The sequence below is a fragment of the Macaca nemestrina genome, chromosome 4 (genome assembly GCF_043159975.1).
Source record: "Macaca nemestrina isolate mMacNem1 chromosome 4, mMacNem.hap1, whole genome shotgun sequence".
Taxonomy (NCBI): Eukaryota; Metazoa; Chordata; class Mammalia; order Primates; family Cercopithecidae; genus Macaca; species Macaca nemestrina.
Window position 1 is genome coordinate 181286806 of NC_092128.1, and position 68531 is coordinate 181355336.

The 68531-nt window shown below is 43.1% G+C and overlaps 1 protein-coding gene and 1 long non-coding RNA gene across 7 annotated transcripts; one reads left to right on the forward strand and one right to left on the reverse strand.

Annotated features, from left to right (window-relative positions):
- The first annotated feature begins 11260 nt into the window (after nt 1–11260).
- On the forward strand, nt 11261–22119 carry LOC105472637 (potassium inwardly rectifying channel subfamily J member 15). Of its 3 annotated transcripts, none has more exons than XR_981685.3 (3): nt 11261–11358; nt 13916–16304; nt 19791–22119. XR_981685.3 is itself a non-coding variant. In XM_011726068.3 (2 exons), exon 2 carries the CDS (start codon nt 13934–13936, stop codon nt 15059–15061), a length of 1128 nt encoding a protein of 375 aa, XP_011724370.1. In that variant the 5' UTR covers nt 11261–11358; nt 13916–13933; the 3' UTR covers nt 15062–17783. The 3 variants fall into 3 exon arrangements, 1 of the variants encoding a protein (XP_011724370.1); XR_981686.3 differs by having other exon boundaries at nt 21126–22115; XM_011726068.3 differs by lacking the exon at nt 19791–22119 and having other exon boundaries at nt 13916–17783.
- An 18512-nt stretch (nt 22120–40631) lies between these two features.
- Nucleotides 40632–60266, reverse strand: LOC139363005 (uncharacterized). Of its 4 annotated transcripts, XR_011622825.1 has the most exons (6): nt 60085–60266; nt 47524–47579; nt 47173–47243; nt 46637–46688; nt 45936–46003; nt 40632–41076 (listed from the first exon to the last, which is right to left on the reverse strand). It is a non-coding gene; the product is annotated as an uncharacterized lncRNA (long non-coding RNA). The 4 variants fall into 4 exon arrangements; XR_011622824.1 differs by lacking the exons at nt 45936–46003; nt 46637–46688; nt 60085–60266 and adding an exon at nt 57195–57320 and having other exon boundaries at nt 47173–47240; nt 47524–47583; XR_011622823.1 differs by lacking the exons at nt 45936–46003; nt 46637–46688; nt 60085–60266 and adding an exon at nt 57195–57320 and having other exon boundaries at nt 47524–47583.
- Nucleotides 60267–68531: the final 8265 nt, after the last annotated feature.

Consider the following 68531-nt stretch of genomic DNA (forward strand, 5'->3'; position numbering starts at 1 on the left):
GCCCAGGCTGGAGTGCAGTGGCCGGATCTCAGCTCACTGCAAGCTCCACCTCCTGGGTTCACGCCATTCTCCTGCCTCAGCCTCCTGAGTAGCTGGGACTACAGGCGCCCGCCGCCTCGCCCGGCTAGTTTTTTGTATTTTTAGTAGACACGGGGTTTCACCGTGTTAGCCAGGATGGTCTCGATCTCCTGACCTCATGATCCGCCCGTCTCGGCCTCCCAAAGTGCTAGGATTACAGGCTTGAGCCACCGAGCCCGGCCTAAGTTCTACATTTCTTATTATCACTCAATGATCACAGAATCTGTTTTCAACTTTGCGACAAGCAAACAACTGAGAAATACTACCAGTCTTTAAAGCAGATTTTGGTATAAACTGTGTTTCACTGAGATACAATTTCTGTATCAGAGAAATGTGGTCAAAATGTAGACTGATAGTGAGACTGAATTTCAAAACTTTTTGACATTCATCCCATTGTTAAATAACTTGGTTTTAAATCAAGCACAAGTCGTAATTTCCATTGCCTGGGATGAGATTCATGCTAATAACTAATATGAATGCCAATAAAGATAAGAAGTTTACCTTTGCATGCAGGTGAATTACATCAAAGCCCATTAGTCATCAATTTACAGAGACTGACAACTCCACATTTATTTCAAATAAAAGAAAATGTAGTAGTCAGCATGAGGCCAAAAAACAAGCCAGCCTGAAATTGGTACCCATATTTATAACGTGCTTTCTATGTTTCCATGCCTTCATCACAGTGCAAAATATTATAAATGTGAAGCAAAGAAAGGTAAATGTGAGTGGTAAAAAGTGGCAGACTCAATATCTTAGTGAGAGATTGAGGTTTATTTAAGGGAAAATCAATTTGGAAGTATTGCAAATTATATGATGATGCGGCCTAAAAAAGGCATGATCCAGTCTCAAGCAGCTTCGCATGTTTTACAGAAACAGGATTTAAGAAAACCAGCATCACTACTTACTTCCCACGTGTCATCTCCTGTGAATGTTCCAACCATGTCCACTTTGAAGTGTCATTAAATAAAACAACACATTAAGCCAGGCATGGTGGCTCACGCTTGTAATCTCAGCACTTTGGGAGGCCGAGGTGGGCAGATCACTTGAGGTCAGAAATTCGAGACCAGCCTGGCCAACATGGTTAAACCCCATCTCTACTACAAATACAGAAATTAGCCAGGTATGGTGGTGCATGCCTCTAATCACAGCTACTTGGGAGGTTGAGGCGCAAGAATCATTGGAGCCCAGGAAGTGGAGGCTGTAGTGCGCCCAGATCGCAACATTGCACTCTCCAGCCTGGGCAACAGAGCAAGACTGTCGAAAATAAATAAATAAAATAAAATACTTGCTTCTCAACCAGTATTGTCTGCAAAAACAGAAGCTTTCCACTCTGACTTATGCCACAGTCAGACAAACCCAAATGCTGTGGATTTCCTTCTCCTTAACCAAATGGTACTGTTTTGAGCCATCTTCTCCTCTGTTTTAGGTTTGGACTAATCCAGACAAAAATAGTGAAATTCCACGAGTCTATTGAAGAAATCTCTTTCCTAAAGAGAAAATTGGGGCTAGGCGCGGTGGCTCACACCTGTAATCCCAGCACTTTGGGAGGTCGAGGCAGGTGGATCACTTGAGGTCAGGATCACTTGAGGTCAAGACCAGCCTAGCCAACATGGTAAAACCCCATCTCTACTAAAAATACAAAAATTAGCTGGGTGTGGTGGTGCACACCTGTAATTCCAGCTACTTGGGAGGCTAAGGAAGGAGAATGGCTTGAATCTGGGAGGTGGAAGTTGCAGGGAGCTGGATCGTGCCACTCCACTCCAACCTGGGTGACAGAGACAGACTCTATCTCAAAAAAAAAAAAAAAAAAAGAAAGAAAAAAGAAAAAGAAAAAAAGAAAAAGAAAATTGAGCAGTGCATTATGGAGGCTGACACAGTACAATTTGCCTCCTGACCCCCTCCCCACTTACTTCCAGACATCAGTGTTCCTGTTTTGCCAGTCATCTCACAACAATGCATGTCCAAGCCACGCTGTGATTAGAGGGAGAATATGCTTATTACCCAAGTTCTTCACATGTTGGAGCAGGGAGAGGCCGAGGGTGGTAAACCACAGGAAATTTCCATTTGCCCTCCGCTGTGGCACTCTCACTCTACAGGGAAGTTAGTTGTTATTAAGTAATAATGTTCAGCTGAGGTTGGTCACTCGTAACAACAGACAGATGTGTAATGTTTTATTTGGGTTAGCCAGCTCTCTCACAAATAAAGGGCCTGAAATTAAACTGTCTTTATGAAAATATTCAGCAAATGATACCTCTGGCTTATTCCAGTGTTCAGATTCTTTGCCATGGAAAATGGAAAATGAGTCCCCTGTTGAGCCCAGTATCTGTTTAAACTTGTCTTTGTCGAGTAGAGAAGGGTTGATGTTCTATGAGATTTAAAAAAAGTTTTTAAAGAATTTGCATCGAGGAGTAAAGGGAACAACTATGCAAACCACATTTAGAGATGGAAAACAATTGTTTTTTTTTTAGTACTTATGGAATTTCAAACAACAATAATGGAATATAAACATAGGGAAAAAGCTACATATCTGACCGCAGAGGCAAATTGCATTATTACACGCTCACATGCAGTGCAAATGTGGATTGGTCTGTAAAGGAACACTTGTTGCTTTTCTAATGCATTGTAGGGTGAGAGGGGCACCTCTCCAATTTGCCAAGGCATCACTGGCAAACTCCAGCTACCGAACGGCTTGGGGAAATGGAGTTCTTTGGAAGACAGGTTCTTGGGAACTGCACCCCCAGAAATTCTGGTTCAGTAGCTCAAGTGTGGAGCCTGAGAACCTGAATTTCTGATGATAGGGGTGCTGCGGTTGGATGAGGGGAGAAGGGTCACACTATTCTATGCCACCCTGTCTTCAGTAGCCAGTGAGATGGATAACTCATCTCAACATATAGCATGACCACGAAGAGAGATACCTACCCATAAAATGGACGAAGATTCACAAAAGCTTGTTTCCAGCTCTCACCTTGTTACTGGCTCAGTAACCTTGAACAAGTTACTCAAGCTTTTTGAGCCTTTTATCTCCCCAGATATAAAGTGTAGAGTTTAGACCAGATCAGCACTCCTCAAAGTGTTCTCAAATGTCACAAAAAGGCTAAACACATACACACACACACACACATGTATATATAGCTACAGTCAAGCAAGTTTTATAACTGTAGGACATCTCAGAAACTGTAGTAAACACATGTGCAATGTGGCTCTCCAAAGAGTGAAAACAATGGGGTGTTTGGGGGCTCAGCTCCAGCTCCGGTAGGCAAATCCTTCCAAAATTATTTAACCACAAATCCCTTTATGTGTGTGGAACACCTGAATCACACACTTCAGCAAGAGAACGCCTAATGTCCTCCAGCCTTAACTTTCCCAGCCTAGAATCTTGGTTCTCTCCACAGTCCTCCAATGTTCCCAGCCAGGCCAATGCTAAACGCTTCCCTTAATGATACCCATTATCCAAGGAAGAAACCTGAGAGCAATTTTCTACTGATTGTTTGCTTTTTTCCAGCAATTCTCAACTTTTCGCCAAGACATTACACCCTAACTTCTATCCCCAAGGAAATATTTTCTAACTAAAAACTCCACCTGGCAACTGCAGTGCTTATAGATTTAACCCCAGTGACTCTCCATTCCTTTGTTTGAAAGTAATGAGAATAAATTTTAGACAATCGAATTTCTTGGCTTATTCATGTCCTCCATATTCCAGATAACTTTTAAGTGTTGAAAAGTATAGTGGTTTTCCAAGTGTAGTCTGAGGTCTAACAGCATCGGGGATATCTGGGAAACTGTCAGAACTACAGACCCTCTGGCTGCACCCCAAACCTGCTGAATCGGAAATTCTGAGGTGGGGCCCAGTAATTTGCATTTTTATCAACCCCTCCAGGTGATTCTAAAGGGCACTGAAGTTAGAGATCCAGTGTTGAGATCAGAAGCATGGACTATGGATTCCAACATACCTTGTGCTATATCACAGTTCCTTTGTCTGGAATATGGGAATAATAGTAGTACCTACTTCAGAGTCTATGTGAGAATTAAATTAATATATAATGCCTAATATCAGGCCTGGCACAGGGTGAGCAATGAGTCAATTAATTATAGCTGCTTAATCTATAATGGATGCTGACGCGTAGTGAGCAGGAACTTAGCTTTGTCACACTGCACCATGAGACTCCTTTGCAAGCTAATGCCGATGATGGTGGTTAGATGGGAGTGCAGCCATGGGAACAGACAGAGCTGGTTTGCTCACCAGGTGCTCCATTTGTTAACTTTGTGAATGCATGTAAATTAATTTCTCTAAGCTTAGTTTCCTCACCTAGAAAATAGAGAAAATAATTTCTTCCCAAAGTAAAGAGAGGGATTCAATAAGATAATATCTATAACTGCTTTGAAAAGTGCCTGGACCTTTTTAAGTTGTCCCTTCCCAAATGAAAGCTATCAATGACCTAATGATAGTGGTACCTGGGCAGCCCAGTGTGTCTATGTGATTACAGATCCTGAGGCCACTAGGTCCTTAAACTGGGGCTTCTTGCTCCACAAAATATTAGAATGATAGGATATGGTGCCCTTACAACTTTCCCTAAAACGTTATCTTGTCATGATACATGTAAATATTGACTCAGAAGTAATCAAAAGAGAATTAGTCACCTTTTCTATGTTGTTCTTAGGGTTAAGGCAAGCCATTCTTTCCATTACAATCTTGTTCAATTTGGGTTCTTTTTGTATTCAGTGTTTAGTCATAGACCAACATTCAGAGTTTACATTAAGACTATTTCAGAACTCAGTTGGGTGCAGTGGCTCTCAACTGTAATCTTAGCTGTTTGGGAGGCTGAGGTGAGCGGATCACCTGAGGTCAGGAGTTCCAGAACAAGCTGGCCAACATGGTGAAACCCCATCTCTACTAAAAAATACAAAAATTAGCCAGGCGTAGTGGCGGATGCCTGTAATCCCAGCTACTTGGAAGGCTGAGGCAGGAGAGTCGCTTGAACCCAGGAGGCAGAGGTTGCAGTGAGCCAAGATTGTGCCACTGCACAATCTTGTGACAGAGTGCTGTCTCAAAAAAAAGAGGATATTTCGGAACTTTACATCTTTCCTTTAAATGCAGTACCTTTTAGGTCAGGCGTATAATCCTAAGATTAAAAAAAATGTGTTAATAGTGAGTGTCTCTGTGGTTAGGTTTCACTAGGTTTTGCCTTGCTAACAACTCTAGGAACTGTGTGGCTTACAGCAACAAGAATTTTTCTCACCTGTGTTTCAAGTCGGCTGTAGTTGAATTATGGCTCAGTTCCAAGTTTCCTTCTTCCCACTTAACCAGAAGGAAGGAACAGCCCAATCCATGACCCACCCACATGCAAGGCAAGCCATGTGATGAGCCCGACACCTCTCTTCAGGCATGGTGTGGGTCACTGCTGCTCACACTTCATTGGCCAAAGCAGGTGACAGGGCCACACCTGACACAAGGGAGCAGGAAACACACACCCCATTCCCACTACACCCCGGCAGGGACAGGCCCAGGGAAGGATCCTTTGTGGATGGACTCAGCCGAGAGGCACAGCAAATAGTTGCGAGCAACATACATCAACCACAACCTCCCAAATTGTCACAGCTTTACCAATAGTTTCCAAGTTCAAACATATCTTCCAAACACAGGCCACTGACAGGAAACTAGCTTACAAGTGTGCTGTCATCTCAACTGGTGCTTCCCCTGAAATCCTGATAATTCCCCTGGAGGAGAATGAGTGATTCTGGAGCCTCCAAGGAGCTGTCATTCTTTCTGGGCCATCCTCAGTCCTCAGTAGTCTAAGGAAAAAGTGCTTTTGCGGAAGCAAAGTAGAATTTCCCCAGGAGATACAAACCAAAGGATTGCCTTCTGGAATCTGCTGAGAATCCACTTTGTCCACTTTACTCTTTTTCAGTGAACATGTCTGTTTCTGAGGCCACTTGGCAAAGCCATCTGTGCCCTTGGTTGGCATGGATGAGTTAGTTAAAAGCTGGACTTAGAACAGTCAGACCAGCTTTTAAAGTGGATCCTTCACTGCTCTGTAGTGTAGGGAGGAAAATGGCCCAAGGCCAAGGCCAAAGGTCATGGTGCATGTGCTCCTGTGACCACAGTCAAGGGAGCCCAAGGAGGAGAGCGAAGCCTTTATTCTCAATTGTTTTAAACCTCCTGAGCTCACTGAACCCCAAGTAGATTCTCGTCAAGCATTTTTTTTTCTACTTAATATTTAAAACTGTGATACTTAAAGTCAAATTTAATCCAGGCATTTTTTATTTCTGGACAAAGAGATCATTGAAAAATTAATTTAACAGAAACATTTGACATGCAAAAAAGCAAAAAAGCTTTTTAAGCAACTTTTCTTACAAACAGGAAGTTATGTCTTTCCAGAGCTTAAAAGTGAGATCCACCACATGTTAATTTTAGTCTGGAAATCCAAAGTTACGATATGATTTAGATTTCACTAACTCAAATCCAAAGTTACGATTTGATTTAGATTTCACTCTTTATACCTCATCACCCTGGTTAATGGGCATGGAATGAGGTCACTGAAGGCCTGGTTGAGGAACCCTGGTTTTGGGGAGCCACTGTCTCCCCATTTTTCTGTAAGTGAGAAATGTCTTTTCTGTGGGGCCTTTGCTTTGTTAGTTCACTCTGAAACACAGAATGAAGTTTCCTCGAGATGGGCAAATTGAAAACCTCCAAAATCTGGCTTAACAGAGCTCTAAGTTTTAAAGACATCAATGTTGTACTTACTAGGAATTAAAAAAAAAAAAAATCATTCTTAAACTGAATTTATTTTCCCTAACAAAGCATCCATGTGACAGCTTGACCATCCCCATTTTATGCATACTTTTGAAAAAAAATCTTTTTATTGAGGTACAATATACATATATAGTTTACTATCTTTAGCATTTCAAGTATACAGTTCAGTGATAATAAGCACGTTTCAATTCTTTTTTTCCCTTTCACCCCGCTTCAAAGTCTCTAGTAACTATGAAACTCCTCTCTATTTTCATGAGATCCACTTTTTTTTTTTCCCCCTGAGATGGAGTCTCAGAGTTTCACTCTGTCGCCCAGGCTTGTGTGCAGTAGCACAATCTCGGCTCACTGCAACCTCTGCCTCCTGGGTTCAAGTGATTCTCCTGCCTCAGCCTCCTGAGTAGATGAGATTACAGGCACCTGCCACTATGCCCAGCTAATTTTTGTATTTTTAGTAGAGACCATGTTGGTTAAACTGACCATGTTGGTCAAACTGGTCTCGAACTCCTGACCTCGTTATCTGCCCACCTCGGCCTCCCAAAGTGCTGAGATTACAGGCATGAGCTACCATGCCCAGCCGAGATCCACTTTTTTAGCTCCCACATATGCGTGAGAACATGTAATATGAGTCTTTCTGTGCCTGGCTTATTTCACTTAACATGATGGCCTCCTATTCCATCCATGTTGCTGCAAATGGCAGGATTTCATTCTTTCTTATGGCTAAATAATATTCCATTGTGTATATACCACATATTCTTTATCCATTCATCCATTGTTAGACACTGGGTGGATTCCACATCTTGGCTGTTGGAAATAGTGCTACAATGAACATGGGAGGGCAGGTATGTCTTCAAGACACTGATTTCATTTCCTCTGGATCTATATCTAGTAGTGGGATTGCTGGAGCTTATGGAAATTCTAATTTTAGTTTGTTGAGGAACCTCCATACTGTTCTCCATAGTGACTGCACTAATTTACATTCCCACCAGCAGTGTAGGAGGGTTCCCCTTTCTCCAATCTGGAGGAGCTCATTTTTGAGACTTAGAGAAAAGTGATAGCATGTACACAAGGGTTGACTAGCATAAATAAGGGCTGAAAATCTCTTATGGGAATTAAAGATTTATCTGAACTTAATTTTAGCTAATGTTTTTACTAGAATTATTTATATATATTTCCTAAAGCTATAAATGTTACAATACATGCTTATATATTCTACAACATATACTATTTATATAACATTTATAATAATACTTGTTAGTAATATGTTACAGTTTTGATCAGATTCTCCATATATTCCTGCTTTAAAACATGCATGGCCTTGAGTCCCTGGGTAGTTGGCATTCAACTATGAGGATGGCAGAGGTTGTACATTCCTGGAGTGGATACACAGCTGTTCTCAGTGCCTCTGTGAAATGATGTTATTTTAGGATGCTAAGGGAAAGTTGAGCCATAAGGCTCTTTGTCAAGGGGAAACCGTATATCACGTGTGGTTCCCAGTGTGTGTTCCTGGAGCACCAGAGACACCATCACCTGAGGACTCGTTAGACGTGCACATTCTCAGGCTTCACCCCAAACCCGCTGAATCAGCAACTCCGAGCCTTCCAGGTGATTCTGATACGGCTAAGCTTGAGCCCCTGCGTCAGGGCGGTTGCAGGCATGGGCACAAGAGCCTTGCTGTGGAATGTACCACTGCCCTGTGTCTGCTGTTGGGAACTTGGGCAAGTCGTTTACCCTCTCTGTGCCTCAGTTTCCTAATCGTGGGGATAATGATGGTGCCTACCTCTCAGGGTTGGCGTGAGGGTTAAATAAGTTTCCATGTGGAAAGCACTTAGAACAGTGGCAGGCATGTGGTGGTTTAAGTGTTATCTATTTATGATGATGATGATTGTCATTATCGATTTGAACTTTTATTGCTATCATAACTTCTCTGAATAGTTATCACATTATCTTATTATTGCTATAGTTACTATTTATCTGCATCTTTCCCACTGTGGGCCACTCTGGCTCCATTCTTGTCTATTATTTGCTCATGTATTTCTTCCAACCGGTCAGTAGCTTTTTGGTCATTTCCAGGTTGATTTCTCTGATGGAACAGTGTGTTCCAGCTTGCTGTGGTGGGTTTTTGGATTGTTCATCCTTTTAAGAGCCTCTGTCTTTGATGGAATTTTTTTCCTCCCTCAAGATGGCAATGGGTACTACCCTTCCATTTCCCATTCTTCTTGCTGTGTCCCCAACACTGGAAGTGTAGTTCTCCATATAGCTAAGTACCTTCTGTTTCATTCTGTTTCAGAGTATGTTTATTTTCTTTCCTTTAACTTCAGAAAACAAATGCTCACAGCATAAGCACTCAGTGACCTCAGATCGTAAATCTTTTACTGGTTTGAAGTAGGAGAAAGTGATACTGACCTATCCATTCAATAGTTGTAAGAACTTCACTTAGGTAGATATCACCATTCAAAGAATTGCAACCCCAACCCACAAACTGAAACGATACAACAAAAACTGCAGAAATAAACATTACTTCCAGAAATTAAAGAAAACAGATAATGGTTTATGTGAAATATTGCTTAGCTGGGAGGATTAACCCTTTTCCCATTTGCCTTGAGAATGCTCACTGGCATCGCTTGAGGCTGCAGCATTTACCTGGAGATGATTTTGCTACACAGTATATCTCTTTTATTATTATTTTCATGTCACTCTAGTATATCAACTTTGGAAACAAAAGACATCATTTTCTTTATAACATTCTGTTTTTAGTAGTGGTATTTTTATTCACCAAATATAGTAATTCTCGATTGCTGAAAATGTCAAATCCTGGAAAACACAGCGTTCCTATACATGATGTTAACATCGGTCTCCAACAGTTGTTGGCCAAAGATTCATTTGATGAATCCGATTTTTCTGAAATAGTAGATTCCAATGATTCAGATGATTCTGATGTTAGTTCTGTTTAGAAATAACTCCAAGAACGATTTTTATGTTTTATTTTCACATTGAAAATCAATCAGATTTGCTTCAGCCTGGAAAAACATGTTTATGTAAAGTTAAATGAGCACTGGTGGCAAGTTGCGCTTTTTTTTTTTTTAAATGGGAAAAAGGTTAAGATAGGGGAAATTAGAAGAAAATATTCTTCTCTCATTCTTTATGTTTTTATCTTTTGGGAAACCGTTATTGTTGCTTACCATGTTAGAAGTTAAGCCAGGTCTATTGAAGAATCACTAAGGGAAAATAACCTAAGGCAGTAACATAAAATTATATGAAATAAGAGTATGTATCAACAATGGTTTAAACTTCATGAAAGAAGTCTGCTGAGGAATAAAATTCTGTAAATTAAGAGCCTATGAGGAAGTGCAATTCCTAAAGCCTATGGGTAAGATTGATGGGCACAAGGAAGATTCTGGGTCTTCATAGAGCACTGACAAAGAGGTCCATTGCCAAACATGCTGTGGCCACACTGGCAGGATCCAGCCTGTAAGAAGCTGCACAGGTTAATCTGGAATACTTCAACTATAAGAGAGTAATAACTGTAAGTAATTGGTGGATCAGAAGAAATGTAGGAAGTATAAGTGTGCCTATGTGTGTGTGAGGCATAAAAACATATGGGTGGAGACAGATGGATGACAGATAGATAGATAGAGATGATAGATAATTGATAGGTAATAGATCAATAATTGATAGATGATTGATAATAGGTAGGTAGATATTTAGACCGGTAATAAATAGATAATAGATTGATAGGTGATAGATAATAGATGATAGATTAGATAGATAATTGATAGATAATAGATTGATAGAAGATAGATAAAGGCAGATAGCTTAGGAAGAATTATTTTCAAAAAGTAGATGCAAAAGAACCTCTTGAATTTAGAGGAGATTACATGAAACTGTGAATGTTTAAGGGGATTTTGTGGTGGACTGACAGGAACCCTGGGCTAGCTTCCAAAGACTTTGGACCTCGTTCTTTCTGCCAGGACCCAGCTGTGTCAAGTGGGATGGTTCTGACAATCTTTTCCACTCTAATGTCCTATGACTCAACAGTAGCAATGCATTTCCACAGGCGGTAAAAATATTCTAGACTCTTCCCTTCCAGCGCTCACTGTTTACTTCCTCTGCATTTCCCCTTCCTGCCTCCCCGTGTGCTGGTCAGTTCATAGCGGGCCTCAATGAGGGTGGGTTAACCCTCTCTTTCCAGGGTGTTTTGCTACGGAGCTCCCTCCAGGGGCTGGGAACTGTGTGGTGAGGGCTGTGGTTGGGGTTCAGCTTCCTTCTTAAATCGTTCCTTGAGCCTTTACCCTATTCTGTGCAACTGCGCCAGATTTCCAGGGATTGGAAGGTAAATGCCACGGCGTAACTCTTAGAAAATCATCGGGGCTCAGTCTTACTGGGGTGCACTTGGTAACCACCTATGAACCCATGTGTCCCTCTTTCTTTCAGGCAGTAGCAGAATCCCATGGTAGCCAGGTGGGTGAAGGGGAGCGCGGACGTTCTACCTGCCTTGAAGAAGACACCTGACCTGCGGAGTGAGTGACCAGGTAGTAGAGGGTTCTGAAGGCATCACACACTTGAGGGAGGGAGGAGGACAGAGAGGGCTATGGCACCCTTTGACTGCTGACTGCCAGCTGCTGTCTTTCCCACTGAGAAATGCTGCCCCCAACACACCCAGAAGCTCTAGGTCTTGTCCTGTGATTTCTGTCCACCAAGCCTTGAGAGGAGGTATGATAGATGCCATGAAGTCCAGCACTAGATACAAAGGACTGCAGCAAAAGTGCTCTCAGCAGAAAGAGGAAACAGGTCCAGTTCATCCCAAGCCTGGCTTGCTGCCCCTTTGAAAGAGAGTTTAAAACAGAAGCTTCATGGTGCTGCCTTCATAAAAACAGAGCCAAGCTTTCCAGAATCTGGCAGAGGGCTGAGTGCCCGCAGGACACTTGTGTATCACTCACACTGGAAAACTTAAGCCTCTGTTTTTATTTCAGTGGATTGAATGGCATGCAGTTTCCTCAGCAGTTTAAAAAAAAAAAATGCATGCAGTCACTTGCAGACAGGCTGCATTTGTCTCTGCTGGTGCTCACGTTACAAGCTTGTCTGTGCATTTGGGCATGCCAGCATAGTGTTTCATTTCCAACCTTTACTGTGGTCACTTTCCTCTTCGTTGTACTGAGAGGTGTTGCTGAGGGTATAGTAAGGCCCTAGTTTATCAATTATATCCTGTACTTTTCTTCTAACTTGATCCCAAGAACAGTGGGATTTGCTTCCAGGTAAACAAATTTTGAATAATTTATGGCCCTTCTTTGCAACAAAAATGAAAACATGACTTTCTAAGGAAAAATCAATTTCAGGGGGGCATTTAGTACATAACACAGTCTTAATTATGTAACAGGAAAATTAAAATGCCCAGCAGACCTTTTGCATCCTGAACAGGTGTTTGCTGCTAATGGATACAGTTTCCATTTCCTTGAAGGGATTTGCCCAGAGGATTACTTTCAAAACTTCTATTGAGATAATACTGCTCTAACAGAAAGAGCATTGCATGAATCTGTATATCAGTTCCTTAATAAAAGGGAAGTTTTTTAAATTCTTAAAATACCAATGAGGTGAAGAAAAACATGCCGCCCAGGTAAAGTTACTCTGTCATCACCCACATTATCTTTTTCAAGGAATGTGGGGGAAATGTATGTCAGTCACCAGGCAGGTACTATAAGACGCTAGAGGCCTCCCAGACAGCTTGTTTCCGGCTGTTAACATGGAGCAGAGCGTTCCCTGGGGCTGAGCATGGAAGCCCAGCACTTCTTATAGGTATGTCTTTCCTACTACAATATTAGATGCCTACGTTTACTGACTTTTTCATTTGCTCTTTTTTTTTTTTTTTTTTTTTTTTTTTTTTTTTTTTTTTTTTTGAGACGGAGTATTGCTCTGTCGCCCAGACTGGAGTGCAGTGGCGCGATCTCCACTCACTGCAAGCTCCGCCTTCCCGGGTTCCCGCCATTCTCCTGCCTCAGCCTCCCGAGTAGCTGGGACTACAGGCGCCCGCCACTGCGCCCGGCTAATTTTTGTATTTTTAGTAGAGACGGGGTTTCACCGTGTTAGTCAGGATGGTCTCGATCTCCTGACCTCGTGATCCGCCCGTCTCGGCCTCCCAAAGTGCTGGGATTACAGGCGTGAGCCACCGCGCCCGGCCTCATTTGCTCTTTAAAATAGATTTCTCCTGCTTGTTCTGCTTAGTTCTACGGAGTAAGGTAGAATTTTGGTGCCATATCTAAATATCATGTCTAAAATGACATTGGAAGCACTTTTCCAAGAATAACCAGCATATTGATCAAGTCATTAATAAAGCCTAATTATTTGCTATAAGAATGTTTTAGGTTGTTTCATAACTGAGTTTTTTCCAAAGTCATAACAAAACTAGGAGCAGTTGTAGATTCTTAATTATTCATTAGATTAGGGGGAAAATGAATTGCTATTACAAAGAATATCATGCAAAAAATAGGTTTTAAAAAATGCATTACTACTAACTGAGTTTTAAAAACGTATACTAATATTCTCCATATCAAGAACTGTTTCATGGGTGGTAGATTTTAGTTATAGCAGTACTGGACTAACACTCAGTCAATAATTTTAAATTTTCCATAATTGAGAATACATAGTAGCGGAATATAAGTAAACATATTACTCTGTGAGATATATGCATAAGAGTTTATCACAAAAAACAGCATAAAATTATTTTTTTGAAATACGAGGCTCTGTTTTAACACTTTACCTTATTTAATAGTAACAAAATCCCTGAGGAATAGGTTGTATTGCCATTTAAAACATTGGAGAGTGGAGGTCCAGAGAGGTTAAGTAGCTTTCTCCAGGTCACACAGCTGATGAATTGCAGGGTCAGCATTTAACTCCGGTTTGCCTTTCTGCAAAGTCTCTGCTCCTCACTCTACCCTACTGACCACCTAAGTACAGATCAGTTAGTCTTGCCTTCAGAATTCTCCTTTCTTGTATACTTCCGTGTACATTCACACTTACTTCACATGATGATCCTGTTTTCTGGAAGTTCCACCATATAGGGTGATAATGAAACGTCCTTGTCATTTCTCTAAGTATTTCCAGAGCCTGGCAATGGATGCCATTCACATCAGCATGTCCAGCACCCCCCTGGTGAAGCACACTGCTGGGGCTGGGCTCAAGGCCAACAGACCCCGCGTCATGTCCAAGAGTGGGCACAGCAATGTGAGAATTGACAAAGTGGATGGCATATACCTACTCTACCTGCAAGACCTGTGGACCACAGTTATCGACATGAAGTGGAGATACAAACTCACCCTGTTCGCCGCCACTTTTGTGATGACCTGGTTCCTTTTTGGAGTCATCTACTACGCCATCGCGTTTATTCACGGGGACTTAGAACCTGGTGAGCCTATTTCAAATCATACCCCCTGCATCATGAAAGTGGACTCTCTCACTGGGGCATTTCTGTTTTCCCTGGAATCCCAGACAACCATTGGCTATGGAGTCCGTTCCATCACAGAGGAATGTCCTCATGCCATCTTCCTGTTGGTTGCTCAGTTGGTCATCACGACCTTGATTGAGATCTTCATCACCGGAACCTTCCTGGCCAAAATTGCAAGACCCAAAAAGCGGGCTGAGACCATCAAGTTCAGTCACTGTGCAGTCATCACCAAGCAGAATGGGAAGCTGTGCTTGGTGATTCAGGTAGCCAACATGAGGAAGAGCCTCTTGATTCAGTGCCAGCTCTCTGGCAAGCTCCTGCAGACCCACGTCACCAAGGAGGGGGAGCGGATTCTGCTCAACCAAGCCACTGTCAAATTCCACGTGGACTCCTCCTCTGAGAGCCCCTTCCTCATTCTGCCCATGACCTTCTACCATGTGCTGGATGAGACGAGCCCCCTGAGAGACCTCACACCCCAAAACCTAAAGGAGAAGGAATTTGAGCTTGTGGTCCTCCTCAATGCCACTGTGGAATCCACCAGCGCTGTCTGCCAGAGCCGAACATCTTATATTCCAGAGGAAATCTACTGGGGTTTTGAGTTTGTGCCTGTGGTATCTCTCTCCAAAAATGGAAAATATGTGGCTGATTTCAGTCAGTTTGAACAGATTCGGAAGAGCCCAGATTGCACCTTTTACTGTGCAGATTCTGAGAAACAGAAACTTGAGGAGAAGTACAGGCAGGAGGATCAGAGGGAAAGAGAACTGAGGACACTTTTATTACAACAGAGCAATGTCTGATCATAGGAGTGCCATCCAGGTTTAACCCTGCAAGCTGTTTCCACATCAGAACTCCCATCAAACACAAAGATTGCTGTGAAAACGAAAATGTGTAGATGCACTCTCAAAAACTGCACGGACATACAAAATCAATCTTTCCCTTTGATCTTGTGGCTAAACCAGCATTTCTGTGTTTGAGAGATTTCCTTTTAAGTGCTTCGAATGAAAGTGAACTCTCATAATTCAAATTGTATAAAATAAAGCTACATTTCTAAGAGCTTGGTGTAGGGCAATTGGAATAGTGTCCTGTTAGATAAACAGACATTTAGCAATGCTGACATTAAAAGGAAATGTATTTCTATACAAGATTATTAGCTCTAATATAAGATATTTATTTAACCAATAACCTTATGGCCGAGAGTTGAATTGTGGTTCAGTATTCATTGATCTACTGCTTTAAAACATGCTGTTTTTGTTCAAGCAGGAAAAATATTGTATCTAATGATGTCTATTTGGTAATACCTAAAAAGAGGTAGAGCGACTCTCTATTCACAAAATATAGTAATTTCATTTTTACCTTTCTTCAGTGGACTGAATTGTATGGAAGGAAATCGATCAGATCTGTCATTCACAACTGTGGAAACCTACACAAATGGGGCTGATGCCATTGTTTCCTCTATTTTTTTATTTTATTTTTATGTTTTGGAATTTACTATCCTCTTTCCATTCAAAATGTTTCCATTCAAAATGTGGTTCACAGACCCACTGCATCAGCACCATCTGAGCGCTTATTCGTAACGTGTAGATTCTCAGGCCCCAGCCAGACTTACAGAATTGGGATGTCTGTATCTTAACAAGAACCCCAGATGATTTGTATACAGATAAAAGTTTGAAAGTTCTGCTCTGGACAATGTTTTCAAAGCAACTTTCCGAAGCCATGTGGAAAACTGACTCGGTGGGTCCCGTATCCCCGTGGCATCCAGACCTGGCCCCTCTCCATTTCATTATTATTGGCCAATATTTCTTTGAGCCATTTCATTTCTTGTCTATTAAAATGCCTTGCCCATAAAGGAACTGCATAGAATTATCCCCTGACATTCCAAGAGCAAAATAAAGCTCTTGAGAGTAATTGCTGTCTCAGTCATGCTTGCTGATTACAGTTAGCACAAAAGAAAAATTCAGCTGCCTGACAATACAGGAAATGTTCTCAGATGCTGAAGTTTGTAAGGTCCGGTGGGGCCATGAGGAGGAAGAGGAGCTGAAGGTAAGGAACTCATAAACAAGATGACTCTTTGACGCATGAACAAGATTTGAAAATCTCAAACCTGTAAAGAATACCCCCGCTATTTAAATAAAGCTCATACCAAGAGGTAACATTTTGCCCCGGGCAAAATTCAGGGGTCGAGTGCCCTGCATTCCTTTGAGGCAAAAAATAACTGGTCTATGACTGGTTAAATGTCCAAAAGGTGAATTCTCATTTCATTCAAACAAAGACAGATTTGCACGTTCACTCAAGCAGAATGTGGCCATGAATATTCAGTCCCTGCATACGTACAAAGATGTACACATGATTCCCGCCACCACACACACATACACTCACACACACGCACGCACACACACACAGGCCCTGGCTCTTCAAGCATAATCATGGTAGTCATCAGTGAAAGACATTTGCGATTAAGATAGCAAGTCCTTGACAAATATATTCATGTCTATTTGGTTCTATAAAAATATGAACATTGGGACTCAGAGAAAATGGGGAAAATAAAGTGGATTCAGATAATCAGTGAAATGATGGTATAGATTACAGTAGATCTGCTATATATTGATGTTACTGCATTTGCAAATGTCCTCCCATTAAACAGAAAATGTGGCTAAAACCCCTGGCCTGGAACTGAACTAGTTTAAGGTGTGTGTAAGGATAATGGGAGTAAAGTCTGTGAAAGTTTAAAGAACAATCTCAATCCATGAACAAGAGGGAGGATGTTGTCTTTAATTATTTAGGTTTTTTTTTTTCTTTGTCTGTTGATAAATTTATGGAAGGTTGCTTTAGATCTCCATTCCTTAAAAAATATTACATGGCAGTGTAGTTAGATATTATCTCTTTTAGTTATTATACTTGCTATTTTTACTGTATACTGTGGTATAATCAACAAAAAAATAATTCCATGGGCATGTTTACACCTTTTCTGTTGCACTATTAAATTCTTTTCACAGTATTTATATCAATGCTAATTTAAATGTGATGCTGATTAAAAATCTTGCTCATTTATATTGTATCTGGTACAAGGACATAGCATAAGATTCAGAAAAATTTTTGTATTGTCATTTAGCGTATCAATTTCAGCCAAATTTGGAAGACTTGATCATCTTACCTTTTGCTCTACACACTCAAAACAAATACTGGAGTAGAAATATCACCTTAAAATATATCTTAATTTACATTTAGATAATATTGAAATCACATTCTATTAAAATTGGAAATTTAATTCAAATAAAAATCAAACAAAATAGTTGTTTCAATTTATCTAAATATCTGGTCTTAAAAGTGCCTTAAGAGTGTCTGGTTTATGGCCGGGCGCAGTGGCTCACCCCTGTAATCCCAGCACTTTGGGAGGCCGAGGTGGGCAGATCATGAGGTCAGGAGATGGAGACCATCCTGGCTAATACGGTGGAACCCCGTCTCTACTAAAAATACAAAAACTTGGCCGGTCGTGGTGGCGGCGCCTGTAGTCCCAGCTACTCGGGAGGCTGAGGCAGGAGAATGGCGGGAACCCGGGAGGCGGAGCTTGCAGTGAGCCGAGATCGCGCCACTGCGGTCCGGCCTGGGCAACAGAGCGAGACTCCGTCTCAAAAAAACAAAAAGAGTGTCTGGTTTTTAAGAGTGTCTTAAAAACCAATATATGTATAAGTCAACAAATCATATAATATTCAATAAATAGCGCTGAAGTTGTATCTGGTTTGAAACTTACCATTTTCCTCGAACCTTAACTATTATTACTTTGTACATAATACTTTCATGTTACTACGCTAACAAAGGATTTAGGTAGCAAACTTAATTTATTATATCTGGTCAGTCTTCTGCTTAAAACAGATTCACACTCAACACTCAGCTAAGGAGGAGCCAAAGTAGTGGAGTATTCCTGACCCAAAAAGGCATTTGAATTTTGAAACATTTCTAACGTGTTTTAGGTTTAGGTTTTCTCAATGAGTCCATTAAAAAACGTTGTGTTCCATTTGAGAAACCACAGAGTCAACAGCAGTAAATCAGTGTGCCCCACAAGCCGTGTCTTATTCAGCAATAAAATAGACGGTGCTCACATGGTGCCTGGCAGACAGTGGCTCTGGACAGCAAAACACTGAGTCACCCAACCCTACTCCTTTGGGATGGGGTGGGGAGTCATGCATTGGCTCCCTTTTTCATCCTGGGGAAATTACAACACAAAGCAGAGTGTCTAGAAATCTAAAGAGCTGGTTTAAGGTGAAAAAAATGCCATGAATTAATGAACCAGATATTTAATAAATCAAAACAACTGTTTTGTTGGATTTTTATTTGCATTAAATTTCCCAATTTTTAATAGACTGTGATTTCAATATTATCGAAATGTAAACGAAGATATATTTTTAAGGTGGCATTTCTACTCCAGCATGAAAAAATAGTGACACTCACACTCTAGTATTATTCTGTCTCCTTTATTTGAGTCTTCAATATATATACCCCAGCTGGAGGGAGAAGAAGAGAAGAGAAAAATGAAAGCACTAGGGCCTTTGACTAGGTTTGGTTCTGTATGCTCTCAGGATGTTCAAAAGGTCAGACATTTGACCACATGGCACGGTGAAGACTCTCAGGCTCTCAATTTTGGCTTTCCTTCTTGCTAGACTTTTCTTCGCCTATTAAATTTCTGAAATAACTAGTTTTATCATAGCTTTCCATGATGCAATTTTTTTTAAGTGAAAGGTACTAGCATTTCCAGTGGTGATTTCCAGGTTCTGTGGTGTGCACTCGAAGTCTAGTCTCTGACTGTTAAACTCTGGCTAGGTACAAGATGATCTTAATTTTCTTCCTCTGGGGAAGACTTACTTACACTTGAAGCTCAAAAGCTTAACATTCACTTCTAAATGATTAACTTCATACACTTTACCCTTTGTGAATTTCAATTTATTTTTTTGTTTTTCTTTTTTCCTTTTTTTTTTTTTTTTGAGACGGGGTCTCGCTCTGTTGCCCAGGCTGGAGTGCAGTGGTGCAATCTCGGCTCACTGCAAGCTCTGCCTCCCGGGTTCAGGCCATTCTCCACCTCTGTCTCCCGAGTAGCTGAGACTACAGGCGCCCGCCACCATGCCCGGCTAAGTTTATTTTTGTATTTTTAGTAGAAATGGGGTTTCACCGTGTTAACGAGGATGTCTCGATTTCCTCACCTCGTGACCTGCCCGCCTCGGCCTCCCAAAGTGTTGGGATTACAGGCATGAGCCACCGCGTCCAGCCGAACTTCAATTTATCTTTAATCAAGGTGACTTCCAGTCAATCCCTGGACCTGCGGGCAGCAATGAGTGGTTTTCTACTCTCAAAACCAGTGTGACTTCTGAGTAGTAGTAGAGTCTTCAGAGTTGGAATTTGCAATAAAATTGCATGATTAGAAATTAATTGGGATTTTAAAGAATAAGGAGTTATTTGCCTTCTTAAGCTACTAGTATTTGTCAGTAAACTCTGTTTTAATTGGTTTTGTTTTGTTTTTTTTTTTTTTTTGGAAAGGACAAAGCCTTTGTCTTCAGAGCAAAAAGAGGAATTTGTGGACATTCAGATAGCCACATATTGAGGGCAGGAACTTTTACTTTTCAATTGGTATGTTGACAGTGTGTAAAAATAGAAGACCAAGAGAAGGCAGTTGATTGGAGTTGATAATTAATAGCTAGTAAAAATTACAAGAATGGATGATGGAAGTCAAAGGACAGAACTGATACATGAGTATAAAAGCCAAGGATGTCATGTATGTAGGTCAAGGCTTTGTAATCTGAATATAATGCCCGCAAGCTAGGACTGCCAGGCACTCTGTATGTGCAGAATATGTCCTATATGGAGTAATTTTTGATTTGTGTGGACTTTTGAAGATTACCTTAAATGTCTTATATGCAACCTTTTTTCCCCTGTATATTACAAAATTGCCTTGGAAATTAGACAAATCTTCAAACTTAACTGAAACTCCTGTCCTGAATAGTTATTTGCCAAATCTGACAAACTTACAAGGAGTGTTCGCATAATCCCAAACTATGCCCACTTCCAGAAGAGAAATACATGCTTCTTTATTTGGAGTTTATGATATTCATACAACTAGTAGTAGAGTCAGGGAGTATTCCAGAAACGTATTTCCCTGGCTTGCCCAATTATCAAGGGAAAATTTCAGCTGAACACAGGGAACCCAGTCAACGCAGTCCTTGACACTCCGGTGTGCAGTGTGGAGCAGCGTGCACTGTCTGAGCCTCCATAGTGAGGAATGGTCTTCCCTGGGGCTTCACCCTAGAAGGATGGGCTCAAAGTCGCCCTCCACGTGGGTGCACAGGAGCCCAGATTCTCAAACCCCAGTTGCAGAATTAGGCTGATGGTTTTACAAAAGAGTCCTCCTAAAAGTCCATCATCAAGTTTTGTTTGGTTAGCAACGCTTGCCACATGATGTAGTACTTAGCTATAATTTTATCTTTATTCAAGGCCAAATCTTACCTAGTGTCCATGCCCTCCTACCTACTTAAAATTTCTAATTTCACCCTCAAAAATATTTAAGTAAATAAAAATTAGATCTACTCAAAATTAGACTCCAAGGGGATTACTATCGCTGATTATAGAGTATCTATTTCCTTAAAACAAAAAATCAGAAGTTGTTGACTCTGAGCTAGGAAATGCGTGATCTCTCAGCTGACTGTTACTTTATGCAAATTTACTTAATATTATCGAAAAGTAAAGAGCTTCCAAGAAGGCGATTGGAGGGAAGTTGAAAGGAAAGATTTTTTTCATTCGCTGTAGTTTTAGCTGTATTCTTTCATCTGCAATCAAATCTCAGGATTAAGGATGTCGTATTAAATCAAATCATTACAGGAAGTATGACTGTATCAGCGGCTTTTTACACAAACAACCCTCCAGATCACAAAAGGAAGCCGTGTTTGTGTGCTGACGCGAAGTGTTACATAGCAGCCAGGAGAGGAAGGATAGCAGCCGACTTGGATCCATTTTTGAGGAATGATTTCTGTAAGGTGTCATGGAATAGTAAGTTACAGAAAGGAGGCTTTTGTAAACAGAATCTCCATTCCAGAAAGACGGACTCCAAAATACTACTTAATGAAATTCATGGGAACGTTATGGTAATGGAAATCCCAAATGACGTGCAGATTTTATATGCAAACAAACCCACTACTTGTAACTCCCGGTAGTGTCTACTTACCAAAATCTTGATCACACTTCGGTCTCTTCCTATATATAGAACCACATCTGATCCTTATACAGTGTTGCAATATTTATATCCTTGCTTTCCCATGGTTCTTAAGCGAGTCTTAAGCTTGGATTTGCTCCAGCAGAATGGTGGTTCGTGTTTCTCAAGGCTGAGCTACTATTTGGTGCATGTCGGAAATCTCACACTAACTGTGGATACTCTGTCATCACTGAACCCAATCATACAATGACCAGACAGCTTTAAATACCTACTTTTGTATGCTATGAATTCATCCCTTTATTTGTCAAATCCTTTATTTCCATATGTGGCTCTGTCACCTTTTTTTTCTCTTCCAATAAATGGAATTACTGTAACTTGTGAAACAATGGCAAACACTATAAAGCTAATTTTACAGTCTTGGGTTTCTTTTTGTTTCACTGGAATGGTAATGGTGTTATAGTGGTGCTGTGACAGACAAAAATCTAATATGTCCTTAGAAAGTTCAGAGGTGGACTTACTTGAAATAACCTTTTCCAGTGATGGCAATCACAATAATGTGGGATGAATGGGTCCTAAAAACTTATCAAGGTGTTACTATATATCAGTACCTAAAGAAATGTATTTTGCTTCTTTCCAATCACTGAATAGAAAAAGAAATCCCTGCCTCATTGCTCCTTTTTTTTTTTTTTTTTTTTTTTTTTTTTTGAGACAGTCTCACTCCATCACTCAGGTTGGAGAGCAGTGGCTCACTGCAATCTCCTCTTCCAGGATTCAAGTGATTCTCCTGCCTCAGCCTCCCAAGTAGCTGGAATTACAGGTGTGTGCCACCACGCCTGGCTAATTTTTTTATTTTTAGTAGAGATAGGGTTTTACCATGTTGGCCAAGTGGGTCTCAAACTCCTGACCTCAAGTGATCTGCCCACCTTAGCCTCCTGAGTAGCTGTGATTACAGGCATGAGCCAGTGAGCGCAACCTCATCTCTCTTTTTTTGCCTAATGCTCTCCTGCTCCAGAATGATTATCTCATTTTAGTCAATGATTAAAAATCAAGCAACCATTTAATAACAAACATCCTTTCAGCACTGCAACCCTTACCAAAGTGCCTTTTGTGCTATTGCTCCTTTACTTGGATGGATGAAAAGAAAGAAAACACTTAATTACATAAGTCTTACAGGCATTAGTATGGGTGTGACTCTAAAGCGGCACACCTAATTAAAACCCAGGTAGCCGAGGTATGCATCCAAATGGCAGTAGTTATCCTCCAAGCAGTTTCCTGGGAAAACTACACACACATGCAACAAGATAGTTGCCACAGCTCTGAACATTCCAGAGTGTCTCTCTTAGAGCCCTCTCCTTTGGAGTCTTGGCTCATTCTTTGTAACATTCTCAGGGGTGGCCAGGCTTTGTTCTTGGAGGGAGCATGTGACAGCTGGAAATAAACAAGGCTGGTGCAGACAGTAGGAGGTCAACTTTGGGGATACCGTTTGAACAAAAAGGCAAAATGTTTTCTAGAAAGTGCACAGTCATCTGGAACACAGTCATGAAGCTAGCCAGTGGGACACATTTCATTTTATTAATTTTAATTTGCATGGAAGTTTTCAGACACATATTATTTTCTACCCCATTATCTCAAGCATTGTTTGTCCTTCCAGGGTGGCCTTGGCTGAGAACTGAGCTAACCACATCCAAGCCATAAGGCAGCATTGCTTTCACCACACCATGTCCTTGAGGCAGAGAATAAGGGAATTTGTCATAGCAACATGGGAAGCTTTGGTTCTGGTCTGGATATACAACATCCCGGCAGGCATCATTTCCCTTCTCAGAAATCCTGTCTTCAGAAATGTTAGACAAACAACTTTCATGGTTTAATTTTTCATGAAAAAGTTCATATTCTCCCCCCAGAAACTCTTACATTGTTCAAGTGATTATTTTCTAAATTAGTCTATTCCTTTATTGGAATTTAACACTTGCATGATAATGTTAGCTGACAAGGTATTTGTGTGACCCAAATGTGTTTTCACCCATCCTAAGGGCTGCTTTCCGCATCTTTCTTAGTTTGCCTCTATTGAGTCTGCCAGAAACTCTTACTCTTTTTAAGATTTTGTTCACATTTTTATTTATTTATTTTATTTTTTGAGATGGAATTTCCCTCTTGTTGCCCAAGCTGGAGTGCAGTGGCGCGATCTCAGCTCACTCAACCCAACTCCACCTCTTGGGTTCAAGCAATTCTCCAGTCACAACCTCCCAAGTAGCTGGGATCAGAGGCACCTGCCACCACACCCAGCTAATTTTTGTATTTTTAGTAGAGACAGGGTTTCGCCATGTTGGCCAGGCTGGTCTCGAACTCCTGACCTCAGATGATACGCCCACCTCAGCCTCCCAAAGTGCTGGGATTACAGGTGTGAGCCACCACGCCCAGCCCACATATATTTTTAATTAACAAATAATAACTATATATAGTTAGGGATTACAATGTGATATTTTAATATATGTATACATTTTGGAGTATTTATATCAAGCTAATGACATATCCATCACCTCATATATTTTCTTTTTTGTAGTGAGAGCATCTAAAATCTACTCTATTAGCAGTTGTACTTGCTCTTGACAGTGTACTTCTCTGTAAACTCTGTTTAACGTGCCCACTCAGCATGTGATTTAAAGATCTACAATAAAGAAGTCCACTACGACCAACAGACTCACAGCTTCACAGCAGCCCAGAACAGTGTGCTTCTCCTTACCCCTGCCCCCATAGTAAGTCTGGCTGACCTGCTACACGTTCAAATGTGTTGTGGCATATTTTGTTGCCAGCGTGCCTCTTCTGCTCACACAAGCCACACACACACACACACACACACACACACACACACAAGTCTCATGACATCTGGTCACATCTTAGATATCCAGAGAGCAAACAATATTCATATTTGTAGGACTCTGATTGCTAAAAACAACTTCAAATATTCAATAGTCCATATTATACCCAATGAAAGGGTAGAAGAAGGACATATGCAGTTATCTACACTTTGCAGAAGACACTGCAGCCCACTGACGTCACTTCCAGAGTGACCCAGTGAGCCACTGGTGGCAGTCTGGGTCTTTTCCTTCTTTTTTCTTTTTTTCTTTTCTCTCTTTCTCTCTCTCTCTCTCTCTCTCTCTCTCTCTCTCTCTCTCTCTCTCTCTCTCTTCTTTCTTTCTTTCTTTCTTTTGAGACAGGATCTTACTCTGTCACCTGGGCTGGAGTGCAGTGGCGTGATCACGGGTCACTGTAACGACTTCCCGGGCTCAAGCAATCCTCCCGCCTCATCCTCCTGAGTAGCTGGGACTGCAGGTGTGTGCCATCATACCCGGATGATTTTTAAATTTTTTTGTAGAGATGAGGTCTCAGCTTGTTGCTCAGGCTGGTGTCGAACTCCTGAGCTCAAGTGATCTTCACCTTGGCCTCCCAAAGTGTTGGGATTACAGATGTCAGCCACTATGCTCAGTCTGGATCTTTTCCTTCTGGCCTAGTGTTTTATCTCCTAAATTTACAACATGGAAATCTCGTGGTGGAGCAGATTTCCATGTGAAATGGATCAAAATTAGGGAAAAAGTGATAGCAGAATAGATAACCCAGGTGAAAGCATGAGGCTGGGAGGCTGGATATATTGCCTAAAGGCCTAACATGCTTCAAAGGGTCTGTTATTTAGAGGCTGGGAACATGGGATAAATATCTTGAAGGTAGAGTAGATATGAAGTGATCAATCGAAAAGGAAAGGGCAGAGGAGTAAGAATGGCACTCATCGAGATGAAAACAGAATCCACATCCTGCTGTTCATGTAAGCATACACAAACGGCTGACCAAAGACTAGACGTGGGGTGACTAAGATTAAGAAATCCTACAGAAAAGTCGAGATTAACAAGCATTCAGTTCTAAAGTCCTCACATTCATTATGATTGCATCATATGAGGCTCAGAAAAGTTGAGTAATTTGTCCAGTTACCCACCTACCGAGGCGTAAAGCCAGGAGTGGCCAATATAAAAGCCTGGCTTTGTCTCCGTGTTTTGTCCTGCCTCCCAGGTGGACCATTATAGGGTGCATCCAAAAAAGCATAGGTGATTTGGTGGTTGATACTCTTGGAGCCAAAGCAGCATTTACTTGGTGCTCAAGTGTTTCCATCAAGTGAAAACAAAGGCATGGTTGAATGGCGGTGTCACCACAGACAACTGGTGGGCGTTGAATTCATGCTGAAGAGCAGCGATGCAAATAATAAGGGATTTTGCCAGTGTGCTGCCTGTTGTGAATAGAGCAGTGAGCTTTCAACTGAATGTTTTGCGGAGTTCTAAAAACCTGATTTGTAAGGATTTATACTGAGCTTCTCAGAGAAACTTTAAGGTAGGTAATCATTTTAAGGTCTTGGCTGATTGAGTCAAGAGACAAAGAGAGCTTTGTAGAGACAAGCAAACACTGCAGAATCAGTGGAGCTGGCTGGAATCCGACACTGAGCTTACAGGGCCTAAAGGGAGCAGGTGAGTGGCCCCAGCACAAGGAGTCACTGCGATTACAATCACCAGGCCTGGGGCAGGAAGGCTCAAGACCTAGACACCAAGAAAAGCTAGAAACGCAGGGCAAGAGAACAAGGGGGACCTTAGAATCTGACTCTAGAAAGATGTTCTGACAGATTGCTCTTGGCACTAGGGAAGACCTGCCTACAAATCTCTCAATTTCACAAGCAGATAAATAAAGAGGTGCAAATAGGAGAGAAGTGGAGTATGAACCCACAACACATGATGGAGATCAAGGAAGTAGAGCTTCAGGAGCAGAGACCCAGACCCAGGGCCTTCAAATCAAGGGCAGGACTCTGCCCTTAATAGGAGTCAGGAAGAAGGGAAGCAAGACAAAAATCCTATTGCCGGGACAGAAAAATAAAGGCTGGAACTCAAGTGCGAAGAGGCTGTCCAACACAGGAATGGAACTGGATAAAATACTGGGGCTTCCTCATTGGAAAGAAGGATTTGTGGCGAGCTGGACCTGGACAAGGTACACTTGCTAAGGAGTCAATGGCTCGTAACATCTTCATCTCTCCTCAGTAGGAATCAGAGCTGGAAACCACAATTTCTATTTCAGTGCTTCCCAGGGCAGGAATTGGCAGCCAGGAGGCAAGCACATCATCACAGCCTTAAGTGCATATTTCATCATCAGATGAAGCAGTTTCTCGCATCATTTAGTATTTACCCAGACACTTTAACAATCACCTGATCTCCAAGACGGGTCGATGGAGTGTTGTGGTCTCCATGTTAATATTTATTTGGCAATGGACATTGTACTGGGAAATAAAAGCAGATTCCTAAAAGAGCTATGTTATTTGTATTTTTCTAGGACAGCCGTAACAAATAACTGCAAACGGGGTGGTTTAGAACAATTCATTGAATCACATTTCTGGAGGTGAAAAGTCTGAAGGAGGACCATGCTCCCTCTGACACCTATAAGGGAGGTATTTTGCCTGGCCTCTCCCAGCTCCTAGTAGGCTCAGGAGCTCCTTGGTTTGTGGGAGCATAATTCTAATCTCTGTCTTCATGTGCACATGGTGTTCTCGAAGCAGCTTCCCTTTGTTCCTGTCTTTGTGTCCAAATTGCCCCCTTTTTGTAAGGACACCAGTCATATTGGATTAGGGACCAACCTAGTGACCTCATGTTAATTTGACTACCTTTCTAAAGATCCTTTTTCCAAATAAGGTCACATTCCGAGGTACTGGGGGGTTAGTGTTTCAACATATCTTTTTGGGAGGATAGAATTCAACCCATAACATTATTCTTTCCCATCCATTTCGTCACCAATTGATCTACCTTCAACCTTCCTTCTAATCAGGATCATATTCATATAAATAAACCCGAATAAGATTCTTTGCTTTGGAAGAGACAGAAGCTTTCTCTGGGTTACTGTAACTGTCCTGAGTTTCCTATTTCTGCAAAATAGACAGAAAAAGCTGACTTCTAGCAGACATTCCGTTACAGTTTGACCATAGCTACATGGGAAGTTATACTAGTGGACACCCCTTTGGGGACAGTTTCTGGTTCTCAGTGCAGAGAACAAAGAATATTCTTCCTTGGAAATTGCCTCCACTATTTTGTAAACAGGAGAGGACTTTTCAAACCTGGTTTTCAAATAGCCAGAGGCTAATTGTGCCCTCTCCAAGTTAATCATATACTGGGCTTCCTCTCTCAACTGCTCTCACAAAGCTTGCTGATTTCTCAATAGCACTGAGATACTTGAAAATAAATGATTTCTAGATGCCTTTCATAATTCTGGGTCTGCCATTATCGTCATTTTGTGTCTCCTACTGTAAAGGTTAGGGAAAACCCTCGCTTGGCGAGCCAGCAACTCAGGTATGTTGCCTCAAGGTGATTCTGCATCCATCACTGGACCATCAGCTGAGGTCCCCACACTTGCTTTGTTTTGCTGAGTCAACAGTCGCACCCCATTGTTTTGAGAATAATGCTCTTAAGTATTATGTTTCTCCCCAAACCTCTCCTCATTCAGTGCTGGAAACGTGAAAGCTACCCTTGCCTTCTCCCACTCCCTCACCACCCGTATCTAATTCATCACAAATCCTCATCCACACTACCTCTGGCATTGCTCTCAAGTCAGTTTCTTCTCTTCCATTCTAATCTCCCGGTGCTTAGTTCTGGCCATCATCATCATCATCATCATCATCATATATGTTTTTAAAAAGGCACATTTCACACTGGCTACCCTGTTTCTAGTCTTTCCCCTTCCCAATCTATTCTCCACATTGTACCCAGTATGGTCATTCTAAAATAGAAGTCCGATCATATTACTCTTTCACTCAAAACCCAACCTCCAGATAAAGGGCAAGTGTCCAGACATGGGACTCATGCCTCTCCTTGATCTGGCTCCTGGTAGCCTCATCCCTTGTCATCTCTTTCCCTTGCACTCTACCTTCAAACATCCTGAACTCTTTGCAGTCCCCCAGTCCTGGAGGTTTTTCCTCCTCTTGCAGCCTCTGGGACATTGGTTATGCTTCTCCTTCTGTCTGGGATGCTACCACCCCAACCCTGGCCAACTCCTGCTTGGTCTGCTGGCTGTCTGAACAGCTTTCTTGATGGTGCCTATGTGATTCTAGAGGAAGGGATCCTGCCACTCTGCTGACTTCCCCATGGTGCACAGGACCTGATATGGGATGGGGGAGCAGGGAAGTGCTGGGCAGAGAAGAGCAGAGACCCTGGTGAGGGCTTCGCCCTCGGGCCTGTGCCCACAGACCTAAATGAGGATAGGCGTTTCTGGTTTTGAGTTCAAAAAGTTGCCTTTTGGCCTGCCACACCCCTTCCCCCAATCCTGTGCCCATAAAAATCTGTTAGACGTTGAGAGGAGCAGAAGAACACACTGGCAAACACCAGCAGACACCGGCAAGCCAGTGACAGTGGAACGACATAGACACTGAAGAGAATTCAGTAAGGGGTGGTCAGAGGAGAGTCCAGCCGCTGGACAGCCCATCTCCAGGGGAAGATCGCCTTCCCACTCCATCCCCCTTCGACTCCCCATCCATCTCGCTGAGAGCTACCTCCACCACTCAATAAAACCTTGCACTCATCCTCCAAGTCCACGTGTGATCTGATTCTTCCAGTACAGTAGAGCAAGAACCCGGGATACAGAAAGCCCTCTGTACTTGTGATGGGGAGTTGTAAACACAAACCCCTAGACACTGCCGCGGGGTTGGTTGGAACCCAAACATGCTCCCCACAACCTCTGCACCTACTTGTCTGCGTGCTCCCCCTAAGGGGCTGAACATTGGGGCCCCAAAGAAGTGAGCCACACCCCTGTCACATGCCCTGCAAGGGGGATGAGAGAACTTCTCCGTTTCACATTCACCTCTCAGAAGGCTTTCCTGACATCATGACCTAGCCTGCCATGCCTCTGGGTAGCATTCCATTTCTGGAGCCAGGCCTTCCGACTGGGCTGCTCCCAGGCCCTTGCCCATTCTGGTAAGTGGCTCCCCACTGGTTCTTCTGATAAGACTGGGGTGTGGTGCGTGAGATAGGGAGACTCTTGCCTCAGGGACAATATTTGAGGGTTGCTGAAAAACTCAGTAATCAAGATTCTATTTTAATGGATCAGTAAGAGTGCTTAAAGGAATATTTATAGTTTCGGGTGTTTGAGAAGGAAAAAAAGGTTTCTTCTCCAGCCTTAAGGAGTCAGAAAAAGAAGAATAAATGGAACCCAAAATAGAAGGAAGAAATCAAGGAAATAGGAAATACACCAACAAGAGTTCTGTTTCTGGCAAAAAAAAAAAAATTATCCTCCCACAGATAACAACTATAAGTGCTGGAAAAATACATAAAACCAAGGACCTAGAGAGTGAACCAAAGCAAGCACACTTCACAGGAGAGTTGAAGTTCACAGAAAGCAGTCAGCATGGGGGAAATTCTCATTTTTTTCAGCTTTACCCTAAGGATAGCTGCAGTTGGGTTGTGTCATAGGTCAACTAAAGCTCCTGTGAATAGGTCATGATTTTTCTGGCTCATGAAAAAAAGAGAAGCTCCCAAGGGCAACCAGGGCTATGGGAGGTGAAAGAAATCCAAGAAAGAAGAGCGCATGAAATGGGAATCCCTAACTCTGTGCATAAGCTCTGGACAAGTCAGTGGGTGACCACTGAACCATGCAGAGAGAGGGCAGACTGCACCAGTCCAAACTAAGATCATAACTACTATGTAACCACTGGCAAGACCAAGTTTGAAGTTTAACTCTAACCAAGTTTAACTCTAACTAGCCCGCTAAATGAACATCCACATACTTTGTAAAAAGAGAACAAAATTCAGAATCTCTACAACATATCTTTAACAATGGTCAGGATACAATTCAAAATGAAAAGACATACAAAGAACCAGGAAAATGTGGCTTACTCTCAAGAGAAGAGGTAGTCAAGAGAGCCTAACCCTGGGGTGACCCTGATGTTGGAATTATTACATAAAGGTTGTAAAATAGCTGTTAAAACTATGCTCAGTGATGTAAAGAAAATAGGCAATAAATGAAAACTTAAGAAATCTCACTAAATACATAGAATATATGAAAAGAACCAAACTAAAATTTTAGAACTGAAAAATAAAATACCCGAAATAAAACTTTTACTGGATGAGTTGAACGACATAATGGAGGTGAAACAGGAAAGGATAGGTAAGTTTTAATATAAATCAGTAGAATTATCCAAACTAAAGTCAAGAAAGAAAAAAAGACTAAAAAAAGTTTATCGAACACCAGGAACCTGCGGTTTAATGTCAAAGGTACTGGCAAAAAAATCCCAGAAAGAGAATGGGGCAAAAAAAAAAAAAATTGCAAAATAATGACGAGAAGTGACCCTCATTTGGTGAAAGACAAAGATGTACAGATTCCAGAAACTCAGAGGACCCCAAACAGGAGATATTGTATTATATCAATATATATAGATTATATATGCAGAAAACCATGTTTAAAATATTCAAATAAAACTGCTATAAACCAACAATAAAGAGAAACCTTTGAGGAGAGCAAGAAAAGAATTCTACATTACATACAGGAGAACAATGATTCTAATGATCACAGAATCTGATAAGAAACCATAGGGTGCAGAAGATAGTAGAACAATATTTTAAAGTGCTAAGAGGGGAAAAGAAAACTTGTCAATTTAGATTCTATTTCCAGATATATATAAGTTTGTTTCCAGATATATATGTCTTGAAATATATATATATTTCAAGAATGAAGACAAAATAAAAACATTTTCCAAATAACGGAAAACTAAGAAAAATTGCCTCTACAGACCCATAGCACAAAAACTATTAAAGGAAGATTTTCAGGCTAAAGGGAAATAAAATGTCAGATGGTAACTTTCATCTTCAAGCAGGAAGAGAGAGCATCAAAAATGGTAAATATCTAGGGAAAATAACTGTTTTCTTTTAATTTATTTAAAACACATATGGATATATTTACAATTCTAAAAGTATCTTGTGGATTATACATGTAAATGTATGTGGATTATACATATATGTGTATGTATACACACATAAATAATAGCATAAAGACAGCGGGGTAATGAATGGATATACACTCTTGTAAGATTCTTATATTCATATAAAATGATACAGTTTAACTCGAACTAGACTGAAAAGAATGAGCCTGAGATCTTTAGAGGAAACCAATAGAACTGATAAATTAGTTTAATAATGTCACATGGTAAAAGATTATTATATAAAATCAATTGTAGTTCTAAATACCAGTAGTACAAATTTGGAAAAATAAAAGCTAAAAATATATTTACAATAGCTTCAAAAATAAAATACTTAGGAATATATTTGACAAGATATATGTACAACCTACAACTGAAAACTATAAAACATTACAGAGAGAAACTAAAGAGCACCTAAATACATGGAGAGATAAACCATGCTCATAGGTTGGAAGACTCAATGTGGTTAAAATGTCAATTTCCTCAAATTGATTAATAGATTTATTACAATCCCAACCAAAATTTCAGCCAGCTGTTTTGGAGAAATTATCAAACAGATTCTGAAATTGATATCACAATGCAAAAGACTCAGAATAGCCTAAGATTTTCTTAAAAGAACCAGTTTAGAGGATTTATACTAATTATGTCAACACTTATTGTGAAGGTATAGTAATCAAGATGGTATGTAATTACAAAAGGGTAGACATTTATAAATGTATTAGAATAGAGTCCAGAAGTAGACCTGCACATACAATGCCAACTGAATTTTGGTGAACATGCCAGAAAAAAGTTCAATGGGGAAAGGAGAGCCTTTTCAGCAATGGTGCTAGAATAACCAAATCTTCATATGGAGGAAAAAAACACTACACAGAACCTCACACCACACACAAATATTAAAACGGAACGTAGACCTAAATGTATAAGCTAAAAGCATAAAACTTCTATTATGTTTTGTTATTATGTAATAGCTAAAAGTACAAAACTTCTCGGGAAAACATACAAACACATTTTTGTGACTTTGGGGTAGGCAAACATTTATTAGATAGGACGTAAGTAGTATAAACAAGGAGAAAAATGATCATTGGATTTTATCAAAATTTTTAAAAATTTCCTAAGGGAAACAAGAAAGTAAAGACAAACCTTAACATTGAGCAAAACTATATATGTATATATATGACAAAGCACTTATATTCAGAATATATAAAGAAGCCTTGTAACTCAATAATAAGAAGACAAAAAAGTCCATTAAATTGTGGGCAGAAGATTTGAACAGATTATTCACAAAAAGAAGATATATGAATGGCCAGTAAACATATGAATACATTATTCTACATTATTCATTGTAGAAATGCGAATTAAAACCACAATGAGATGTCACGATACACCCATTAGAATGAATAGAAAATAAAAAGACTAGCCCAGTTGTTCATGGGTACATGGAGCAAACAGAACTCTCACATACTGCTGAACAGAATACAAAATAGCACAACCGCTGTGGAAGACTGACAGTTTCTTAAAAAGTTAAACATATATATTTAAGACTCAGACATTCCATTCTTAAGCATTACCCAAGTGAAAAGAGAAGATCTGTCCACTCAAGGACTTGGACAGTCATCCCCTGGCATCTGAAGGGGTTGGTTCCAGGATCTCCCTCAGATACCAAAATCCAAGGATGCTCAAATTCCTTATATCAAATTGTATAATATTTGCATATAACCTACACTTATTCTCTCGTATCCATCTCTAGATTATTTATAATACATAATACAATGTAAATGCTATGTAAATAGTTGTTTACTATATTTGATTTTGAAACCTATTATTTTTATTGTTGTATTCTAGTTTTTATTGTTTTGCTATTTATATTTTTGATCCATGGTTAGTTGAACCCACAGAGACACAGAGGGCCAACTATACAATGTTGTTCACGGAAACTTTCTTCACAATAGCCAGAATACCTGTAAACCACCTAAATATTTATCAATTGGTGGCCGGGCACGGTGGCTCATCCCTGTACTCCCAGAACTTTGGGAGGCCAAAGTAGGCAGATCACGCAGTCAGGAGTTCTAGACCAGCCTGACCAACATGGTGAAACCCCATCTCTACTAAAAATACAAAAAAAAAAAAAAGAAAAACAGCTGGGCCTGGTGGCGGGCGCCTGTAATCCCAGCTACTGGGAAGGCTGAAGCAGGAAAAATACTTGAACCCGGGAAGCAGAGGTTGCAGTGAGCCAAGATCGCGGCACTACACTCCAACCTGGGCAACAGAGCGAGACTCTGTCTCCAAATATATATATATATATATATATATATATATATATATATATATATGATATATGAGATATATATCATATATAAGATATATATCTTATATAAAAGATATTTTTTATCCATTTACCGATTGAGATATATATATGAGATATATGATATATATATTAAAACCACATATATATTAAAACCACATGTTATATATCTTATATATACATATCAATCGGTAAATGGATAAAAAATTGTAGTCTGCCCATACAATGTAATACAAGAAAAATCAATGATCTACTGATGAGAAAAACAATATGATGAACCTCAAAGCCATTCTGCTGAGCAAAATGAGCCAGAAGTACATACTGTGTGATTTCACGTATACAAATTCTTAAACATTGAAAATAACCTATAGGCACAGAAAGTTAATCAGAAGTTGCCTGGGGTCGGGGGTGGAGGGAGAAATGGACTGAAAGGACCATGAGCAAACTCTGGGAGCGATGAATATGTTCTGAATCTTGGTTGCAATGGTGATTCACAGGTTTATACATCACTCAAAGCACAACAACCAGGACAATTTAAATAGATCTTTATCTTACTTTTACCACAATAAATTGGATTTTACAATTAATGTGCATGCTAATCACTGGGCAGCAGCTAGTTGAAATGGAATTCTGATCCATCAGATTTGGGATGGTTCCTAAGATTCCACATTTGTTACAAGCTGCCAAGTGATACCCATGCTGATGGTCTGAGTTCCACACTTAAGAGAAGCTTGAGACTACAATTATTCAATGCCCAAATGATGAAGCTGAGGAGCATTTTATGAATCCTCTTCTCAGGTGTGATTAACATTACCTCTCTTATTCTTTTAGAGCTGTGTCACGTCCCAGAACTTCCCCTGACACGACATTAATACTCTGTAAGGTTGCTAATAACAATCACATCTGGTATTTATAAAGCACACACTAAGTGTTGGGTACCATTCTTACAGCTGTACATGAATTGACACATTTAATCCTTAATGCAAAAGCAGGTACTATTACTATCTCATATTGACAAATGTCAAAACAAAAGCCCAGAAAGTTTATGGGACTTGTCCAAGGTCACCCAGCTGATGAGCAGACGAGGTGGATTCAAAGCTAAGCGTCCCAAACTCTTAAGCACCGTTCTCTGTGGCTTCTCCTCAGAGGAATTATAATCCTCTGAGTGAGGAAATCTTCCTGCTTTGCCACACTTTATGGAGGGCTTTACTGGTTCAACATCAAATATTGATTGCACACTTACCATGTCAGCGCTTACCAAGGAGTTGGTGGTCAGCTCTGTGCATACTTCCCTGAAAACACATAATCCTTTGCCTACTAATCCAGCATTGGTGGTGCTCACTCTGTAGGTTGTTTGCCGAGAATGCTGACTGTTGTTACTTTGCCACCTCCCTCCATTCTCCCCCTGGGGGAGTCACAGGTGAGCAGAAGCAGCCTCATACATTTCTCTAGTGTCAGAGCCAGAGCTATGAGAGAACCAGGCTATGAGCATCTAGGGATTTGTTCTGCTTTTTTGATCTCTGACTATCAGAAATATGGAGCATTGTTCAGATATCCCTGCAACTCGAGGAAATTCATTTAAACTAAAGCATGACGGCTGTCAGTGGGATGTAAGGTAGAGTTGACTCTGGAGTTCCTTCCTGCAGGCCTGTCGTATTAGTCCATTCTCATCCTGCTATAAAGAACTACTGGAGACTGGGTAATTTATAAAGAAAAGAGGTTTAATTGGCCCACAGTTCTGCAGGCTGGACAGGTAGCATGGCTGGGAGGCCTCAGGAAAATTTCAATCATGGCAGAAGGTGAAGGGGAAGCAGGCACGTCCTACATGGCTGGAGCAGGAGGAAGAGAGCAAAAAGAGAAGTGCTACACACTTTTAAACAACCAGGTCTAGTGAGAACTCACTCGCTAGCACAAGAACAGCAAGGAGGAAACCTGCCCCCGTGATCCAGTTAATCCCAGTAGGCCTCTCCTCCAACACTGGGAATTACAATTCCACATGAGATTTGGGCAAGGACACAATGCCAAACCATATCACCTGTCAACATTTCCATCTCCTTGACCAAGTGGGAGTGAGAGACTCCTGACCCCTCTCCTGGGATAAGGATAACACAACCCAGGGCTTCAGAATTGTGAGCTCCACGTGCTAGCTTGTTGCAGCAAGTCTTGCAGAAGTTGAGTGATGGGGACAGAGACGCAGTGAAGGCTCTACTAGGAGAGCTGCATGATGCATTAACAGTGTCCACTACAGTTCAGGAGGCTTTCAGGAGAGATATAAGGAGGAGTTAGTTTCCTGAGCGGGAAGGTTGTAGATCACAAGAGCAGATGAGCAATGAAGACAAAACTAAACTCGAATCACAAGGACTCGGATATAAATCCACCCTGAGGCAGGGGATTGGACCCATTGACCTGCCAGAACCCTTATGTATATAAGTTAGCCTCAGAGAGTTTCAAATCTGATAGGACTTTGTGAGTACCATGTACCAAAGATAAAGGAGCTGATCCAAGAGAACGTTGGCCAAGCCCACTTCCCAGTTGAGAAAAACATGGCTTAAAAACAGCCTGCACAGCTTCCTGGTCGTCCCATCACTCTTGCCGAATAGCATTTTGGTGAGCTGGGGATCAATGAATGAGAAACAGATGGATTTAATTTCCCTTGAAATTAGGGATGGGTGAGCCCAGCCACAGTGTGGAGTTGCTGAATGTCTCAAACTATTTTTTTCAAGTGCTTTTGGTTCAGCAAAACCAAAACCATGGTTTCACAAAGCACGTTTCCCCTCATTCATAGGAGGGTTCATGTATTTTAAGGGGAAGTTGATCTGCATATTTCAACTTCTTTACACTTCACTTATCAAAATGCTAAATAAAATTTCCAGGAAGTCTGAGAAATATTTTATAACTTTTTTTCTAAACTCTTTTATTTAGGAAAGGAAACAGTGGGGAAGGTTGGAAAATCTTATGAAAGAAAAGGTGGGTTCAGGTGGAAGTTCACACTTTTAGGGAGTTCTATGTCCCAGAATTATACACATGTTAGGTGTGCAGTCATAATGTGCTCAATGAATATATCTGAAAATCTCTTGAAAAGTGAGGGGAAAGGTGGGAAAGTTCAATAAGGACAAGTTCGAGGAAAGGCTGAAAAATACAACACAATTTAAAATAGCTTCTCATCTCTAATAGTCAGGCAGTGTATTCCTAGTAGCCATAAAACCAATGATGCAGAACTATAGCATCCTTGTGTCATCCACCAGCATGAACTCCACCATTCTTCAGGTGTCTTTTCTATTTATAAGACATGTGATAAAGGTGCTTATAGGATGCTTATGAGTGGAGGGATGGCCAGAGGAGAGGGTGGAAGAAATGCACCACAGAGGGTGGGTGGGAGCAGGTGGTGGAGCAAGTACCCAGTGCCATCTTTGTTTAGAGAATGACTCAGACCACAGACTTATGTGTGAGCTCTGAAGAGCTATTTCTACTTAAAGCTTAGCTTTCAGGTCCAGGGGACCAAGTAAGACACAAGGGGGAGAGACGCAGTCATCCCACTTCTCAGGGAGCTCAGTCTGTTTGTATTGCGCTGGAAGCACAGTGCTAGCTCATCACGGACAGGTGGACTTCTGCTGATAGTGGCAGAGAGTGCAGCAATGGACACTGCCCAAAAGGAGAGAAGAAGGAAAAGGCAGCCCCTTGTAGTATCTGATTACGTTTGTCTCAAATGCCCAGGAGACATTCCCTGGGGGTTCCCAGAAAAGCAATTTGAGATGGGGATTTTCTACAGGCAGCCATAATAATTATTGATAAAATATAGAGAATAATGTTTATTATGATTCATATACTTCTCGTTTTAATCCCCAGGCTGGTGTAGGAAGCGCAAACATGGATTACATATCTCTTTAAAGCCATGTATTTTCTGGCTTTTAAATTATAAAACTCAAATAGGGTTGTGTGGCAGTGACAATAGGAGTTGTCAAATATTCCTGGGACTCCCCTACATTTCCCAGCAGCCTTCCAGGTAGTTAGGTTGGTGGCAATAATTGATTTGGGCCAACAGGGCGTGAGCATGGATGATGTGTGTCCTTTTCTGACAAAGATGGTCAATTCTTCCATTCCTCCCCCTCCTCCCTCAGTGATCTTGGTCTATAATCTGCCCAGATGTTTTAGCTACACTGGACTTCTCAGAAAGGAGAACTGAACCTTTATTCTGTTAAACCACTGTGATTTGGTGGGGGAGTGGGGAGGGTCTTGTTTGTTACAGTAGCTAGTGTTAACCAACCTGATTAACACAGCTGTTAACTAGACTAATACAAGTTGTAAACTTACAACCTGTCGTTATGATACCCTGATAGTAATAAAGCTGGTGGTTTGGGGTAAGATTCTTAAAAGTTTTTGAGAATATAATAGTGCCTTATATTAGTAATCTAGTGGTATATCAAAAACCATCTTAAGAGGTAGTAGTTTAAAACAACAAACATTGATTATCTCAAAGTTTTTGATGCTCAGGAATTTTGGAGTGGCTTAGGTCGGTGGCTCTGACTCAAAGTCTGTCATGAAGTGCCATCAAAATGTTGGCAGGAGCTGCAGTCATCCAAAGGCTTGATTGGGGCTGGAGAATGCATTGTTCATAGGAGCCCTCAATTTATTGCTGGTTTCTGGCTGGAGTTCTCATTTCCTCATCAGATGCTCCTCTTTGTAGAGATTCTCAGGCAAAGGAAGCTAGCATCATTCAGAGAGAGTAATCCAAGAGAGAAAGCAAACAGGAAACCACAGAATCTTTTATCGCCCAGTGTCTCATGTTGCTTCCTCCCCCCACCCATTCATTAACAGTAAGTCACTAAGTCCAGCCACACTCAAGAAGAGGAGAATAGGTTCCACCTTTTCAAGAGGGTTTCAAAGAATTTGTGAACAGATTTTAAACTATATACACCCCATTACCCCAGAGTGGGTTTGTAGGTAGCTAAGGGGGTAGAATGGTGGGTGGCATCTAAGTTGGGGGGTTCAGTGATCCAACATAAATCAGGCTAATAGAGTGTAATGGTGTGACTGCTCCTATCTTACATTATTCCTTAATCTCATCAGCAGACGAAGGGAGCCCAGCCAATTCTATTCAAGCAACCTCGATTGGGCCCCTGACAAGCATCTGCATATGCAGATGCCAAGGTAATCTGAGATGGGGATTTTCTACAGGGAGCACAGAGAAATTCCTGTTTACTTACCTCTGTGCATAGACATGATGCAGAGGAAATGAATTCTCATGAAACAGGACATTGTGCCGGAACCAGCCCGGCCCTGGCTTTATAGGGAGGTGGAGTTCCGGCATTGTCCTCTGATGTGGCCCCCTCCTGCCAACCTCCCAGCTTGCCCGGTGCTACATAGTGTGCTAATTGCCGATACAAACCCTAGGAATTTGCAGAGTAGGATAAGAGAGATCCTACAGAAAGAGAAGTTCTTCCCTTTGCATAAAACATGTGCAAATGAAGCTGATCTTGATCTTAGCCCATGGCAGGGAATGGCAGTAACACTGGAAATATTGGCTCTGTGAAGGCTGGAATTTTCCATCTTTCATCCTATATTCATAGTGCTATATAAGTGTGCACTAAATAAAAAGCACCTTGCTGGTATTTTTTAAACTAATTGAATGTGCTAGCATTTACCATGGCAGAAGGTGTGGTGATAAGAGGGTGACAGGAGTTCTGAGTCTCGTAGGTCTCTGATACCTGAAAATTCACCAGCCCAGCCATACTGATGGCAGCCTTGCACCCTGGGGAAATGGTTGTGTGAGTTCCTATAAAACAATAACATTGGGGTCTAATCCAATTATGATATGACCCACTCTTGGCTGAGCCCAAAGTGGAATCTGCACCATGGGGCAAGGCAAGGACCAGAGATAAAGGCTCAGTTTATGCCACTCCTTCTCAGGCTGATGGCATTTACTTGCATAGCCATAAAAAGCAGCCACTGGGGACTGTGGCAGAGTGTGGTAAAGCTGGCCATGTTGCAGTAGCCTGCCAATCACTATTAGCAGCAGTGAGAATGGGACATGTCCTTAGACTCCCTGGATTTGGACAGCAACAACAGGCTCTGGGGCCACAGTGGTGGTACAACAGAGCTCCACTGAGCTGCCAGTGTCCAGAATGTGAAGTCCTCTAGGCTAAGGGGAACATAGCTTCTCCTACTAGGAACTGATAAGGAGGAACCACAGCTCAGCCATGGGAAGGGCAGACTTCTTTCTCATCTTGGCGTGAGCTTCCCTGGTTGAGACACCAGACTGGTGAAGTATGACATACTGGTTTTGGTTAATTTTATTTTAACTTTAAGGAGACTTTTAACTGGACCATCACCCCCAGGAAATGTTTCATGTAAAGAATAGCCAAGAAGGCCATAGATTCCATCCCACCAATGACACACAGCAACTGACTATTCACCCCCATATCCTGCGCTGGATTTTCCATATGGCCAACTCAAGTACACATATTGCTTTACCAAGTGATGTTCAACTTTGTCTGCAATTACCACTGTGATTACATTTCTCCTCATTAGCCTAGATGGGAGGGTGCAGGGAAAGATGGTTGGATCAGGACATCTAGTTTCCATACTGCGAACTGAATTTGCTTGGTGGCTCTGGTCAAGTCCATTGACCCATTTGTGCCTCCTCTTGTGGCCCTTGTTCAGATATGCAGTGATTCCATGACTAATTTTCAGTGCTGGTCTCAAGCATGTAGCTGCCATTTGGTGCAAAGCATTAGCATATCTTTATAATTGCTAATGAGGGAAAGAAAATTCCAGAAAAGCTCTTTGGAGGAATCTAAGAATAACACTATGAGCTAGGCATTCTGTCCAAACAAATTTCATTAAAAGAAAACCAAATTAGTATCCTTTTGCAAAATAATAACAATAATGGCCTTAACTAACATTTGCCAGGTTCTAAATATGTATCTTGCAGTGTCTAAATATTTTACACATTGTTTCGTTGCCTCCTGTTCACCCCATTGGTGAGGGAGGCATTCCACACTAGAATTATGAGGATGACCAAACACATTACACTCAACGCTTAGCAGATGTGACTGACAGCAGTTATTATTCACATACACTCTCAGCTTCAGAGAGGCGAACACAGCATGGGATGCCATCCACACAGGGGTTGCCCTCAGGAGCAGGGTGAACAGGCAGAGGCTGTGGGTGGCAAGCTCTGTAGCAACAAGAGGGTGAGGTGCCCCCGGTTCCTGCAGGAGAATCTGATGGGCTTTGAACAATTCCCAGCCTAGCAGGAAACTGACACCCACTTCTCAGGGGTAAGTAGGAGCTGTGCCTGGTCCACTTGATAAGGTGGGTTGCTTGACGGGAGCCTTATCTGCAAGAGAAGAATGGAGAGAGGCTCTTGTGAGTAGGTCAGTAGAGGCCCTGCTGATTTGACCAGATTTGAAGGCAGCACACTATACCAAGCCTTAATTTCAGCCTTTACATGACACACACATATTGTTTCATCATTGCAACACTCCTATGAAATATCATTACGCCTTTTTACAGATCATGAAATTGAGGCTTAAATGAGGCTAAGCAAATTGCCCAGTGTTTCCTAGCTGGCAAGTGGCTGAGCTGGTATTCAAAGCCAGGTTTGTTAATCTCAGAGTCTGACACCATAAGCAACTGTGAACAGGTAGATGTAACAACCCATTTTAGACATGAATCAAGAAAAAAGAAGGACAAGGGGGGAACACCCTACCCCAGATAACCAGAGAGCTCAACTTAAACACACACAGTCTTTTGTTCTGTCCACCATTTGACCTTCTGAGTCCCATGCTACCTTCTGCAAGGCAACTGGGTTCATAAAGCCATCTCAGTGACCACTAACAGCAGCAGCTCTGCCTCACACTTTAATCAGTGGTCCCTGAAGTGTTTACAAGCCCAACTGCTTGGGACACACTTTTGATTTTACAGCCTGGGGGACGAGAAACAGTCCAAGCAGATCAACCAGCTCCCAGGTGCTTCAAATTCCCAAGGCCAGGGATGGCACCAATCAGTCATCCTTTTGCATGTGGATGTTGGGTATATCAAAGGGACTTGATGTTCTAGAATAAATTCTTCTACACTGAAAAGAGGCTTTAGATCTCTTTTAGTCCAAATCCCTCATTATACGGTTAAAGAAAGTAAAGTGGCCTCCCCAAGGTCACAAAGTTGGTTAGGACAGAACCTGCTTGCATGCCTTCCCTAAACCCTTTCCCAACTCCCTCCTCCCGTGCACACCTCCCACTCAAGTAGAAGAAGGGAGAAACTCTCTTCCTCAGCACACTTTGCAGTTAGGCTGACCATGGGACCTGTTCCAGGCTTTGTGCCAAGAGGGAATCTGCCAGGGGGAGTCTGGGAGTGGTGTTTCTTCCCTGATAGAAAGCAAGCATGGAGAAAGAGCTCTCTCGCCATCCTCTCCAAACTCTACCTTCTATAAGAGCCAGTGGAGGACCTGAGGCTCGAAACCAGAGGTGTCTTTTAGCCATGAGAGAAAGTTCAGAGATGCAGACATAGCAACTCAGCCTCAGGTGTGTGCTAAATCAGTCCCCAAACTGCCCTTCCTGACTCCTCATTTCAGTAACAATTAATCCAAGTTTAAACCACTGTTAGTCATGTTTTCTCTTCTTTGCCGCCAAACACCCTCCTCTGAGCAGCAGTCACTAGAGTCAGGCAGTAGGTGAAGGCCCAGCAGTGTCACCCACTAGCGATGAGACCCAGGGCAAGGAACTTTTCTCTGTCTCAGTTTCATTTTTTGGAAATGGGCATATATTTTTACAGAGGTGCTGTAAAGTAGTGCTCCCCAACCTTTTTGGAACCAGGGACTGGTTTCGTGGAAGACAATTTTCCCACGGACCAGGGGTGTGGGGGTGGGGGATGGTTTCAGGATGACTCAAGTGCATTACTTTTATTGTGTACTTTATTTCTATTATTACATTGTAATATATAATGAAATAATTATACAACTCACCAAAATGTAGAATCAGTGGGAGCCCTGAGCTTGTTTTCCTGCAACTAATCAGTCACATCTAGGGGTGATGGGAGACAGTGACAGATCACAAGGCATAAGATTCTCATTAGCAGCATGTAACCTAGATCCCTTGCATGTACAGTTCTAAATAGAGTTTGCTATGAGAATCTAATGCTGCCACTGATTTGACAGAAGGTGGAGCTCAGGCAGTAATGTGAGCAAGGGGGTGGGGGGTGACTGTAAATAGAGATAAAGCTTCCCTCGCTCACCCATCACTCAGCTCCTCCTGTGTGTCCCAGTTACCAAGAGTCCAGGACTGGTACTCACCTGTGACCTGGCATGGGGGAGTGGTTGGGGACCCTTGCTGTAAAGCTTAAAATCTTTATAAAGAGTATATAATATTTTCTAGCTCACAATTGACTGTTAGCTAGGATTATTTCATTATTCTCTCAACCTACCTTCACAGAGGCTGTCCAACACAGAGCTCCTCAAAACTTTTGACAATACAGATGAATTACCTGGCAATCCTGTTTAAATTCAATTTCTGATTCAAAAAATCTGCCTTGGGCCTAAGACTGCATTTATGAAATCTTTTAGGGTATGTCTGTGCTGCTGGTGCTCAGATCACACTTTGAGAAGCAAGACTGTGAGAACCCTCTGGGTCTGTTTCCTGCTAGTTCAGCCTTCTAGCTGGTGGATCTGCACTAATAGCATGCCCCAACCTTCTCACTATACTCATGGTAGCTCATTCCTATAGTCAGACTGTCCTTGCATCCAGCAGCATCTTCATCAAATTCCAATTCCTGGGCTGAGCCAGTGACTCAGACCCTGCTTCTCCAGGTCTAAGGGTTGTCATTGTCAATTACAATGTCACCCTCAATGGCCCACGGTCTAGCCTAGTCACAGGGAGCTGGATGTACAGTAAGACAGGTATATGGAAGAAATCTGGGGCTTTTTGAGGATTTCATTCAAAGCAGGATGCGAAGGTTCATATACTTCAAAACTGGAGCCACTTGGGGACCTTGGTCTCAGGATGATGTATGTTATGATAACCCCCAGAACTAGAATTCATGAATTCCCTTGATCCAGCACTGTGCTCCAATCCTGGGACAGGCTTAAAGTTTGTCCTGACCCAGTTCATCTCATCCGCCTGCCTGCACTTCTGTCAGCTCCCTGTGCCAGGTGTCTCATTCCCCTCCTTCCACCTGTGAAGAAGCTCAAAACCTGCAAGCTCTACTTCCTTCCAAGGCCAGTCTTGCCTTCACATACTCCTTCCCCTTCTTCTCCCTGTACTCTCTCCACTGGCTCTTCCCACACTCCTGCTCCCCAGTCCTGTGCTTTGCTCTCCATCCTGCTGAAGTTCACCTTCGTTCCTTCCAGATTGTGCCCTCAATTCCTCTCTCAGTCCATTTTGTGTTGCATGACTACCATAGACTAGGTAATTCATAAAGAAAATATATTTATAAATTTATTCTCACAGCTGTGAAGTCTGGGAAGTCCAGTGTCAAGGTGCTGGCCTCTGGTGAGGGCCTTCATGCTGTGTCATCCCCAGGCAGAGGACAAGAGAGCAAAAGAGAGCGGGAGATGGCCAAACTTGCTTTTATAACAAGCCCACTCTCATGATAACTAACCTACTCCTGCAATAATGACACTATTCTATTCATGATGGTGAAACCTTCATGGCTTAATCACCTCTTAATGGTCCCACCTCTTAATACCATCACAATGGCCATTAAATTTCAACACAAGTTTTGGAAGTGCTGTGTTTTGATTATTTTTCCCCTTCAAAAAGTATGTTGAAAAGTCTCAATGTAGCAGTATTAACAGGTGGGGCCTTTAAGAGGTGAGTGAGTCATGAGGGCTTTGCCTTCATAAGAATATTAATCCATACATGGATTAATGGGCTATCACAGGAATGAGTCTGTTTAAAAGCCAGCGTGGCTCTCATTTTCACACCCTTGCCATGTGATGTCTTGAGCCATATTAAGATTCTCCAGAGAGTCCCCACCAGCAAGAAGGCCCTCACCAGATGTGGCCACTCGACCTTGGATTTCCTCAGAGCTGTAAGAAATGAATTTACTTTCTTTATAAATTATCCAGTCTCAGTTATTCAATTTTAGCAGCAGAAAACAGAGTAAGGCAGGAGGGGACATTCAAACCACAGCATTCCAACCATGGCCCCTCAAACTAATGTTTTTCTGCCATACAAAATGCATTCATTCTATCTTGATGCCCCAAAAGTCTTAACTCATTTCAGCATCAACTCAAAAGTCCAAAGCCCAGAGTCCCATCTGAATTAGAAGGCGGGGGGACTCAAGGCATGATTCATCATGAGGCAAATTCCTCTCCAGCTATAACATGGGAAATTAACAAGTTACATGCTTCCAAAATAAAATGGTGGGACAGACATAAGATAGACATTCTCGTTCCAAAAGGGCAGAATAGGCAAGAAGAAAGAGATAACTGGTCCCAGGTATTAATAAATCTAAAACCCAACAGAGAGAACAACATGAAGCTCCAGAATAATCTGCTTTGACTCCATGTCCTGGGCACTCTGGGGCAGGAGTCGGGCTCCCAGGAACTCAGGCATCCTTGCTCCTATGGTTTTGCTGAGTTCAGTCTACCTAGCAGGTCTCATGGGTTGGAGTGTGGCACCAGCAGCTCTCCCAGGTTAATATTTCAAGCTGGCAGCTCTACAGTTCTGGGGTCTCAGAAGTGACCCTGGCTCCACTAGGCACTGCACAGCCCCTGCAGCAGATCCAGCTCCACATTTCGACTCAGCATTGCCCAAATACAGCTCTCTGTGATGGCTCTGCCTCCATGACAAGTCTTTGCCTGGGCCCCCAGGTTGACTGTGACAGCCTTTAAAATCTAGGTGGAGGTCACTGTGCCCCACAGCCCTTGCATTCTACATGCCTGCAGAATTAACACCATGTAGATGCTACCAATGTCTACAGCTTGTACCTTTTGGAGCAGTTGATTGAGCCACAACTGGGGCCACTTGAACCACAGCTGGAGCAGCAGAGAATCGCTGTACCAGGATGTAAAAACAGAGATCCAAGGTGGTCCTGGACAGCGAGCCCGTACAGGGCATCCAGGCCCATCCCCCAAAATCATTCTGTCCTCTGAGAGCTCTGAATCTGTGATTGAGGGCAGCTTTGAAGATCTCTGAAATGCCTTTGGGGTCATTCTTCCACTGTCTTGATGACCCCTTCCATCTGTACGGGTCTCCTTACCCAACGGTTTGTTGGCCACACCCTTGGTTTCCTCATGTGAACACATTTTCATTCTTTAAATGGTCAGGCTGAATATTTAAAAATTTTTTCTGTTCTGCTTTTGTTTTAAATTATAAATTTCATCTTTAAGTCATTTTTTCCCTCTTGGATCTTACTATATGCAGTTAAAAGTGGCTGCACAACTCCTCCAATATTTTGCTTAGAAGTTTCTTCTGCTAGATATTCTAGTCAGACACTCTTAAATTCCGCCTTCTATAAATCCCTCGGGCATGGACACAATTTGACCAAGTTCCTTGCCATTTCATAACAAGGATGCTCTTTACTCCAGTGTCCAAAAAGATATCCTCTTTTTCCACCTGAGACCTCATCAGAATGACCTTTACTGTCAGCATTTCTATCAACATTCTGATCATGGCCACTCAAGTAATCTGTAAGAAGTTTCATACTCTCCCTACAGCTCTCTTCTTCTGAGCCCTCTCCAGAATTGTCTTACTACTCTGTTTATAGAAATCTAGGCTTTTTCTAGCCTACTCTTCCAAATTTTTTCAACCTTTATCAATTACCCAGTTCCAAAGCTACTTTCACATTTTCAGGTATTTGTTACAATAACGGCCTCAATTCTCAGTACCAACTTTCTATCCATTTTGTGTTTCCATAAACACAGGTTGGGTAATTTATAAAGACAAGAAATGTATGCTCACTGTTCTGAAGACTAGGAAGTCCAATATCAAGATGCTGGCATCTGGTAAGGGCCTTTGTGGTACATCATCCCATGGCAGAAGGTGGAAGGCAAGACAGCACGAGAGAGCAAGAGAGCAAGAGGGGGCCAAACTCACTAGTATAAGCAGCCTACTCTCATGATAACTAACCCACTCCTGCAATAACCACATTTTTCAGTTCTTGAGGGTGGTGCCCGCGTGGCCTCATCACCTCTAAATACTGTCACACTGGCAATTAAATTTTAACATGAATTTTGGAGGGGACATTCAAACCACAGCACTCTCCAATCCTCTCTTAGCATCTTCCATAAGCCTCTAGTTTACAATATGCCAAATGCCACTACGGCCCCTTGTTTGAAACATGTTTGTCTCCCTAGTCACTGAGCTTTCTGAAGGCAGCAACAGCCTTTCATCTTGGATCCTCTTTCTGGCTGGACCCTTCCCCTGGCCCTACCCCAACCTAACATGCCTTCCAGGCACCTGTGTCACTCTGGAGGTCGAAGAGCACAGGCACTTACCTGTGTAATGCGTTTTTCCATCTTTGTTTCATTGCCTTCATCAACCTTCTGATCCAGGTAGCCAGAAGCTGCTGTATGATCAAGTAAGAAAATAAAATCTCAGAATTATTAATCACTTCTACTGTGCTGGACACCCTGATAAGAAATTTATGTATGCCCATTTAATGAATTCTTACAACTATTATCGCTATTGGATTTCTATCATCTCCACTTTACAGATGCGGAAATGGAAGCTGAGGAGTAATAGGAATATTGCCTGAGGTTGCACAGCCAGGAAGAGAAGCAGTGGAGCCAGGAGCCCAGCCTCTGTTAACTTCTAGCAAAACGGCTCAAGGAAATATAGGCACAAACCTGATTCTTGGCTGCTCATTTCCACTGGTGGAAAGCTGGTGGAAAAGTGAAGGGTCCTGTCTAAAAGAGAGTAGATTAGTTAAATCACTGAGTTTTGTTTCCTCCCACCAAACTATGAGTTGTTATTGCAAGATCCCTGAGTCAATGCCAAACTTTTACCGTCCTGGGAGCTTAAATACATTTGGCAAGCAACACCAAGTTATACGGTTTCCAATACTTAGAGGTATCTGTGAATGCAGATCTTAATGCAGTATATTCTACTGGGGCTGCATTTTCTGTCTGAAACTGAGAATGTATTTTAGATGATGTGGTTAGCATAGAACATGCTTCATCTCAGGACTCAGCTAGGATAAAAACAAGGCAGGCACATTGGCCAGTGTCAAGTTGAAGGCCCAATTTAGGCCCTTACTGTGTTGAAGGCTGCTGGGCAGATGCCAGGACAGACACAGAGGCCAGGCTCCAGTACAGCCTCAGGGGAAGTCCATGCCAGGGTGTACTTGATCTGGTCTCCCACATAATATAAATGATCCTGGTGATGAAGGTCCTGCCAAGAGACCTCCAGGTGACTCCAGGAGTCTTTGAGGCTGTGAATCTTTGCACCATACTTTAAACTAAATTTCTACAGAGCCCCAAATGCCTGTCGCCTCCTCAGCTCCTTTTGTAAAGGAACATGGGTAAACCATGGACCATTAAGAGTAGACAAAGTTTTGCCAAGTCCTTGGTGCTATGTAGGGAAGAGCTTCTCAGAATGTTCTACTGGGTCCCTCTAGCTGCAGAGGAGGGCAAATGAGCACCGGGGGTCTGGAGGGATAGCCCGAAGCAGCCCCATAACTTGCATGGAATGTTTTTGAAGTCTTGTATTTATCTTAATAATTCATGAGAATTTTACATTTCTTTCCATGCTATACCCATGTCTATTTTATATTAAATGTAGCATTAATAATTGCCCGAAACCTGAAAAAAATGGTGCCCCAGAAAGCTGTACCCACAGTTCTCCTGTAGCCACCCTAAGGGGACATATGTCCCAGTTCGAAAGCACAGATGTACGGCGTTAATCTCACTGGTTATTCCAGAACCTTCTCTTGCCCACACTTAGAAAAACCACAGGCAGCCAGAGGCTTGAACCTAAGTAACATGCACACAAGTTCAGACCCAACAAAGGGAAGAATTTCCAGGAGATATTTGCGCACAGACTCAAGAAGACTTTTAGAAAATAAACAAGCAAAATACCTCACCAAAAGGCAGGGACTCCTAATATTTTGGATTCTCTGAACACTGATGTAGTGTACAGAGATCCTCCCCAGAAAAAAAAAAAAACAAAAACAAAAAAAACCATTTCTTAGGTCTGTGTGTTCTTTAGAGATTTCCAGAGACCTGAGGCCATCCGTGGACCCCTAAGAATATAAAGATCCCCACTGAGATCCTTTGTGCAAAGGCCCTTTGTAGAGGGAATGCGTTTTCTTTAAATGTTTTGAGCCAGCGTCTAAATGTTGAGAAAGTTCACACTGATGTCTGGATCCTGGAGACTTGACAGCTTCGGACCTGCACGAGCTCATGGCTCCATGGAGGGGAGGAGCAGCCGCTGCCCCTGCAGCTGGGATTCCTCGTCCCCTCTGCCACACCACCCCCATTCCTCCTTCACAGAACCCGCCAGCCCCTGTGGCACCTTAACTGGTGACTCTTGTCATGCCATTAGGCCATCGTCGGGGACATCAGGCCCTGACAGTGGACAAGAGCCATCTGGAGTCCATGCTGGTCATCACCTGCCCCAGCTGACCTTCCACCCAGACCTGCTGCTGGGCTGTGGTTGGACAGAAGCTGGGTCAAAGAAGTGGAAAAATCTGCAGATACATCCAGTACTGGCAGCATTGGTTGTAGTGAAGGAGTTCAATCCTCTATACGGGGAGGATTCTCCCCACTCCACTTGGAATGGAGCCATGAGGGTGAGTGGAGGGTCAGAGCCTGCCGCAGTCATGGGGCAGAAACAGCTTCCCGTATGACATCGGCACCCTCTCTTGGGACGGTGGTGGCTGCAGCAACAAATTAACACAAATAGGGTGACTTAAAACAAGAGAAATGTATTCTCTCACAGTTCTGGAGGCCAGCAATCTGAAGTCAAAGTGTCCACAGGGCCATGGCACCCTCTGGAGACTCAAGAGGAGAATCTATCATTTGCCTCCTCCAGCTTCTGGTCTCTCCAGGCATCCATTGGCTTGTGGCTGTGTCACTCCAATCCCTTCTTTATGTCTGTGTTTTCTCTTCTGAAGACTCCTGTCATTGGATTTGAGGCCCACCTAATCAATCCAGGATGATCTCATCTGGAGATCCTTCCCTTAATTATGTCTGAAAAGATGTTTTTTTCCAAATGAAGTCACATTCACAGGTACTGGGGATTAGGACTTGGACGTATCTTTTGGGGGTCACCATTCAACCCACTACCCAGCTTCTTCTCAGCCATTGGCATATGTCATAGGCAACAGCAGCCCCTAATAACAAGGGTCAGTCATGGAGGTGGCTTTGCCAGTGTTAATGGTAAAAAGTGCCCTCCATGAGCAAGACCTGACTGTGGAGGAGAATACAGAACCACATCGCAACTTACTTACTCGGATGCCCTTGGTAATGAGCACAACAGCCCAACTGGAGGTCACCAAGAGATCTCTGGGAGGGATGGAGGCAATTAAAGAGGTCCTGGAAGAGTGAGTAGGGGCTGAGCCTGATTTTTTTAAACATGCTGTGACCTATTTGCATCCTAAGGCTGCTGAGGCCTGGGGAAGTGCTTAATTTGCACAACTGCACCCTCATGAGAGTTCTGGTCTCATCCGAGTCCACCTGCCCATGCCCCAAATCCAAACCAGTGCGTTCCTCTCTCATGCTCTGCCAACCAGCATGGGGTGAGCCATCCAACACCCACTGAGCACTTCCTGTGTGAAGTTCCCATACTGGGGTACCCCTCTCCCTAGAGCTCTAGATGGAGAGACAGAGAGGCATCCTCCAATCACCTAGGAAAAGTCAGTTAGGTGTGGATGTCAGATGTTTTCAACATCCTATTCCTGTCCCTTATTTATAAAGTGAGTAGGCTCTGTGTTCACTGTCCCCCGGTGGGATGCAGTAGAAATAAAGGCAGAAACTGCCTGGCTTTGGTCTTCTGAAAGTCTAAGCCCCTGGGGGATTTCAGAGAATCTACTGAGCTGAAAAAATAAAAGGGCTTAGGGGTATGTATTAGCCTGTTATCACACTGCTATAAAGAACTATCTGAAACTGGGTAATTGATGAAGCAAAGAGGTTTAATTGACTCACAGTTCTGCAGACTTCACAGGAAGCATGACTGGGAGGCCTCAAGAAACTTACAATCATGGCAGAAGGGGAAGGGGAAGCAAGCACGTCTAACCATGGTGGAGCAGGAGAGAGAGAGAGACAAGGGGAAAGTGCCACACACTTTTAAATGATCAGATCTCATGAGAACTCACTATCACGAGAACAACAAAAGGGGAAGTCCGCCCCCCATGATCCAATCACCTCCCACCAGGTCCCTCTCTCAACACGGGGGATTACAATTCAACGTGCAATTTGGATGGGGACACAGAGCCAAACCAGATCAGAGTAGAAACAAAAAATACCGGACCAATAAACAGATGGAACATTTCCCCAGATCAGGCAATTTTCCCCAGGTCAGGGAGGTATTCTGTTGGGGTGTGGGGAGGAGACTGGGATAGGTCAGCAAGATCCCAGGAAGGGGGCAGCTGCCTGGTCCTCTTAAGTACTTGAAAAACATATCTTCACCCCAAGTGGAGCTTTGAACCTCAGGCTTGATTGCCCCGAGGGCCAGCCAATGGACTGTAATGTATATGGACTGATGATGAGGCCCAATGAGGACCAGAGGATCCACTCCTGCCCCCACCCCTCTCAGCAGTTCCACAACCTACATATGTCCCTGAGACCATGATCTGGTCACAGAGTAAGGAGAGTGCCTTGGTTTGCTAGGGCTGCCCCGACAATCCACAGATTGTTCACAGGTGGCTTCAACAACAGACCTTTTTTGTAGCAGTTCTAGAGGTCAGAAATCCAAGATCAAGGTGGCACTGGGCTATTTCTGAGGCCTCTCTCCTTGGCTTGTGGATGGCTGTCTTCTGCCTGTGTCTTCACACGGTCTTCCCTCTGTGCCTGTCTGTGTCCTCGTATCCTCATTACAACACTTATCATATGGATTTAGGGCCCACTCTAATGATCTCATGGTAACTGAATTGCATCTTTAGTGGTCCTGTCTCCAAATACCATCACACTCTGAGGTACTGCAAGTTAGAACTTCAACAGAAGAATTTTAGGAGGTCATAGTTCAGTCCTTTACAAAGAGGAACTTTCAGAAAATGATCCAGCTTGGTGAAGAAATGGTTCTCTTGAAATAAAATTTAAGTCAATAAAAAACACAGGTTTCTCTTTTGTATACACCTCGGGACGTGGACTGATTCATGTCTACTGGCCCCCACAGGTGCCTTTTCCCCAGGCAGGAAGGTACAGATCCTGGGTGGGGCACAGTTTTGTGTGTGTGTGTGTGTGTGTGTGTGTGTGTGTTTAAAGAAAATCTCCAGGTGATTCTCAGTCCCTCCCACAGAGGCCCACTGCTGTGCCAAGTGGGCACAGGGCAAATCCCAAATCTCTTGCTCAGTTATAAGACAAATAGTCACTAGGTGCCTTCTATAGGCGAAGCATTGTGCAAGGCACCTGGAAGAAAATTAAAGTATGTGGCCTGCCCTTACCTGTTATGTACAGCAAGGCGCTCGGTCAAAGCAAAGAGAGCCCAAAGGCATTCCCATGCTTGGTGCTCCAGACCTCCTTGTGCACTCACATGCCCGCGCTCTTTACTCTCATCCAGGTTATTTCTCCGTCCCTAGATCTGCTAAGAAGTATACTATGGATGGGTCAATTTTTTACAAAGAAGAGTGGGAACTTCCTCCCCTCAAGGGAAATAAGTGTCCTGTGGTGGCAAGGAATAAGGGGAGTGAGGAATAGGACTTTGTGGTAAATGCTTTAACTCGGATATAAGAGCTAAGTCTGGCATCGCTGCAATTGAATGGATACTATTGTCCCAACTTCGCAGAAGACTCTGTATATCCTAGTTTGGGATCCCCCAAAAGCGGACCTTGAGACAAAGATTTTCTATGCAAGCAGTTTCTTGGGCAGGGATCCAAGAAGCACGGTGAGGAAGAGGGGAGGAGGGGCTGGGAAGGGGAAGGGATCAGTACAGGACACCTAGTGAGTGGGCTACTGCTGCAGGCACATGGGGCTCAGTCCTACTGGGGACTCTGAAGCCTAGGGCCATGAGCTCAAGTAAGCATGCACTGGAATAAGGAGAATCCCCAGATCTTGTAAGATTGTTGTCCACAGAGTCTGAATTGACATTGTTAGCTGGGGACATATGGAAGCCAGGTAATACATGGAGTCCTGGCCCATGTCTAGCGTACAGTGGATTTGTTTGACTCATAGACCACTGAGTGGTTGTTTTCCTAATTACTCAACAGAGAATTGGAATGAAAATGCTTGGTGGTTGTCAGAAGTCTCACATTGGAACCTTGACCTGTAGCATAGGAGTTTTAATACTGGGGAAAGCCAAATAGAAACCCAATCCCTGTCCTTGGCCAAAATAATTTTTAAAAAAGCAAAATGCATTCCCAGAAGAACAACGGAGCTTAGTGGTACCACCAGAAATTTGAAGAAGGCAGGGGTGGTATCACTGCTATATCCCAATTTAATCTGTTAGGGAGGCAGGAGCCCAGGTGAGCCAATGCGACACCATTTTAAAATCAATTCCATCTTAAAACTGGCAAGGCACATTCCTTGCCAGTCACGACCCGTGGTCCTGAGATGTTTACAGCTAAGGAAGCAGCTTAGTGATGCTACAAGGACACACTCCTACAACAGTGAAAAGTCCAGATGTCCCAATACTCATATATGTTTTCAAGATAATTATAGTTACACTTTGATGTACTTACACACTAAAATGTCAAGGATAGTTTTCTTTAAATCAATACAATAATTTTGTCATGCTGTCAGCCCACCCGTATGTGGGCACAACTTAGTTTAGTCTCTACATAGACAAAACCCCTATATAAAAAATTAAACTTAAAATAAAGATGATACATTCCTTTGCTTGCTTCCTGAGAACACCCTACTCTGTAATGGAGTAGTTTCTAATAAACTTGCGTCTTTCACTGTGCTCTGTGACTTGTCTTGAATTCCTTCCTGCATGACATACAAGAGTCCTCTTTTGGGATCTAGATTGGGACCCCATTTTCCAGCAACAAATCCATCAGTATGGCCACTACAGAAATCAGAGGGTCATGGAGATGACAACGGACTATCACATACTCAAGCAAGTAGTAGCCTCCATTGTAGCAACTGTGCCATACATGGCAAAGAGAGATTAACACAGCCTTTAGACTATGGTGTGCACAGGGGTGCTGCCCTTGACCTGGAAATGTGTACTTTGCCCTCTGTGTCAGCAAAAAAGACCAGAAGTAGTTCCCCTTCATGTGGGACTGATATAGATTTCTCCTGAGGCCTCTTTCCTTGGCTTGCAGACAACCACCTTTTCATTGTTTCCTCACTTGGTCTTTCCTTCGTGTGCACAGATCCCTGGTGCATCGCCCCCTTCTTATAAGGACGTCAGTCATACTGGATTAGTGTGCTACTCTTATAACCTCATTTAATCTTAATTACCTCTTTAAAGGCCCTATCTTCAAATACAATCATATTGGAGGTTAAGGCTTCAACCCCTGAATTTGAAAGGGGAGGGACAAAATTTAGTCCATAAGAGGCACCATGTCACAGATAGAATGACTCAGCCAGTTATGATCAGCCACCTCAATTCTGGCACAAGGAGCTCACAGAGTAGCCAAGGTGACAGAGAAGGAGGTTGAGGTTGTGCCTGGACCCAACAGCAGGGGCTCCCTCTCATCAAGGCTGATCTAGCTATGGCTGCTGCTGCACGTCCAACCCATCAGCACCAGAGACCAACAGTGACACAGAGACCTGCCTAGCCCAAGTGTGTGCCCCCTCCCAGGGGACGAGTGTCACCAGTGACTGGCTTCTGCATGGGTATTTAGGTTCAGCCTCTTTTCTTCATTCTGGGATAACTCTGATGGATCATTCCAGTTATGCAGCTCCTGTGGAAGCAACTGAGGTCTCAGTCATAGCACCATCACAGGTCAGCTTCTCTCTCTGCCCACTTCTGCCAGCCTCACTTCCTTACATGTGTATCTCCCAAGAACACTCCCCAGTAAACCTTGGCACCCAGCTCTCAGAGTCTGCTTTCAAAGCACCTATGATAAAACAGTAACCTTTCTAAAACTGATCTGAGAGTGGGCCTGCTTTCAGAATAGTCCTTTCCCCACTGTAGAACAATGGTGCCCCTCACCTACTTTAAATATTTCTGTGGCTCATTAACCTAGTTGAAATACACACCTGGCGTTCTACAAAAGGAATCGAAGTATTGTCTCAAAAGACTATCTTCATGATTAATCAAGGTCCATTGAGCCATGGGACCTCCAAACTTTCCCTTACTGAGAGATACTTCTGCTAATGGTGAAGCTTGGTATTAAAAATAATGTTTAGACCTGTTTTGTGACATTCTGAATGTAGAACAGCCAAAGCCATTTAGATTAGTGTCATTTGTCCTCATAAATGTGAATAGAATGCTTTGTGGGACTATCAAATTCTTTAAGACACATTATATAAAATGGGCAGATAATCTTTTTTTTTTTTTTTTTTTGAGACGGAGTCTCGCTGTGTTGCCCAGGCTGGAGTGCAGTGGCCGGATCTCAGCTCACTGCAAGCTCTGCCTCCCGGGTTTTTACGCCATTCTCCTGCCTCAGCCTCCCGAGTAGCCGGGACTACAGGCGCCCGCCACCTCGCCCGGCTAGTTTTTTGTATTTTTTAGTAGAGACGGGGTTTCACCGTGTTAGCCAGGATGGTCTCGAACTCCTGACCTCGTGATCCGCCCGTCTCGGCCTCCCAAAGTGCTGGGATTACAGGCTTGAGCCACCGCGCCTGGCCTAATCTTAAGAGATTTCTTTTAGAGTTGGTGTGTTTCATTCAATAAACCTGTTTTATCAAATCACATAATATTTATTTAATTGTCACCGATCATTCTTTCATCATATAGAATATTGCATATGTGTCTTATTTTTTACCAAGAAATGAACTTTCTAAAACTTATGAAAACATTTAGATGTTAACTTACAAAAATACACAGCGATAGATAGATTTTTTCCTTATTCTCTTAAGGTGTATGTGGAAAATAAAGTACAAAGATCAATGGAAAAACTAATACCCTCCTGCCTGCCCATGTTTTCAGGCAATTAATAAATAAGAGAAAAGAGGAAGCAAAGAGACAACAAAAATATATAATATATATTTTTAAAATATATAAAAATAAAAATATATAATGACATCTCTTCACATGGGGTGGGGGAGAAGCACCACCTCCCCTCCAACAGGGTACCCACACCTTCCAGATTACCTGGGTAGATCTCAAATTCCACTACTCTGATCTGCCATCCTCAGAAGATCACGTAGGACTGTCAGATACCTTGTCTGTTTGGGGAAAGGGTATGGAACACAGAGTCCCAATAATCACACACCTTCTTACCCAGCCTACAATGGCTTCAGAGCACAGAGGCTGTGGTCCCCTTGGCTTCCTGACCAGGTGCTCCTGGTTGGCCTTCCCCCAGCACTTCCCAGCAGACCTGGTTCCTGGCAGTGACGCCTTTGCTTTTCTTCCAGGTCTATTTTTGCCCAGAGTCGCCAATTCCCCACCACAAGTCTTCGTTCTTTTCCCCCAAGGACCTTCATTGGTTTTCCCTAAAGGGGTTTTCCCCTGCCCAATCCTGGTGCCTTTGAGTCACAGCCAGCATCCTTGCCAGGGGGCCACCAGCCCACTCTGCTAGCTGACCAACAATCCTGTTTTTGGGTCTAAGGAAAAGTGCCTCATGTGATCATCAGAGCTTGAGCCAGAGGACATATACGGGCAGGGCTTAGACCAAGGGCCAAAAGCAACAGGCCCCAAGTGAGGGCAGAGATGGGAAGTCATCGGTAGTCACTGCTGCTCCAGGCACCCACCTGGGAGGGCCTGCATTGCCCATTGAGTGACCTAGTAGTCCCATTCCTCTGGATATAGCAAAATTAAGAACCTTAGCCTTGAAGAGGTCAGGAGGCTTAAAGGGACATTTCTGAAGTTGGGGTCTTTGCACTTGAAGTTATGCAAGTAGTTGAGCATTAGATGTCTTACTCTTAAACCTTGTATGTTCTCCACCAAAAGGTTTGAAGCCTGGTAAAACTCTCGAAAAAATGCACATCATTGTGGTAGCCATGTCTTCAATTAGCCCCTATCCATACAGCAACATTTTAGCTCAGTGACTGCAAAGACACCCTCTCTTCTTATTTTATCCCTAATGCTTAGGTTGCTGCTGGCACCTAAGAAGTATTAAATAAATGTTGATGGCATGAATGATCATTCTGACTTGAAAGGGCATTTATTGAACTTTTTACTCCATCAAACACAGTAAGCCCTTGATTTTTATTTCTTCTGCTCTAATTTCTCAGAGCTTGCAAAGATTTCCTTGCAGGGCATCATTGCCACCTGAGTAAGAAAGGAAGGCTGCCCTCACCTCACTCACCTGTTCTCCTTTTGATCGTATACTCTCGTGTTCTCCAGTGCATCAAAGTGGTGACCTTCTTCTAATCACAGACAAGTACAATAGGATTGGAAAGTGTCATGTTTTGGCAGGTGAACCTGTTTCTATAAGGATCCTGAAAAGACCAAGGTATATTTATTACCCTCAGTTTCTTTCCCTGACTTGCTCTTCACTCTCTGATGGCCCAGCCTTGGCATATCTCCAAGAGCAGCTGTTGGCAGGTCTTTTGCCCCAGGAAAAAAATTTCAGTTCCGTATTACTCAAGTTGTGCCTAAAGATGTTGGTCATTAGCCACTTCACTCTCTCTCACCTGCTTGTGAAATATGGGTTGGATTCCTTCCGACATGTTACATCCCCAGTTAAACTCCTAACGCAAATAGGAATCTATGGAGAGATTTGACCCAGGAGTTTATGACCTGGCTGGGAGGGAAAATCTCCTCCACAAACATCTTCTCTAATTGTTTTGTATCTTTCCCATCTCAACATTCCCACTTCCTAAAGACTCTCATGAAATAGAAGCACAATTTTTGATTGAGCATTCAGTCTGTCTACTATAATACTCTCTGGATCCCTTGTTACCAATATTCTTATAATCCCATTTATAACTAAGGAGTTTAGTTATAAACTAAACTCCTGCCTTTCCTCAGGAGGTGTTGGCCTCACAAATGTCCCGCAAACAAGGAAAGCAGATCTTCCAGGAATGGCAGGAATCACGCATGAGAAGACTGAAGGGTCAGCTCTTTAATTGGACCGTCTCAATCGTTTGGGCTGTTAAACAATCTTTTTGCTCAGTCTTTCCCACCTTATAGTAATTAAATAGTTCCTCCCACATCCTCAACAAAGTCAGACACAGCAGCTTCACTGGGGGAAAAAGACCACTCTTGACTTGGGTGAGAAATGTTCTTCCCCACCCATGAGGAAGGCCCAGCAGCGAATCCTCCCACTGCTGAGATTAGAGCAGTTATTTCTGCTAACACTGCCATCCCGTCTCTCTCCAGAACACCTTCTCTGTTATCAAGTTGAGCAAAGCCAGGAAAAAGTAAGCCGGTCAAGTGTTTACTTGGTTGGTGAGTGTTGATAAAATGTTGGCCTCTGTGTGGTTCTGGACGAGACATGCACCCTCTGACCCAGCCAGCCTCGGGCTACAATGAGAACCAAGGAGCAGGTGATAGCTCTTAAATAACACCCAGTCCCAGGTTTTCAGCCCAGTGTTTGCTCACTTATCCCAGATGCTTGACTCACGAGGGACTGTGTTTATACTGGGTCTGTCCCAGGGTCACTTTGGTTGAGTGGTATTCATTGGTGCGGGTCCTACAGCAAGAGATCAGGTCCTGATGCCAAGAGATATTCGGAGTTTGCTAACGGGAAAGAAGAGGAAGAAACAAAAAGAGTGGCTCCAAGTCACGTAAGTTACCAGGTTGCTGAGCTGACTTGAGCTTGTTTCTACTTGCGGAAAACTGAAATCAATCTCTGGTCCGGTTGAAATAATCTTCAGACTGTCTGAAAACCATAGTTGGTGGCACGGATTTACAGACGTCTCAGCCGATTGGAGTGCAGGAGAGCAGAAAGTCAGAAAGTAAGTGGGTTAAGATATGAGCCAGCTTAAAACTTCACTCAATGGAAACTGGAGCCCCATCTTTCCAGAGAGGCAAAAAATGAAAAAGAATAATTGTGATGATGATTATGATGATGATGATACGTTAAATAAACCTCCTTGGAGCTTTTTGCTGACTTCTTCTGCTGGTGCCTGCACTTTCTGCCTCCCTGGAGGTTCCAACAAACATTCTGACTCTAAAAGGAAACCCTCTGACTCCAAAAGGATAGCCAATTATCTCAAGTTTTACAGCATGAATAATCTACTTGGACAATAAGAGGACTCCAGATATTTGCACAAAAATTAAACCACCACACAGAAGGGTATTATCCCTCTGCCTGGCCTCCTTCTCCCTAAAAGCCTGAACAGTGAACAGACTTGAGTGTTGAACGATCCCTGTTTCCTCCTGCTCCACCATGAGTGGGTACCAAGGTCTCAGGCATGGATGGGACCAGCCTCTCCATGTCCTCTCAGTTTGAGGAGGGAGGTGCTATCTGTTGTGCCTCCCTCGATAGGAGAAATCAAGCATGCACTGAAACCCTTGACAAAGAAAAAGTTGCTGAAAAGAAGCAAGGTCTGTGGGACATGGGTCCTACTGCTGCTGGACATTTTGCAAAGATAAATATTACATAGTCACTCAGTTTGGTAGGAACTTTGCTCACAAGAATAGGAACTGGAGGGGTTGGAAAACAAAAACTCCAATGGAAAAGGCTAAATTCCTTTTATCTTCATTCTTTATGGTTAACTACTTAAGCCACATAATCCCCTTAGTGTCAGGTATCCCAGGCCAAGAATCCTATATACCCAGGCACATCACCACCCCTGCACCATCAGGCCATATAATACTAGAGACTCATTCAGATAAAACTCTTTCCAGACTGATTAATTGGTGATCGAATAAGTGGGGGAAGGGATAGGGGAAAGGGCAGAATCAGTAAATGAGAAGAGAATTCAGGAAGCCAAAATTAGCATGGCAGGTACAATGGCACCTGCCCAGATCCCCTCACGATGAAGGACAGATGGCCGCAGCTGCCAGAAGGTGTATTATCCCCTTCAGCAAATGGCTGCAGTTGCACAGAGATGCCTGACTAGGCCATCCCGCAACGGACAGATCCAGGCAGGTGTATAAAGGTAGCACTGGGTCATTTTAACCCAATGCTGAACAATGCCACTAAGCCTTTTTACCTCCTGAGCTTCCTTGGCGTCCGCTGAGGCTGTCTCCTCTGCATCACTGCCCTCTTTTTGCAAGTTAACAAACAAGGAGAGTAATGACTCTACCTGACATGTGAGTCATCGTGAGGATTTCTTATGACTGTGGATGCAAATGTGCATGGGAGATGGTAACATCCCATCTGCTAGTGACATTTCCGTCTTCTCCAGCCAAAGCTTGGAAAGACAGCAGGACCTTGAAAACGGCAGCCAGAAAGGCAGCCGCTTCCACCCTGACCTTCAATCCCTAGGCTGAGGAAGTCCTTGCAGGGAGGAGTTAGCTGCTAGAAGTCATGGGAGAGGGGAGGGTACTATTTCATGAAACTCTCATGCCATAGATCATATTGAGCACCTACCACCTATGTGTTAAACTCCAGGCCAGTGCACACACATAGGGAGATGGAAATTAACTAACAAGTCCTGCAAACAAATAAAAACCTCCCACAGGGACATGAGCCAAGTAACAGGAGTTACAGAAGGCCTCCCTGAGGAAGTCACACTTGAACTGAGAACTGAATGACAAGAAGGAGGTATGTTGACAAAGAAGGGAGAGAAGGTGATTGCAATCTGAGATGAATGAGTCCCAAGAAGTCCTCGTGGTGAGGGGAGCAGAGAGCAGAAGGCCTGGAACACGAGGGTGAAGCCAGGAGAAGTTGGGAGGCAAGAGGTGAAAAGGGGCTGGGGAGAGGATGAGGGCCACGTTGAGCAAGTCCTGGCAGGTCAAAGACTATTCGCTTTATCCTGAATACGGTGAGGAGTTGTGGAAGGGTCTTAAGCAGCAGGCAGATGGTTATACTGGCTGCAGAGGGAAGGATGGATGGCAGGGAGGTCAGAGTGGGTAGCATTAATGACCATGATCTTTGGTTGATTTACTATGTGCTTGGCAGAGTTCTAAGTGTTTAAATGAAGCACAGGCACCCAATAAAATAGGTACCATTGGCCAGGTGCAGTGGATCACGCATGTAATCCCAGTACTTTGGGAGGCCAAGGTGGGTGGATCGCCTGAGGTCAGGAGTTCGAGACCAGCCTGGCCAATATGGTGAAACCCTGTCTCTACTAAAAATACAAAAATTAGCCAGGCATGGTGGCAGGTGCCTGTAATCCCAGCTACTCAGGAGGCATAGGCAGGAGAATCACTTGAACCCAGGAGGCAGAGGTTGCAGTGAGTCGAGATCGTGCCACTGCACTCCAGCCTGGGTGCAGAGCGGGACTCCGTCTCAAAAAATAAAAGGTACTATTATGATTCCCATTTTAAAGATGAAGACATGAAAATACACAGAGAATAAACAAACAAGATGCCAAACAAGCTGTCTGGCTGCAAAGCCACACACGTAACTACACAATACTACATGGTGGGTAGACCAGATGGACGGCTATTTCAGTGATCCAAATTTGAGTGACAGCAATGGAATTGGAAAGAAGTGGATGGATTTTCAAGCGTGTAGGAGATCAAAAGAAAAGACAGAACTCAATTACACTTTGGCCACAGGGATGTGGGGAGATGGTCTCTGGGAGAGTGATGGGGTGGCAGTGGGAGACACTCACTGAGATATAGGGGTCCAGAAGAAAACCAGGGTTGCAGTATCAGGACAGGGGCAGGAGGTCGGGGACAGCATGAGTCCACTGGGACCTGCAGAGATCTGAGATGTCCTGGTGACATATTTAGTAGTGTCATATTCTTTTAAGGAGACCTGGTTTTATTCTCCTACAAGATTCTGGCTCTTTCTAGTTGACTATGATCCATCTGGAATAGTTATCTGTTTAATATAATCTGGCTCCTGTGCACACAGGGAAAGGAGCCACCATCTCCCTTAAAATCCCCTTCCAGAAGCAAGAGCATCCTTGCCCTTCCTCAGCCCAGCACATCATCATGCAAAATCATCATGGGAAGCAGGACAGTCCCTGCTATGCAAGAGGAGGAGAGTTGAGCATGAGGGCTGGTTAGGAGCAGAGATTTCTGAGTCTGACTCCAAGCCCTACCATTTATGAGTTGTGAGATTATATCTTTGCCCAATTTATTAATCTGTCTAAACCTCAGTTTTTCTATCTATAAAATATGGTTCTTCAGAGGCTGCAATGAGATGATATACCTAAGATAAAGCCCAGAACCTGACAGGCAGTAGCCAAGCGAAGGTAGCAGTTATCATCCCTATCTCAGTGCATGAGCACTCTTGGACTGTTGTTTGTTTCACAGCTCGAGTCTCTGGAACTGGAGGAATCCCTTCCAGTTACCTCCTGTTCTCGCTTTTCGGATGCCGGGAGCCTCTCTTGCCAGAACAGCGGTCATGAGCCATGAGGGCAGTTTCTACACATCTTCCTAAACAGGATGGCTCAGCTCATGATCTGGAAGGTGTTTTGCCACTGTTCAGCCACAAGAATGCTTGTCATTTGCTCCCTTGCTTGTAAAGGAAGTCCCATGTATGGCGTTTGCTTAGTGAGAGCAGCAGTTCAGAGGATAAGGAAAGAAGTTTATTTGAAGAGAGTCTCAGAAAGTGAAAGGTAATTGTTTTACACAGATGATGGATGAAGCGACTTCTTTGCAATAAGCCCTTATCTTTCCTTAAAGCTTGTTCTAAGGGGGAAAGGCTATCACCTGGCCTACTGTGATTCTCGGAGTCTCCTCTGGCAAAAGAGGTGGCAGCTGTGGCTTGACTCCATCTCGTTTTCTTTGCTGAGGCCTCCAGAAAGTCAACCTGCCTCAGAAGGGGCAGGTCCCATGGGTTGTGGCCCTTCGTGGGATAGTTACAAGGCAGGCAACTGAGTCACACATTTTGTTGCTTCCCAGAACACTGGAGACTTCTCACCTTGAGGGTGGGAGAGGTCTGACAGTTGGAAGGAAAGAGGGATTCCTAGATACTGCAGGTCTTGGTGGGGAAAATGTCTTTGTTTATGAATCCTTGGGGAGCACAGTCATGAGTGATGTGGGGGAGGATTTCCTGGGGAATGGAGACTCTATGAAACAGACAGGTCTCACCTCATTTCTCTCTAGTCCCTGGCAGCAGCTGCCCACAGGAAAGAGTGCAGTGTCTTTGCTAAGATTCACCGGGGTTCCAGCACTGCATAGAAACAAGCAGCTAAGTATCCCAGCAACTGTCATCATCTGTACCTAAGAGAAAGGAAAACCTCATGTGTGATCAGTTTTTTTCTTTTTTTAAGCAATCATTTCTTGAGAGAATAAAGCGGAAAAACCTGAACTTACCCTTTGCATGTACTAGGAGAAAGAGAAAACACAACAAAACACACACACCTGACCCCTAGCTAACCTTTCTCGGGATGGGGATGGGAGGGTCCTGTCTGGAATCTCAGAAGCTGGGGCTTCCTAAGGCACTCCTACACCCCTGTTTCCTGGAATCTGCTAAAAGAAAATGGAAAACCAGCCGAGATATTTGACTGAGGTTTCTTAAGAAAACATATTCTCGGTTTGGGTTGTTTTCTGAGGGGAGGGTTGGAGCGATGTGGTTTAAGTAAGAAAATTGCTTATGAACGGTGATGGAAATAATGACTCTCTTCACTGTTCCACATGTCTCTGGCTATAGTTACAGGAAACAAAGTGGAACAGTGTTTGCAAATTATCTGGGGAACGCGGGCAGAGTGGACAACTGATCTAAATGGCTGGAGCCAAGAAAACATCACCGCGTCAGTGATCAGGGTAATTCTATGGCCGGAGCATGTGTTTAGTTACTTAAGTGGAAGGTGGGGACAATCTTATTTCTGGAGCCTGGCTAGACTCCAAGATGAAATAAGAGAAGCTACATCATCTAATTTGTTGCCCACACTCCCTAGAGACTAACGCATCTCAGGTCTCTCTGACGTCTATCCTGGTGAATCTCAAAAGATTTATTTTCATGCTCTTTTAATAAGGTCAGTCAAACAAAATCTAAACTACTTGACTTGACTTTGAAAATGGTTTTAGAGAATTACAGTTCATTGTATAAGAGCATGAACAGTTACCATTATCTTTGAATAAACCCAATAAATAGTATTCACAAATGCTAAGACAGACAATTTTAGTTGTTCGACCAGCAGAATCCGTTTTTCTCTGGTGTATCTTTGTGGTTACCCTTTATGATGTCACGTGTCTGCTACCGTCTATCTATTCAGGGAAAGATAAACAGAGGGCAAACCATATTTGTTTTTACCTTTTGCGTTAAAGACACAAAAATTGTGCTTAACTGCCTTCACCAATCAGTAGAACATCCTGAATTCCTGGAGATCATGGAGCTCAAATGGTTAGGATGGGTCGTGTGCACAGAGTCATTCATTCAATAATTCATTCACTCTCTCAGCCAGTCAACAGGTATTACACATCTGCAAAGTGCCCGGCACTGGGCTAGACTCTGGACATTTCAAAATGAATAAGACCCCACTTCTGAATGATGCAAAGAGCTTTCCAGCTACACAGTGACATTCGTAATGTCACAGGCAGTCCGAGGAGGGAGTGGTTACTTTGCAGAAGTCACTAGAGAAAAAGAGTATTTATGCAGGGCCTACAAGGATGGGAAAAATGTTGGCAGGGAGAAACAGAGGGCTAAGGAGTTCTAGAAAGATGAGTTTCCAAGTATAAGCAAACTGAGGAAACTGGAAATGAGGAAAATGGGGTGGCCACTGTGGCTGCAGCGTGGGAAATGCGGAGCGGAGTGGTGGCAAATGAGCCACCGACAAATCGCCGAGTTTCTTCAGAAGCAACGAGTGGGGGCTTTTCTCTGTAGGAGCTGGGAACCAAAGAAAATGTGTGCATGGATTCAGAGGCAGTCAGGGATCTGATAAGAAAGTTCAGTGTCCTGTCAGGTGAGGAATGCATTACACAGCTGGGTTGGAAATACTGGGATAGGAGGCAAGAGATACAGACTTGAGCAAATGTCTGAGAGGGAAGCAGTAGGTTGCTGAGTGGGGCATTGCCCAGGGCAAGAGGAGAAGGAAGTGGCTGTGCAGTGGGGGCAGGCCACCCATCTGGACTCTGTCCTGGCCCCACTCTTGGCAGCTATGGGACCAGCTATGGGACTCTTAACTCCAGTCCTCCTGTGACACATCTTTTCTTCTTTTCCTTTGTTTCACACTTAAGCTTTGAAGATGTAAAGTAGGACCAGAGGGTGGGAAATTCAGGAACCTTGAAATAAAAGACCTTTCTGTTTGCTTTTCATTTCCTAAAAAGGAAGTCCTCACTGACTGTTCCTGTAAGGGATATTAAGCTGCGTGGATTATAGGCGATGGTCACACAGCAATTTGGAGCAGGAAGCACACGAAACCCTAGAGCTAGCCTGCACGCAACTAACTGAAGCCCTTGATTAATCGGATGGCTTCCACCTTCAGGAGAAAAGCAAATACTAAGAAAACAAATTAGCACCTGGAATTTAACAGCTTCCCTTTTTTGGTGTGGGGGCGGGTTATATTCAGAGCACACTGATGACTGATGGCTCATCCCATAGGCAGAGATATCTACACAGTCCTCTGAGGCAGAGTGGTGTGGTGGAAACGGAGCTGGCAGAGGCATCAGACCTGCCCGGGTTTCCATCCCAGCTCTAGCATGCATGGGCCGTGTCGCTTGGCAAGCAATCTCACCTCTCAGAGCCTTGATTTCAGGATTAAAAAAATAATAACCTATTCAACAGAATCCTTGTCGAGAAGATTAGGGGTTTGTGCAACGGCTCACCTGGTGGATACTCAACAGGAATGAGTTCTGGTTCTCAGTTCCTGCCTACAGATCTACAGACACTTAGCTTAAAACACTTTGATTATGGCCAGTTGCCTCATCTACCTCACACCAGCAGAGGAGTGTATTTTCCCTACTGTGGAGGAACAGAGGTAAAGGTTTTCCAGGTTTGAAGCAAACATACAAACAAAATAGGAGCCCAGGGACTTCTGGGGAGCTTTGGAATGAGAGGCACCCATTCCGGTTTCAGAAACGCCAGCGCCATCTCTTGGAGGAGCATGAAATTGGCTCCACGGGCTGAAGAAGCCTCCATTGGGCCCCAGGTTGGTTCAGCTGGTCCTCTCCTCCCTTCAAGTGTAGTTTCAAATGGGAACCCCAGGGCTTCTTCCCAGGGCAACAGTCTTAATTATTTCTTTATAAAGGTCCTGCATACCTTTGTTCATCTCTCTTCCAATCAAACCATTCTTTTTCTCTAATTTCATTGGGTCCAGTATTTCCAAATTTCAGTCCCAGTTTGTAAATCTACAATTCAGCCCAAACCTTCAAAGACGGAATTTTCTAAGTGGTTAGTTATCCTTCTAACACAGAGGGTCTTCATTCTAACACCCTAGCAGAGGCGGGGTAGCCTAGCACTCAAGATCCTGGACTCTGAAGCTAGACCACTGGGGTTAGCATCCCACCTCCACTCAGCCTTCCAGCTGTGCAACCTTGGAAAGTTACTTGACCGCTCTGTGCCTCAGTTTCCCCACCCACAAAATGAGGCGACAGCAGACACCACCTAGAAAGGTTGTTGCAGCATTACAGGAGTTTACACCTGCAGCACTCAGTGCAGGCCTGTGATGGATCATGAGCTAAGTGTTTGCCATCATCTTGGTTTTCAGTGGCTGTTCCCTTACACAACATGTACAATGTTGGGCTAGGATTTCACTTGACTTGTCTAGTTATCCACCAGGCGGTGCTTCTGTAGCATGGGCAGTAAAGACAGCATAGATCTGGGCCACACTCAGAAATGCACATTGTTAACACACAAACCCTGTGATTCAGAGGCAGGTGGTCTGGAAGCCTCATTTTTAGAGCTGCTGCACTGTTTTGAGCTCCTAGGGGGCTGGGACTAGCTCTATCCGTCTCAGACCCCAGCCTGCGTGCAGCGAGCACCTGGCCCCGTGAAAGTGCTCAGCTCACATCGCTTTCCTTCTCCGTCTTCTTTAATAAATGATCTTGGAGTGAACAAATGGGAGGCTGACAATATTACACTAAAACAACAGGAGTTTCTGGGCACCTGAGAAGCACAATGGTCTCTTATCTTCTCTTTACTCCATTAGGAGTTAATGTGCCTACATTTTCCTTATTAAATCTGAGGTGTTTTTCTGAACTCTATCTGAGAAGGAGATGAAATAATCAACGAGTGTCTCAGACACAAACACATGGAAACAGGTTCTTAGTGAGATTGGTGGGGACTCTGACTCCAAATTTGATGATTTTTCACTAGAAAGGAATGATTTTTCCCTTCATTAGAAAGCAATGATGTCTTTGGTGGTTGCATCAACGACTAAACATGTATAACAAACTGCTTCTTTGAACTTGAGGACATCTGATTAAGAGATAGAAAGCAAAACAAGCCTTCACAGATGGTAATAGCGCTGGGACACAGCACCTTTTGTGACAAACTAAAGAGCGTATATTAATAACAGCAATCACATCGGTGTGCCCTTACTGAGGATCAACAAAGGAGAACACGTCTGTTTTTTGTGGAAATATGACTGAAGCCTTCATCCAACGATGTTGGCCGGCCCTGCTCTCCTAGTGACATCAAACACCTCTACGCTGACTCAGTAGAGCAGCACAGCCCCTGTGTGGAGAGATTCCCACGCACTGTGGGAAGAGGGACCGAGCCTGGGCCCTGGAGGGCACAGCTGGTGCAGTCTGCAGGAGGCTAGTGTTTCAGTGACTGTGATGACCCCACACCCCAAGGGCCATCTATAGATCTGCTGCTCCAAAGTTTCTCACAGTGGCTCTTCTTTGGGGGTTATTCTCCAGTTAAGAGGAGGACCAAGTGCAAACTTCTCCCATCAATATGAACTGCAATATGATATTGCAGCAAACAACACACACACGCACACACACTCATCCAGCAGCATTTGAAAAGAGAAGTGTGTACCCACACGTTTAGTCCCAAGATCTCTTTCCAGGCCCTGTCCAGGTTCGTGGAGGAAGCCTGTCCTCTGCACACTGGCTTCCCCAAATCTTGCCATATTTCAGAGCAGGGGAGTCCTTTCTCCATCTTTTGGCTCAGATCTACTGTGGAGTGTGAGAGAAATATTAAAAGTAATGATCCTTGATGGTTAAAGCTGCCTCATCAAGTTCTTGCCCCTGGGTTTAAATAAAGTTTCCTTTTAGATAAGGATGGAGGGTGAGAGAAACAGAGAGAGACAGAAAGAGAGAGAAAGAAGAAGGGAAAGAGGCAGAGAAGCAAGGACTCTGTAGGGAAAGAAAGAGCTTGGACATTAAATTGTTTTATGAGTATTTGTTCTATTCTTTCTAAGCACAAGGTTTGTCCCAGGTACCTTGGGGGCAAGAGAGAATTTAAGGGGTGGCAAGGGGCCACTGTCCCGCATCTTGGGGACGTTGTAGGCAGGCAGGTAGAGATGTGCTAAGGTTCCCGGGTCCTGGAGATGCCAGGCAAGTTGGAAAATGCTGAAGAGGAGGCTGCAGTGGAGAGGGGTCATTTTGGCTGAAGCTGGTTGTGAATGAGAGGCTTAGAAGGTGAAAGTGTCTGTTGTACTAGACCCTGAAACGGTCCAGTACAAGACTGTTCAAGAGGTCCTCGAACAGTCTGAGTGACAACACCTAGGCTGTTCAGCCCCAG

Excerpts from the sequence above, each read along its gene's own strand:
- LOC105472637 (XM_011726068.3), top strand. The coding sequence starts at position 13,934 with ATGGATGCCATTCACATCAGCATGTCCAGCACCCCCCTGGTGAAGCAC.